Source organism: Hoplias malabaricus, chromosome 4 (genome assembly GCF_029633855.1).
Source record: "Hoplias malabaricus isolate fHopMal1 chromosome 4, fHopMal1.hap1, whole genome shotgun sequence".
NCBI classification, from domain to species: Eukaryota; Metazoa; Chordata; class Actinopteri; order Characiformes; family Erythrinidae; genus Hoplias; species Hoplias malabaricus.
Window position 1 is genome coordinate 16,001,572 of NC_089803.1, and position 71,105 is coordinate 16,072,676.

The window sequence follows — 71,105 nt, forward strand, 5'->3', positions numbered from 1 at the left end:
TTCCTATCACAGCTGTGCAGATGATACTCAGATTTACATGGCCCTGTCCCTAAACGCCTCTGGTCCATTGACTCATTAAGCAAGTGCCTTGAACACATCACAAACTGAATGGGACACAACATTCTGCAGCTGAATAAAGATAAAACTGAGATTATTCTATTTGGGAACAGCAATGAGAGACAAAGATTGCCTACGTATCTGGACTTAAGAGCCCTCAAATCTAAAGAACTGGCTCGCAACCTTGGTGTATTAATGGACTCAGATCTCAGTTTTAGTCTCATATTAAAGCAGTAACTAGATCAGCATTTTACCATTTTAAGAACATCAGTAAGATTAGAGATTTTCTGACTAAACCAGACCTGGTAAAACTTATCCATGCCTTTATTTCTAGCAATGATTACTGTAATGGTCTCTTAGCTGGACTTCCACAAAAGACCACTTCAGCTGACTCAAAATGCAGCTGCCAGAGTTCTCATTCAGAGCAAAAGAAGAGATCACATCACCCCATCCTCACTGATCCTTACATTGGATATCAGTCTGTTACAGAATAAGGTGTTTAAGGTGTTAATACTGGTCTATAAATGTCTAAATGGGGTAGGACCAGTGTATTTATCAGATCTACTAGAGAGATATGAGCGGAGCAGAGCTCTCAGGGACTCTCTTTAGGAACTAGTCAGTTAGTCCTACCTCAGGTCAAAACTAAACATGGAGAGGCAGCGTTTAGCTCCTGTGCCGCTCTTAAATGGAACCAGTTGACTGAGAATATTAGAAGAGACCCAACTTTAGACACTTTTAAATCAAGGCTTAAAACACTCCTGTTTGAGCAGCTACAGCTCAGTTTAAAATATTCTGCACTTTTCTGTAACGGCATTTTATTTCTTTTATTGTATCATTTTAAATTGTTTTAATCATTTTAATCGTTTTACTCGTTTTCTGTAATTGTTTTATTGGACATTTATAATTTTATTCTGGCTTTTAATTTAGTTGTTTCTTTTTCTCTAAAACACTTTGAATTGCTTCTGTATGAAAGGTGCTCTATGAATAGAGCCTTGTTTTAACATTTCTGAATTAGTAGTAGAAAAATATATTTTAACACCTTTAAAAAAAATTTTTATTGTTATACACTGTATTTCCTGGGAATTTACATTTGTAATAGGTCTATGAGCTAGTGGATGTAACATTTTTGATGGGTTTGATCATGTAGGCATGCATAAGACTATTGGAGATGACTAGAAAGCTGCTTGTCTATTGGCAACATCCTATCATTTATGTCTTATTCCCTTTTAGGTGCCTCTATGTTAGAAACCCTCTAATGTTTGTTTGCCTGCAGGAATATAGGACAGGTGCTGAGTAGTTTGGTTCTCATGATTCAGGAGGAAGAATCGGTGAGTGTGTGATTATAGTCTAAGTGTACTTCACAACCTCAGTATAAACTGAAAATATTAATTGTGATGGTTTTTAAAGAACACAAACCTAGAATTGTAATCTGTTATATGTTAATCAGTGTACATGTGCAAATAAGAACCTGTGAATACATTTCCAGTATCTATATGATTCATGATTTGGTGAATATAAAACAACATAGAGTGTAAACATGGAAATGTGATGACTTTATTATTATGTGTAAATGGTGACTAACAACAAAACCTAATCGAAAGTGGACTAAATATCTGATGATTTTGTCTGTGTAGCCTCTGAGTTCTCTCTCGCTGGCCGACTCAAAGCTGAAGGCGGATTTGTCCATCGTGCTGAACGCTGTGGGAGGAAACAGCTCTCTGACTCGCCTGGACATCAGCGGAAACTCAATGGGCGACATGGGGGCCAAGATGTTGGCCAAAGCCCTGCAGATCAACACTAAACTCAGGTTAATCGGGTTACACACTTACACAGTGGTGGTGTAGTGTACAGTGGCCCCACAGATTAAAGCATTCTTATGTAACATTGTAATTTAGAATTCAAACATTCTCCAGCGCTTTTGTCATTTGATGGTAAATTGTGAGCAGTACTAATAAATGACGATTGTCATTTTATTCAAAAAATATAACCAAAAACATCAAAATTACCACTTTTAAATCTTCTAAACCAAAACTCTCATGTACATTTTGATACAATATTAACCCCATGAACAGTACAAATAAATGCACATACTTTTATTATTATTCTTTGATGGAACTCCTAATGAATGCCGTGACAAATATTTCTTACTTGACATTTTCAAATCAGAATCAGAATTTATTGGCCACTGTGCTTGCAGAGGAATTGGTTCTCCTCATTTAACCCAATCCATGCAGTGAAACACACTAGTGGAACACTAGGGGGCAGTGAGCACACATGCACGGAGCGGTGGGCAGCCCCAGCCACGGCACCCAGGGAGCAGTTGGGGGTTAGGTGCCTTGCTCAAAGGCACTTCAGTCATGACCTGCCGGCTCTGAGGGTCAAACCAGCAACCTTCCAGTTACAAGCCCAGTTCCTAAATTAATTTGTTTTGTAAATTTGCCTAAGTTTGTATGTAAATATTTAAAAATAAAAATTGTAAGAAATACACAGAAATAGTAAAAATGTGTGTGTTCCAGAACTGTAATTTGGGACAGGAATAACATCAGTGCTCAGGGTCTGCAGGACGTGGCAGCTGCTTTAGAGAAGTGAGTCAAACTCATATTTAATTTTGTGTTTGTATGTGTACAAAGGGTAGCTTGATTACACATTTTTCATGTCCTGCAGAAACTACACAATCCGCTTCATGCCAGTGCCCATCATGGATGCTGCGCTGGCTCTTAAATCCAACCCAGAGAAAACTGAGGATGCCCTCATGAAGGTCAGAACATGCACAATGATACACAATGAGTCAGTTACTGAGTGGAAGACACTGACTATTTGCACTATACAGTAACGTGGATGGATCATTATATTTTGTAATATATCTGTACAGTTTAAATAACAGCCCGATGTATGTGTTTGATTTCTTTGAGTCCAGATGGAGCAGTATCTATTGAGGAACCATGAAACGAGGAGATATCTGCAAGAGCAGGCCTACAGACTACAGCAGGGCATTGTCACATCCACCACACAACAGGTCACACAACGTCTTAATAACGATAAATTTACCTACGGTTTAATAATCTGTCCTTTTTATTGATGTATATCATGTAAACCTTATGAATACACTTATAGTCGCACTTGTGACTTGTTACATATGTGTGTCAAGAGCGAACATCCTACATTAATATTATGTTTATTGTACCTAAAATAGATGAGATTATTCCGTAAATGCGGCTGTTGAGCTGCGCTGGTTGAACCAGCTGGATGCTGCCGGCTAATTATTTCAAAATAATTAATTAATTGGACATTTTTAAATCATTCAGAACATCTTTGGATCAGAGAGTACATCCAGGTGAAGTTTGGACGATAGATTCAGGAATGAAGGCATCAGTAAAATCAAAGCATGAGTAAACATTGGTTAATCACATTTTCCAGATTATTTGTCATTAGTTACTACAGTTTTTTTTTTTTTTTTTTTTTTGGTATGTAGATGATTGACAGGCTGTGTGTAAAGGTGCAGGACCATCTGAATTCTCTTCGCTTCAGTGAGAGGGAGAGTGTCCTTGAGGACATGAGGGCAGCGGAGAAACTCGTACAGGATGCACGCAACTCGAAAAGAGTAAGACTAACACAAACTCGCACGCGCACACACATACCCTGAGTCTGCGTGGGTTTCCTCCGGGTGACTGTCTGTGAGGAGTGTGGTGTGTTCTCCCTGTGTCCGCGTGGGTTTCCTCTGGGTGACTGTCTGTGAGGAGTGTGGTGTGTTCTCCCTGTGTCTGCGTGGGTTTCCTCTGGGTGACTGTCTGTGAGGAGTGTGGTGTGTTCTCTCTGTGTCTACGTGGGTTTCCTCCGGGTAACTGTCTGTGAGGAGTGTGGTGTGTTCTCCCTGTGTCTGTGTGGGTTTCCTCCGGGTGACTGTCCGTGAGGAGTGTGGTGTGTTCCCCCTGTGTCTGCGTGGGTTTCCTCCGGGTGACTGTCTGTGAGGAGTGTGGTGTGTTCTCCCTGTGTCTGCGTGGGTTTCCTCTGGGTGACTGTCCATGAGGAGTGTGGTGTGTTCTCCCTTGTGTCTGCATGGGTTTCCTCTGGGTGACTGTCTGTGAGGAGTGTGGTGTGTTCTCCCTGTGTCTGCGTGGGTTTCCTCCGGGTGACTGTCTGTGAGGAGTGTGGTGTGTTCTCCCTGTGTCTGCGTGGGTTTCCTCTGGGTGACTGTCCATGAGGAGTGTGGTGTGTTCTCCCTTGTGTCTGCATGGGTTTCCTCTGGGTGACTGTCTGTGAGGAGTGTGGTGTGTTCTCCCTGTGTCTGCGTGGGTTTCCTCCGGGTGACTGTCTGTGAGGAGTGTGGTGTGTTCTCTCTGTGTCTGTGTGGGTTTCCTCCGGGTGACTGTCTGTGAGGAGTGTGGTGTGTTCTCCCTGTGTCTGTGTGGGTTTCCTCCGGGTGACTGTCCGTGAGGAGTGTGGTGTGTTCCCCCTGTGTCTGCGTGGGTTTCCTCCGGGTGACTGTCTGTGAGGAGTGTGGTGTGTTCTCCCTGTGTCTGCGTGGGTTTCCTCTGGGTGACTGTCCATGAGGAGTGTGGTGTGTTCTCCCTTGTGTCTGCATGGGTTTCCTCTGGGTGACTGTCTGTGAGGAGTGTGGTGTGTTCTCCCTGTGTCTGCGTGGGTTTCCTCCGGGTGACTGTCTGTGAGGAGTGTGGTGTGTTCTCCCTGTGTCTGCGTGGGTTTCCTCTGGGTGACTGTCCATGAGGAGTGTGGTGTGTTCTCCCTTGTGTCTGCATGGGTTTCCTCTGGGTGACTGTCTGTGAGGAGTGTGGTGTGTTCCCCCTGTCTCTGCATGGGTTTCCTCCGGGTGCTCCGGTTTCATCCCACAGTCCAAAAACACGTTGGTAAGTGGATTGGAGACTCAAAAGTGGCAATAGGTGTGAATGTGTGAGTGTGTGTCACCCTACAAAGGACTGGCGCCCACTCTAGGGTGTGTTCCTGCCTTGCGCCCAGTGATTCTAACTATCCACCGTGACCCTGACCTGGATAAGCGCTTAGAGATAATAAATGAATGTATAAGATTCTATGTGTGTTCATTCCTGGAAATAATGTGTCCAGTGGGTGATCAGTTTGGGATGTGTAGTATATCAACTGTGTCTTGCCTTGTTTCTTTTGTCTCCTCTCTCTTTTATTCATTACAACTCGTACTGGAATGTTCTCAGCAGAAGAGTGAACAAATTATAATTATTTATTTTTTATTATTTTTATAATTATTATTATTTCTGCTGTTCTCCTAAAGCTTTTGGCGAGTATGTACCACCTGCGCTCATCCTGGCGTGGTGGTGGAGGTGTGTGTGATGGTGTGGAGAGCCCATGGGTGGGGCCTATCCAGGAGAAACTACAGTCCATGGCAGGAGAGATCAGCACTGTTATAGATCAACAGCTGCAGGTGAGCTCCAGGTTCCTCACACATCACAATAACTGTTGGATCTGTATCATTTAATTATTGTGGGCCATGTATCCAGCTGCCAGATAGTAGTCTGAAGGTGGTATTCAGAATTTTGTCAGTCTCACCATAACATCAGAGTTAATAGGCACAGGAGATAAACTCTTGACAAATCCATTGACAGTCGATACATATAATGTACTGCAAATAGGGGGACGCCGCAGTAGTTCTTTCTTCACTTCTTCAGATTAAGAATGTCTGATTTGTAAATACTGACCTCTCTCTCTCTCTCTCTCTCTCTCTCTGCACTGGGGAAGTTCATTACTTCTAAACATAAAAAATATGTTAAAATAAATAAATAAATATATAAAAAAAGAGTTGTAGTGCTCTGACAGGGACAAAACACTGTCCTGAAAGTGAACGTTGTCGTCTGTACCTGCAGGGGGCAGTGGAGGCTGAGGTTTCACATATGTTGCTTGAACTTGTTACAGGCTTACTCTGTATAAGGAAGGAGAAAGGAACAGGGACCATTTAAAAGTATTTCTATTTAAATTAAATGTAGGATAATTATCTTAGACACAAACCAGTGATAATATAAAACAAGTAAAACATGTCATACACTGAGGATAGCACACATTTTCTGTGGTAGTGAGTCTATGATTTTAATGTTGGTAAACATATAGAGGAGAACCACTTTCTAACAGAATGTTTCTCTTTCTTTGCATTTGTCTCTATCCCATACGTGTGTGTGTTTGTGTGTATGTGTGTGTGTGTGTGTGTAGAATTTGCTAGTGACGATGGTGGACACAGCAGAAAGTGTGTGTCCTCATGTGGTGCACAAAGCAAATCTGAGGCCTGTTTTGATGCAGTCGAGTGAGGGGAAGATGAGTGTGCCCCAGACCTTCATCACCAACACCCTGCTCGAACAGTCTGCCGTTGACATAATTAACAAGATCAGGTCTCTCTCTCTCTCTCTCTCTCAGTCTCTCTCTCTCTCTCTCTCACTCTCTCTCTCTCTCTCTCTCTCTCTCTCTCTCTCACCACATTTGTCTGTTATCTTTTATTGTACAAGTGATTAAGTCCATGTTTATTTAGTAATACCTGTGTTTATTTTTGTATCTCAGTGAAGTAAAGCTCAGCCTGGCCACCTTTCTCTCTGACCGCATCATTGATGAGATTTTAGAGTCTCTCTCTCGCTCTCAACACACCCTGGTCAGTATTTACCCACATAAACACATGCACACACAGAGGCAGACACAGTATCACTGCCTCTGAGAACTACTGTATGCTTCCAAATGCTTTTACTTACATCATAATTATTGAATTATTGAATATGCAAACATCAGGCAGGGATCATCACTCTTTGTGTGTGTGTGTGTGTGTGTGTGTGTGTGTGTGTAGGCGGAGCATCTAAGTAGGCGTGGCCAGCCCCTGTTACATCATGACTCAGAAGAGATTGAGGTTGTGGATGATAGACAACTCCAGCCAGAGAACCTTCCATCACCTCCTGCAGAACTGCTGGTACACACACACACACACACACACACAGATACACCCACAACAGGACAGAAGAAGGACGTTCAGTATGTTCAGTGTGTTGATATAACCTACTAATCTTGTAGGCGATTCTCTAACGATTCTAGAATGTGACACTTTCTGAGGGGATATAAAGAAAACATAATTTTGATCATTAGTAATGTTGCTATTGCTTGAGTATTACACTGTGTGACTGGATTCCAAGACATTAGTCCTCCATCCTACAGGCTGGACTTACACCCAAGCGATTGTTAAATCCTTTTTTTTTTAAAGGTCTCTGTAGAAAGTGATTTTCTGATGATGCTGATAAATGATCATTTTTTTTTGAGAAAAAATGTAATATATGAATTATTTATTTTTAAGAAATTAGAAGATAATTGCTAGATCTACCAAATGTATAGATGTTAATATAATTTAAATTAATACATAATATACAGTATATGTAATAAAACACAATTAAATGTGTGTGTGTGGGGGGGGTGTTAATCTAGGTTCATTAAACTGTTTTACTAACTTTAACTAATACTTGTGTTTTCTTTTAATATGAAGCTGACTCCCACATCCAAAAGGAAAAGTATTCTCTTCAGGATGGTGCGACCCGTATCTGTGGCCTTTGGTAAGCTTTTTAGAAAAACTTCAAATGAGCTTCACAACAACAGCAGACTGACAATACAGTAGTGATGTGCCATAATTGTACACTTTCGGCTGTATATCACATTGTTTGGAAGGGCTGTGTTATGCAGATACATCACTTATATTCATCCGTTTACTGCAGTCATTGCATGTTTGTCAACATTTAGCCGTCTGTAATGTGTTATTTTATCTGTATTTATTTTTAGCACTCCGTGGATACTCACTCACTCACAAACACTAGGGACTGCTCCACAAGAGGGTGCTATTGCGCTTTATATTAGTGACAATAATTGTCCTTGTCAATGTAGAATCACTTTATTTCACAGTAGATTACACATAAAATGCATCTGTATTGGTGACTGCAGACTCATGACCTGTGTATTGTATCGATGAGTGCAGACACACACAGAATATTAACATTATTTATAAAAGAAATGGTTGCAATTCCAAATGACATATTTGCGACTGTATTAAAGAATCAACTGAAGTCTGGAGTTGTATGAAGTTCCTTGTTTAATCTATACATCTGTTTTATAAGAGCTGGAGTTTGATTTGGATAAAGCTCTGGAGCACGTCCCCATGCACATGGATGACCTGCCCCTCCCTCCTACCCCAGCCCCATTGGAGGCGGAGCCAGAGAATCAGCTGAGCGTGTGTTTCAAGAACCTGCCAGAAACCGAGAGTCCAAAGCTGCAGCACATCACTAAACTGAGACCTCGCAGGAAAAAGACCACCAAGCCCAGCAAACCACCTGTACGTATTAGACCCGACTAAACACACTCGCACAGATCCACTCAGACACTCAGACACTGTCCCTGTGTTCATTTTAAATTCTCTCTCTCTGATCACGCTCATTTGTTTATTTGGTTTTTTTTTGTGTTTTTTACTCTTCATCAGGCATTGAAGCGTGCTCCTGCTGAAGACCTTGAGCAGGACGGACTCGGGGCAAAGGTTGACGAGGGACTGGATGAGTTCTTTGCCAAAAAAGTCACAAGGCTCATATCCAAGTGAGACATAAGAATTTTTGTTGACACTTTTTTGTCACTTTCAGGTTTGTTTCTTAAAGATAAATGAAAACAAATGATTGCAGTGTTGATGCAAGTCATGCACATATATTCTGGGACTGTCAAAAATGTTTAGGTTGTGTCCATTCCACAGAAATGAGGTGTGGTTTACACATCCCTGGGTTGAGTACTATATTGTACCTCAGCAATATTTCAAAGGTTGTGTTGAAGGAAGGTAGACACCTTGTAAAATGTTAGGACATAAATAATTAAGTGTAACATGTTTAGATTAAATTGTGAGTTAATTTTCTTTCTTTCTTTCTTTCTCTCAGGCGTTTCTCCACGAAAGATGCGTCTGTGGAAGGGGAGAAGAAGAGAGAGTCTCGCATGAGCGGCTTCTTCAGCCTCATCAAATCTCGATCCTCCATAAAAACTCCCCCCACTAGTCCCCACACAAACACCCCCACAGCCACCAGCATTACCCCGACAACAATCACAGCAGTTCCCATGGCAGCAACCCCCAACACATCAATAACTGCATCGCTGTCTATAGAAGAGTCGGACGAAGTAGAGCCCATAAAGACTGTAAAGGAGGTCAAAAGTCCAGTTCCTGAACACCTTCCTGAGCCAGTCAGGACTCTGGACAACCAAGCTGAGAAATCTGAACCCAGAGACCATGGAGATGTAGTGGGGGCCTCTGAGACTAAAGGTCACCCAGAGGAGAGTAAGAAACGAGAAGGGCCACAGGCAGGGCGAATCCGGGGGGTGCAGGTGATGGGCAATGACTTCCTGGCACAGCTGCGGGCAAAACAGGAGAAGATGAAGGAGAAGGTGAGTGAGCGTTTAATGCCAAATTTCCCAGATATTTCTGAAGATATTTTGACTTCTTTCTTTCTTGTGAAATCTTTCATAGGCACCCGAATCCTCAGTTCCTACAGCCAAAGCTGAGCCTGACCACGGTTGGTGTTCTTATAATACATTTATAATACACTTTTGAGGCAATCAGTAAATAGAAATGCTTCTACACCTTGTTTATTATTCTCTAATTCTGTATCAATTCCGTCTTGTACCAGGAGAGGGGGACACGAGCATTGTAGAGAAGCTGCTCCATAAAGAGCACCATCCAGAGCCTGCGTTAAGAGCCCACGCTCCTCATTCTCAGCCAAAACATGGTGGTCCTGCCCCTGCTCTTATTTCTCAGCATGTTCCCTTACCTATTCACACACCTGCAGCCAAACTCTCACCTGCATCCACCCAAGCACCACCCAAATCTTCCCTCAGTCCCCATCCTGTCAACTCCAAACAAGTTCAGAACCCCCAGCCTTCAGGACCGCCTGCAAACCCAGGCAGACTCCAGAGCCAGGAGCATCTCCCCAGTCCCTTGGCCCCTCTGAGCCCCCTCTCCAGCCCCCCGAGCAGTTGCAGCTCCAGCACTTCAGCAGGTGTGATTCAATTTATTTATTTAACTGTCTTACCTTTGATACTGAAGTGAACAGATGTAAAGGCAGACTGGAAATATGATTTTGTTCTTCAACTGTTTTCAGGTTTTTAGCTAATGGTTCAAGTGTTGGAATAGAAATTCACTACAAGAGAAGTGTGTTGGTTTCAAGTAAAATGTATTCCTCAAAAGGAGAGGAAATCCATGTCTGAGATTGTGGACATTTTGCACCTGATGAAGCAACCAATCAAAATATGCTTATGTTTATATTGCTCTGAATCTGGTTCTCTGGTCTTCAGATGACATCACGGTACACCCTAGGCTGCCGGCTCTGGTTCCAGACCACAAGGGGGCACCATCTGAGACAGATACTGAGGAGCAGTCACCTGTCCATCCTGGCACAGACGGAGTCCTACCTCATATCTGTAATTGATATATTCTCCTTTTGTTTAGCGAGGACTGGTGGTGGGGAAAAAAAAATACAATAATTTTCATCATAATTTATTCTGGTTGAAAACACTTGTCTCCAGTAATATCTTACTGTGTTGTTGTTGCTGATACAGTATCTTCATTCACTTCTCAGTGCTAGATACTGGAGCAGAGGACAGTGTGTTTGAGGCTGAATCACACACACACGCAGCACACACCCCAGAAACAGGACAGCGTGGCACTTCCCGTCTCTCCTCTACTAATCCTGCCAAAGAGACAGGTGATGGTCCATCTGCACTTTACAACCATCGGTTTACAGAACTGGGCTACAGTCCAGTGGAACATTCTCAGCGCAACAGTGACTTGTCATTCATTGTACAATGCACAAAGAAATGTGGCTTCCTTATTTAACGCATCAGTGGAAGTGAAAACACACACACACACACACACACTAAAATATAAATTTACACAATTAAAAAAGTCACACTGAAATGGTAGTTTTCTTGAGTGTGTGTGTGTGTGTATCATTTTGTCAGACAGAGCAGTGTTAGCAGGGTTTTACACTATGGGACCTTAAATAGCAGAATTCACTGATAATTCAATAATAGTTTTTTTTTTTTTTTTTTTTTTTTTTTTTTTTTTTTGCAGCTGACCTGACGACTCCCACAGACCCCGCTTTAGCTCTGAGCTTCACCACAGAAGACTCCCACATACTGCCCCAGCCATCTGACCATCACTCTGACCCAACACCAGAAACACCAAACCTGGACATAACAGAAGAATAAACACCAAGCAACCAGGACAGTAGAGGAAAACAATCCTCATGAACCAGAGAAGTGCTTCAGAGAAATAGGCTACTGACTTTTACAACAAAGACACAATGAAAGAATCAGAACCACAGGAACCGAAGGCGCAGGTGTTGGATCCTCCTCACAAACCCAGTTCTAATAATCAGGGGGTGGTTAAGACTGACAATGGTCTGTGTGGGAGATAGGAAGAAGTCCCTAAATGCCTCTTTTTTGATACAATGATGCAACATGTTTGTGAATATGGTCCCTGATGCTTCAGACACTTAAACAATAATACTGAGGTTGGTTTAAAATATATATAAAATATATTCATGCAAGGTATGAACAGAGCATACCTTATACCCCAGTAAACAAGGAACGTCCCTGGACGTTCAAAATAGGTCTAAAAGTAGTCTGTCCGTCAAGGACATATTTTAAACGTCAATGGACGTCCAGTATCCATCTTAATAAGTTAGTTAAGTGGTGACCAATCGATAACGTCAGTGGACGTCCAAAACGCGTTTTATACAAGTAATTTATTTCGGGACCAAATTAATAACGTCAATGGACGTCCAAACTACGTCTAATAGTCGTCTTTTCAATGTCTGTGATTGGACGTCTTTTCAACTTTCATTTTCAACCTTAAGAGAACGTTGATTAGACGGCAGTCATTACGTTATTTCAACGTTGAATCAACGGCTAAATGTTTACTGGGACCACTGTTACTCCATTATCAGCAGTACATTTAAAAGCTGTAGGTTCTCTCCTGGTCGTGGATGCGTACATGTAGTGCACAGATGGACCTATCATAACTATGAAGCACAAAAGAAATGAGAGGTGAACAATGCTCAAATGAACAAAGATAAAGAGAGACTCTGAATAAGACTTTACATAGAAGCGTCTCTAAATGGGGACAATTTATAGAATTTTGAATTATTTTTACGTTTATGACTGGATGCTGAACACATGTTTATGGAGGGCTAAATGTAATGCTATAACAGATTTTGCTTAAAGATATTCCTCAAGAAAAGTGTTGAGACTGAGTGAACTGAACTAACTGAACACTGTGAGCAGGATTACAAAGGCTGGTTATTTCCTTTAATACACAAAGGAAGCACATGTCAGTATGTCCATTTGTTTCATCAAACCTTTAACCGTTAAAGGCTTTATACTTATTTAGATGTACTTGCTGATTGATTTACAAAATTGATTTACTGATATATACTGTTTTATCATGTTTTTTCATTTTGATCTGGTGACGGATTTTGTTTTGTACAGTTTCTTTATTAAAGAAACCCCATCAATTTTAAAAATGACATATATAAATATGTTCGGTGTATGAATAAGTGTAACATACAATTGTAATTATTGATTCAATCATACTCTTCCTCTTTTGTCATCTTAATGCCACTGTTTTTCAATATTAAATATGATTAGTGTCATTTTATTGAACAAAAAATAACCAGAAAATTCAGTAGTTTAAAAATTTGACTTCAATCAAAGCAAAAGTGCTGCAGAAGCATGAGCATTGATTTGTTCTGTTCTTGGGGATAATATTGTATCAAAAAGTACACGTGAGTGTTATTTTAGACAGTGATGATTTCAGTGTTAATGACTGTGAACGCAGAGTATATATATATACTTATTATATTATATATATATAGTTTGTTTGTTTTTTTTATAAAGGCAATTGTCATGTTTAATACTAAGCAACTGTAACAATAAAATAACAAAAGAATGTGAAAATGATTGAAGTTCTAATTTTAATTTTTAGGCTACACAAAAACATAAATATAAAACATATTTGTGCATGTAATATTTATGTTGTTATAATGGTTTAATTGGGTGAATTTTGACATGGGGTCATGCCCAAAGCCAAAGGGTTGTCCGGAAAAAATTACTATTTTTTTCTGTGTATTTATACCGTCCTGCTTTATTTGTCTATATACTATGATTTGTGTATATATAGCAACTGAAAATATATATTTTTAATCTATTAAATTTTACACTGTTTTACTTAAAACTGAGGCTCTGTCAGAACTTCACTTTACAATCTACTGCTTATCCATGGTATTCCATTTCCACTATTTACATTAAATACCAACCCCAGTTCCAGAAACGTCTTTTTTTTTTTAATGCCATACAAACAAGAATCTGATTGTTTTTATTTATTGTAGCAATACTTAAGAGGCGCAAGCAGAAAGAAACATATTCCAGTGTTTACACGGCACAATCGAACTGTATTTTGTAAATATAAGCACATTTTTCAATTGATGCCTGCATCACGTTCCAGAAAAGCTGGGACAGTGGTACATCAACTTTCCTTTTATTTACACTGTTTAATCATTGAGGAGTTGAGGATACTATTTTTTTTTTTTTTTTTTAGAGTTTCAGCCGCTCAACAATCTGTAGTCGATGTTGCTTCTCTACGTGATGCGCCATAGACAGATCTAGACTTGAAGGCAGGTCAGTCAAGCATACGCACTTTGTCTCTTCTGATGACAGGGTGTAGTGCATACAGAATGACTCCTGTCATTGTCTTGCTGAAATAAACATGCAGTTCCCAGTCAAAGACGTTGTCTTGATGGAAGCATATATGTCCCTGGAAGCCCAATGTTTGCCTCCACATCAACGGAAACTTCTCACATATGAAAGTCATCCATGCCATGATCACTGATGTATCCACAACATGAGAGATGTTCTCTTTGTGTAAGCGTTTCAAATTTTTTTGTTTGTTTGTTTGTTTTATTGCAGTGTTGTTAAGTGACCGCAGTTTTTTAATACTCCCAAGCTATACTGATTACTGGAGCATGACAATTTCTCATGTAGTGCCATCTGAGGGCTCAAAGGTCACACCCATTCAACATTAGTGTCCATCCTTACCCTACATGGACTGGTATTCCTCAAAACGATTAAATAACTAAATTATTTGCAGTATTGCATTGATTAAATGTCATGTTTTAATTCCTTTATGATGTTTGGCATAAAGGGATGAGCAACAACCTATTCTTGCTTACAAATACTGAGCCATTTTTGAATGCTCCTTTTCTACTTTTTGTATTCACCTACGTATAATATAATGCTTCAGAACAGTGTGACATTAATTATTTTCATATAAGTTTTTCATTCTTATTTTCCTCTGCCAAATTTGTTTGGTGTGTTCCAGGCATTACTCTCAAATCTTGTTTATTTTAATCTGCTCAGTGGAAAAACAGGACATTTTTCTTGGTATTTTTGTCACTTAAATAAAACTTTATTCGAATTTTTAAATCATTTCATAAAATCATTTGTAAAATGTCCCATCTTTTCTGGAAAATAAATGAGTAAAGTATAACAATGAAAAACGTTTCATGTTTTTGTTATTGCGATATAATAAGTCATCATTATGAGCTATTAAGTTATAAGTATAGGTTTGAGCACTGATTAGATTGTATTATGTATTGCTTTTACTACATTTTGTTCTTTCCAGGTGTCAGCACTGGCCCTTGTTCTGCCAGGCGTCTGAGTTCAGAGGGAGTTTGGACCCCAATCTATTTGTACTAGCTAGGATACACACTCTGTCTGAACTCTAAGCACTACTGTGAGTCGCTCTGGATAAGAGCATCTGCTAAATGCTGTAAATGTAAATGTAAAATGTAAGTAGGCTAAACTCCCATTAGAATGCAGAATGTCTCTGTTAACACCGCACACAGTACCTCACCTTGGCTTGCGATGTTGCTAACTGGCCCCCCAGTGACTGGCAGCATGTGGCATAATGTGATGTTATTTAAAGGTTAAATACAACAAACATTGTAGTGGAGAAGAATAACTTCAGGTTTTTGGGGGTTTTGTTTGTTTGTTTGTTTGTTTTATAATAACCAATGCCTTTACCTCTTTAAGGGACTGTTGTACTGGAATAAAAAGGTAAGTTAAGACTCCTAACATTGTTGAATGAATTTAGGATCAAAAAACTTTTGAAAAAAAATGGACATTTTGAAAATATTATCATAATTTTTTAAGAGACTACTTTTTATAATAAGTCTCTAAAATAATGACCTTAAAGAATATAAACAAATTAGATTAACTTTCAGTTCAACTAGGTGCAAATATAAGAAATATGACCATTTCTTTTGCTCAATTTATAGAATTTTGACAAAAATGAGTGACCTCTGATGTTTGCAAATTGTTAAAATGTAAATAAATAAAAATAAAGGATTTTATATGAAATAATGTTTGGCTCTGACAGCGACTATACACTGAATTGGGGTCTGTTGGATTCCAAACAATGGGAAAGACGCTGAGCACTGTAGTTTAGGTTTATTTTGGGCTCTGTATCCAGTCGGGGGGCTGTGTTTGGGGTGTTTATTTCTTTCTTAATTTACACAAGTCTAAATCCCTGCGCCCCCTCTTTATTGTCAGAGCGCCCTTGTATTTGTGTATCATGGCAGATTACGCGTTGTCTCTGCGGAGCGGCTCATTATGTGGGTGAGATAATGGCTGAGCGCTCATTCAGTGGAGTGTGTGAGAAGAATGTGTGGAGGTGGAGGGGGAGGTGTCTGAGCTGACATATAGGCTCAGAGGAGTTGCGCCCAGTCACCTGCTCGCCGCTCAAGCACCATGGACAGCTCATCCAGCCGCCTGGACGCTGCCTCTTTCCTCCACATCTGGAGACTGTTTGACCCTCAAGGTAAGATCCCTTAGGTTCTGTGCATGTACCATTTTCAAATTTATAAAGGGGCTTCTGTTACTTTTGCTGTAAAAGTGCATTTCTCAGGTATTGTAAGTAACACCCTGTAATGAAAGAAACAGGCTTTTGTTGTTGATTATAGTAAGTTGCTCTCCCTAAATACACAGCACTTGATTGAACATTATACAACTTTGTAATGCCATTTTTCTGATCATTTATGATTAGAGCTTTGTGAACATTTTAGACTCTACAACAAAAAAAAGTTCTGTACTCTTGCATGTAATTATGACTGCTTAAGAGCAATTGTATGCCTTTATATATACACACCAATGCTGCAGTGACACTGTTGGTCTGCTGGTAGAACTGGATCAGACACAGCAGTACTGCTGCAGTTTTTGAAACCCTAACAACACCCAGCCGACAGCGTCCTGTGTCACTGATGAAAGACTAGAGGACGAGCGACACACACTGTGCAGCGACAGTTGAACTACTGTCTCTGACTTTACATCTACAAAGTGGACCAATGAGGAAGGAGTGTCTCACAGAGTGGACAGAGAGTGGACACAGGGTTTAAAAACTCCAGCAGCACTGCTGTGTCTGATCCACTCTACACCAGCGCAACACACACTAACACACCACCACCACATCAGCGTGAAAGGGGCTGACGGAATGGAGATATAATACATTTGTACTCAAATAAATCCTTCATATTTTACCTTCTTTTTTCTTATCAAACTTACTCAGCGTTTGTTTTATCATCACAGATCGTGGCTACATTGAGAGAAAGAACTTGGACGACTTGTTTGGTCATGTGATGAAGAAATTAGGGAAGACTGTAAGCTAATGTTTCCTCTTGTTTACTTGTCTTACCTTATTATTAACATAGCTACACTCCCAAAAGTGTGTGACTTTATCAAGGAACTCATTTGTGGTCAGGAGCATTTGTGGGCAGTAAATGGGTAGATTAACTCATATACTGTACATTTACATTGCACTTTCCTGAGTGTTTTTATATAGTAAAAGTTATAGTGCGTAAAGGAGTCTACTGTTTTAATAATGGAATTACAATTTACTTCCAGACATCATTTCTAACCTCTCATTTGGATGCTTGATCATTTTATTTCATCCAAAAAGAACTTGAAAATAGTAGACTGTGGTAATAGATGAGGGACGCAGTTCTATACAGAAATAAAGTGTATTAGATTTGGGGCATTTATGGTAGTGATTTTCACACTTGCTCATTATGTATGTTGTTTAAATCAATATTTTAATGTGGCTTCTACCCTGTATTATGCAACGTTACAGCTGCTGCACCTGTTTTTCTTTTTGCCTTTGTTCACCTGTGTTGTTTGAACAGAATGAAATCCCCATTAATGTTGCATGATGTTTACTCAGTGCTAATAAAGGAAAAGCCCGTGAGGCAGCGCTGCTTTTCTTCACTCTGTGGGTTTCCCAGGAACATTGTTAACTCTGGGTTCGTTTCAGAGAGACAAGCTGCTGGAGGAGAAACTGCAAAGACTCCGAGCCTCCAGCACCGGGGGCAGACTGCACATCCACCAGGTTGACTAGCCACCATTCCTTTATCCATCAATCCAACTCTCTGTCTGTCGCTCCCTCCATTCATAATTCCTTTCCTCCATTTACCCATTTATTCATCCCACCATTTTCTGCCTTAATCTTCTATTTCTCAGTCCGTCCGTCAATCTGTCGCTCTCGTCATCCATCTTTTAGATACTTCTCCCCTTCTTTCTTCCCATCATCCATTCTTCCCTCTATCCCTCTGTCCTTTCTTCCCTCTTACATCCATCCTGTTTTTTCTTCCATAATTTCATTCATCTACCCATTCTATTTCTGTCTCTCTCTCTAACTGTCCCTCTGTATCTAATCCCCCCCCTCACACACTGACAGCTGACTTCTGTCCTGCTGCCGGAGGAGGAGAGTTTCCTGCTGCTGTTCCGCAGAGAGACTCCACTGGACAACAGTGTGGAGTTTATGAGGGTCAGTGCACTGCAGTTTAACACCCCTGTGCTTGATGATCACATGTAGACACATAAAAGTCCTGCTACATCACTAGAGCATAGTATCCAGTGGGGCGCTGGATTTAAACAGATCACTCACTGTTTAAACCCCTCATTATTTGAGGAGTAATGGAAAACACATTAATCCACCACCACAGAGCTGCCTTTCACTGGTGGGGCTAAAATAAAAGGCTCCTAAATGGCTTTTGGTTTGGCTGGATAGGGCTCGGAAAAACCTGAACACATAAAGCATGTGGAACTTACTTCAATTCCAACGTTCCTCGCACTTAATATTTAGTTAAACAAAAGGGTTCTTTAGGGAACAGTAGGAGGTTCTTCTATGGCAGGGGGGAGGGAACAGTTTTCTCCATTTTCATTCCAAATGGTGGCTTTCTTCAACTGCTGTAACACGTTTTTGTTTAAAATTACCTTCAGCTTTTTAAACACTTTTGGCCAAATGTGAAAGTAAGCTTACACAGCTGTACAGAAAACACACCTGAATTTGGCAGTGCTGAATATTTTTTGTGTTCTGTTTTTGTTAAATCTGAAGTTACAATAAACAGTAATGGTGGCTTAAAATATTTTAGGAAGTCCTCACTGTCTTCACTTAGAAAATCAACAGATTCTGAATGTTTTATTCCACAAGAGGCAGCCACACTCCAGTAGACAACTGTCTGTAATGTGTGGTCCTTGTTGACTGGAATGAAACAATGCAGCATAAAGTAGATTATCTGTGGTCAATGGAATTACTTCAAGGAGCAGTAGGTTTATCCTTAAGACCTGTTGTGTTTGTCCTGCAGGTAAAGCACAGATAATTCAGAATGGGGTTTATAACGTCTGGGTTGAGTAATAGATCTTACTAGTTGCTGACCCCTGTGTCTGTGTGCAGATCTGGAGGAATTATGATGCTGACAGCAGTGGATTCATATCAGCGGTCGAACTGAAGGTACAATACATATTGTCACTTTCCTCCAAATGTTGTCAGCCAAGTCCTGTTTGGTGTCTACCGTTTGCTTCTGAGTTTTGCACAGGAGATCCAATGCCAAGATACTGGCCTAAAGGACTTTCCAATAAGGATTTGACCACATTAAATCTTCAGGATGCCTGCAGCTACCGTTTTTGAATCTGCAACGTAGTTTCATTAATGTTGTATTAGCTATAGCCTTAGTCTCCTTACTGCAGGGACACTACTGATGTCCTGCTGTCTGAACCGTTTTGAGCTACACTGTACAGCTCATGTTGATCATATGATAAAACACAATGATATAGAGTGTCATTACAGGCCTGCTACTGTTATAGCACATTCTGTGATGACTGTGGCACTTGGTGATCAGTTATTGACAGTTAACATAATTTTATTAGTGCAATATCTACTGATGCGAAAGGGTGAGGCAAATTTTCTCAAGGATTCTAGGACAACACACACTTTTAGTGTAGTCTTGCATATGGCACATGAACTATGTCTCTCTACATTCTTCTGCACTTTGGGATGTAGCATCGTAACTTACCTTACTTTGGGAGTTCTTACACCCCTCTACGTATTGAAAATCTTTATTAGAAACAGCATGTTGAAACATTTAAACATTTCTCACAAATATATCCTTCACCCTCACTTCTGAACATTTCACTTTTACTGTCTTCGATGAAAACTCCTCCACTAGACATCTTCACATCTAACTGCATCCTAACAGAGTGGAGTGGGTGGTGCTGAGAGAGGTGGAGATTGTACTATGGACACACCTGTGCTCATGACTGGGAAGTTTTGGTTTGTACAGTTTGTAATTAATAGAAGTCTGGGTGGTCTGTTCAGTACCGTTTATTTATAACCAGTCTGTGGGGAAGATCATTAGATCACTGCAGAAACAAATCACTTTCACAATATCAATTCAACACTCAAATCCAGACCCTCTGTCAATCCCTATATGTACTTTATCACAGTGAATACTGTGTTCTTAAGGCTGTGTATGGTTACATCACTATTGTCTTCATCTTGTGTTTAGTCTCAGATGTTTTCAGGGTGAAACGGGGACTTGATGTGGGTCTGAAGCGCTGTACTGATGTGTAGTTGGAGTGATATGAGAGTGTGTTAAGCTTGTATGTTTTGCTCTGCCTTTGCCCTCTAGAGTTTCCTGCAGGATCTGTTTCAGCAGCACAAGAAGAGCATCACCCCGGAAAAGCTGGATCAGTACACGGACGCTATGGTACAGTCACAAAACCTCCATCACAGCAACAAACACAAACAATGAATGAGGGAGCATTATTCACCATTTTAATCACTCGGTTGACTTCTTAAGTGGTCTGGACCTGTCAGCAGTTCAGAGTACACACTATATCATCAAAGTGTGTAAATATTTTATTCATTTATTTATTTATTTATTTTGTATTATAATTATTATTCAGCTCTAGACATTGGGAGGTGAGGTACTTTTGTTAAGTGAGTAGTTCTGGATCACAGTCTCCACTCAGAATTATCCCAAAGGTTTTGACCAAAGTGCAAGAAAACACAGGTTTGTGGGGCTGTAAACTCCTCTAGACTTTGCTTGGCACTGAGGATGATACCCATAGGATCATGGGCAGTGTCTCTAGAACAGGGGTGCACAACTACAGTCTTGGAGGGCCTGTATTCAGCAAAGTTGGGTGATTCCTCTGCTAAAATAAACCCAGTAAACCTGGCAAATAACAGATAAGTTGAATCAGGTGTGTGTGAGCAGTGGAATCACCAAGTTTTGCTTTATAACGGCCCTCCAGGACTAGAGTTGTGCACCCCTGATCTAAAAGGACCTCTGTGTTTACAACAAATGCTCATTAAAATAGCTAAGTTCACTAATAAGGGATGTGTACAAAATATGACATACAGTATACTTGCCCTTTAAGTGTAAGTCAGTTTCCATTGAAGTCAATGTGTTTGATTAATAATAATAGCTTAGTAATAATAATAGTAATAATAGTAATAATAGCTATAATAGCTAAACACTTAGAATGTAAGAAGTCGAGAATTGTACGTACTTAATCTATTAAATCTCACACTAAACATCCTTCAGGGTTTAAGTGGGTTTGCTTGTTGGTATGATAATGACGTTGGTGCTGATGATGAGGGCAGTTTTTGAGAGTGGACTTTTCCTCTGGTCTTTTTTTTTCCTCCCAGATGAAAATGTTTGACAAAAACCAAGATGGCCACCTGGATTTAAATGACTTGGCCAGGTATTAGTAGATATTTATTTCTGTTTAGTTCAGAAGTTAAAACAAGATACCTTTAATGTTTTCTGGTGTGCCTAGTCTTGTTTGAATGAAGTTGATGCTCACATTTATTTTTCTTTTTTGCTACCAGAATTTTGTCTTTAAAGGAAAACTTTCTGCTGAAGTTTGAGATGGACGTAAGTAGCTCACCGAATGAAATGAACTAAAGAAATGGCAATATTACAGTTCAAATGTGTTCAAATGTGTAAGACTATGCAATAAAAGTATAGATGAGTTGATGACTTTCATGTAATTCAAAATAACTCAAGTCATTTGCAGAGGCTTTCTAGCAAAAACTCACCAAGACAAAATTGTTTGGACTGGTAGTGATAGGAGAGTGTAATGTTTGGTTCCTATCACCACCACCGTGAGTCTGCAGTGAACTATTTCACGAGTCCTCTCTGAATATATATTTTTTTCATATCCACAATAGTGTTTTATGCAGAAACTTTGAAAATGTTTGTAAATTTTCATTTACATTTACAAATCTCCATTTCTGTTTTAACTGTTCTGTGCACTCTCCAGGCCTGCAGTCAGAAAGACAGGAAGAGAGATTTTGAGAAGATCTTTGCTCATTATGACGTGGTAGGTGTGGAACTGTAATTCAAAAAGTGGATTTGACATAAGTTCCTCTTTTTTGTAGTTTGTATTTGTGTGTGTGCTTGTATTTTAACAGAGTAAGACTGGTGAACTGGAAGGACCAGAGGTGGATGGTTTTGTGAAAGACATGATGGAACTTGTGAAGGTATAATTCTGAATATGGCGTTACAGGAAAACTCCAGAAGTTTTCAACGTAATGTATTTGCTGCATTAGTAGTGGGCTGTCAGAATAAAACCAAAACCTTGTTTATCTAAAATGGTACTTTTTTTGGGTTGTCCCTATGAGTCCCATATTTATAAACACTAGTAGTTAATCTGAAATGTCTGGCTTTCTGTTTGACACCTGAAGCCCTATCCAATGGGAGGACGTAGATCCTACAAATGATTTCATAGAAACCATTAGGTCCCCCCAAGAGGTTAGGCAGGCTCTGAGGGTTCCCAATTACCCTACAGATGAAGCAGATTCAGTTGAAGATGTTGGAGTATTCCTTTAAAGCTGGCATTTATTGTTTACAAATTTCAGCATTGTTTATCTGAATTAAACAGTGGTTTCATGCTCCTCCCCAGCCAAGCCTGAGTGGTGCAGACCTGGACAGGTTTAAGCGAGCTCTGCTGAGCCACTGCGATGTGAACGGAGATGGAAAGATCCAGAAGAACGAGCTAGCGCTGTGTCTGGGACTGAAACTCACTCCATAAACACTGATCCATCCACGCTGGACCATCCCTGACCTTCTCAGATTATAATGAACACACTCACAGGATTAACTGATAGTGCTAACATTCCACATAATGTCTAGAGCTTAACGGGTTTAAAGACTGAGCTCTGCAGGAGGAGGACACAAGATGGTGATGTCTATCGTTGGCTATTATTCACTTCATGCTTTTCAAATTTTTAAAGTAATAAGATGCTATGAAGAATCACTCCAATGAAACCTGTTTCTCTTTGTGTATAGGTACTCTAAGCATCCCGGTACTTCATCAAAACAGTTAAACTTTTATCTCACCAAATGCATGCTGTTCTATTCCTGGTGATGTTTCTGGTGCCCTGTGCTGATGATTAGATAAATGTGATTACCCTTAAGCCGGAAAAATGTGTCCTGCCTCTTACTTTATTGCTTAAGGTGTGAAATGGGAAACTTACACGTATCAATAACAATATTCTCTTTCTCTCTCTCTCTCTCTGTATGTTTAATCTATCTATCTATCTATCTATCTATAAACCCTCAATGAACCAACTGTTATCAACATTAGTACTTCATGTAAGAAATCAAAGTACATAATCCTTTATGTTATCAAATGCTGAAATCCAATGATAGATTGATATACATGTAACCACACTCACTGTAGGACATGGCAAAAGCCCAACCAAACTATCTAGTTTTCTGACAAGTTTGCAACCATTTGTTTTGGACCTGCTGACGATCAGAGTCAGTTTAAAGGCAAATGGGGTGAAAAATTGGGGCCTGTTGTAAATCCACACTGGTGGGCTCTTGTGTTCTATTTTCATCTGTGTTGTTTGGTTACTGTGCTCTGCAGATGTCTGACCCACTGTGTGCGTGTGTGTTTGTGTGTATTGTGCAGATGTCTGAGTCCCCTCCTCTCGGGCCTGTGGATGATACCAGTAATCCATGGCTACTGCAGCTTGTGTAATGATCATGTGTGTGCTCCTGTCATTAGAAACCAGTGTCTGTGCATTTATGTCGTCACTCAAGTAGACATGACCACCTATTAGCCCCTCCCCATCCAGCCAAAGTGAGGGTTAATGTCAGGCAGCTCATAATTACCAAGAATCACCAAATTGGCACAGGTTTCCAGCCAATCTGCCAGCCCTTAGTAATGCATTTGAGCCTTGTGGGTTTCATAATCACTTCAAGAACTGGCACAGCTTAATAATGGAATCTTCTGAAGTCAATCTGATTGGCTAAACCCATAATGTGCAAAGCCTCCCACGACTACCGCCAAAGTAGATGAGAAGGGGGTGGGGGTGGGGGGGCTTCCTCCTCTCCTTGGAATTACAGAAGGTATTTTAGGGACTTTCAAGTTGTTTGTCAAAAGAAAAATAAACATAGCTAGTCTTACTGATAACATTGTTTTGATAATTTATTTTCCATATGATATTTACCAGCAGTTTTTTTTGCGATCTACAGTAGCTATGTGAATGATGATGTCCTCCAAATTTCCAGAGTGTGTTTTAGGCATCAAATTCTAAAGATGAAAAAAAAGTCTATGAGGCTTTAAATCCAGAATCATTGGGCACAATACAAGAACACACCCTGAAGGGGGCACCACTCCTTCAAAGGGCGACACACACCATGCCAATCCACCTACCAACAGAATTTTTGGACCGTGGAGAACACAGAATGCAGACACAGGGAGAACACACCACACTCCTCACAGACAGCCACCCAGAGCGGGACTAGAAGCCACAACCTCCAGGTCCCTGGAGCTGTGTGACTGTGTACCTGCTGTGACACTGGGTTTCGATGAAACCAATTTGTTGTTGTTTTATTTCAGTTCAATACAGCTTCAAGAGAATGATCATATCACAGGTTGTTTAATTGGGAAATGAACTTTGTAAAAAAAAATAAAAAAATCACACACACAAAACTATCAAAAGCATACAAAAGTATTTTATTGTAACTCTGTCCTAATAGGATTTCCCAATAAAATTATTCGTCAACTTCAGTATGTTCACTGCCAACATTACTCCAATACTACACCAGCTGCACTGGCTACCTGTCTCACTTTCACAACTCAAACTTTTATTACTTACTTACAAATCTCTGCATGATCTTGCACCCTCATACATAACTGAACTCCTCCATCCCATATTCTCCTACCCACTCACTTAGGTCTTCTAATGTTGGCCTTCTGTCCATTCCTAAATTTAAATTGGCCCCAAAACTGGGGAAAACTTGGCGCAGTCTCTCCATCTTTGTGATTCACTTTCATCTTTTAAATCTGAGATTAAAACACTTTTCTCTCAAAATTTTCATTTATTGTTACCTTGATTAATCTGCTGTCCTGCTTTTGTCTTTATTGATATCATTTTTCATTCTATGTTACTCACTATTAATGTTATTAGTATTATTGTAAAATGAATAAATACAGAAAAAAGTCCGGGGACATCAACATCTCATTATAAATCCATAAATATTACTATTGACGTAGATATAACAGCGCCACAGACACACACACATTCACTCACACACTCACACCTACGGACACTTGATTTACCAATCCACTTACTAACGTGTGTTTTTTGGACTGTGGGAGGAAACCGGAGCACCCGGAGGAAACCCACGCGGACATGGGGAGAACACACCAACTCCTCACAGACAGTCACCCGGAGCGGGAATCGAACCCACAACCTCCAGGTCCCTGGAGCTGTGTGACTACGACACTACCTGCTGCACCACCGTGCCGCCTGCCATTCATCCAGAAGAACATTATTGAGGTCAGGTAGTAATGATGGATCAGAGGACCTGGCTTGCAATATGTTCTAATGTTCCCAAATGTTCAGTGGGGTTGAGGTCAGGGCTTTGTATGAGCCAGTCAAGTTTTCCCCACCATACCCAACCAAACTTGCTTTTTGCACTGCAGCACAGTCATCCTGGAACCAAAAAGGCCTTCCCCACAATGTCAAAAGCATACCTACTGGGGCTGTGTGACTGCGACTCGACCTGCTGCACCACCATGCTGCCCCCAAAAGCACACAATTTTCCAAAATATATCAGTATGCTTAAGAGTTAAGTAAGTTGCTTTGGTTCCTAAATGCTCCCACTATTCAATAATACCACTTAGAGTGCATTATGGATAATCTAGGAGAGAAGGAATTACACAAACTGATTTGTTGTAATGGGGCATTTGATTAAAAGTGTAGTGAGTGGTATGTAAGCGGTTAAATTCTCTCCAAGTCTGCAGTGTTTCATTTTCAGATGCTGTAAAAACAAAAACACACAGGAAATGAAACATTAACTTTCACATTGCAATTAGCAAACTTCACACTCAACATCAGGATAAACACGATCACACACAAGAACTGTGCTAGAAATATAACAACTAAAAGTTCAGATCCCTCAGATCTGTTTTACACACACTGACATATGATAAGATAATCCTTTATTAGTCCCACAGTGGGGAAATTCACATATATAAACCAACATAACGGTTTTTAGGTCACACTGGCTTAAACACATAACGTTTTTAAGAATCCTTTTTCTTTCCTAATATGGTATAATCCCATGTTAAAACAGGCAGTTTGAGCAGAGAGTGGAATATGGGTCTTATCTTTTCCAAATGTACTTTTTTTATGGTGGAAGCCATGAGTGGCATTGGTGAGATGTAGTAAATGCCTGTAAGTGCTTATAAATATTAATGTATTATTTGCATTTCTTACATTTTCTTAAGCTAAAAATGAGCATGAAAACATCTTTACATATCTGTCCGTGTATGAGCAAGTGGTGGCAGCCTCACAGTCTCACATTAGACCTCGCACATTTACATCACCTATGGTCACCAGTGTAAAGAAAACTAATGAATTATTTATTAGTCCCAAAAGACATTAGTAGATGTTAGTTGGGGGACACAGAAAAAGATTAAATCAAAATTATTATTCTGACAAATTTTGGAATATACTCAAAATGACATTTGTGCACTTGAAAGAGCATCTGAAGATTAGCTCATTTGTCCTTCATTTGAGTAGTGAGAATAATACACAAACATATTTATGGAATTACAGGAGTGTGCTTCTAAACCAGAACAACATATAGTTCAATCATTTCACAGAAGTATTTGACATGTCTCAGATGAAAAGATGTTCCCTAAAACGTTAAGAATGTTCTTTTTTTACAGACATTAATATAAAAAATGTAAATCAGTAACTCACTGTAATTTCTGTAGTTCACAGCTTGGATCCTCCAGTAGATCAGAGAGCAGCTTAACTCCTGAATCTCCTAGTTTATTATGCTTTACATTCAGCTCTTTCAGCTTTGAGGAATTAGATTTTAAAACTGAAACCAGAGTGGCACAGCCTTCTTCTGTAATATCACAGTTAATTAGCCTGCAGAGAGGGAAAAAAAACTCTTTAGCCATGAAGATTAACTCTGGAGAACTATTTCTTTGTGTTTAACAAACTCTCAAATAAAACTGATAAGGAAAAATACTGTATGTGAGGACTAAACACCAATTTATGCTCCTTTGTCAAATTGGTGTCACATAGACAAGCACCCTGTGCCATACTCTGATATGCACCTAATTGATGGAGTCCTGAAATATTAAGGGGGATTCCCTTAAACATTGTGGATATCACAGAATTTATAAAAACTGGACAAATACTGTGACCTCTGAAAAAACAGTACCAGCCCTGTATTCATTTCTTTCCGGGCTGTAATTGCAGTGTGATGCAGAGACACAAGTGTACAACTCCATTCACTCTCATTCACACCAAACTATTAGTATACTCAGCTAATAGAAAGCTTAAAAGGCTGCAAAAACTTTTACAGACAATAAAACAAAACAAATACAATTCTGACTGATTTTTTTTTTGCAGATTTCTACAGGTTTTCAGGTGAAAAATGGAACGGCACTGTGTACACAAAGTGAGCCCTTAATGCCTGCTAAACAAGTCAGGGGGCAGCTAAAATTATACTAAGATTATTTTATTTATTTAACGTTATAATTATGCATACTCTACAACAAGACAAGGAGGGTATGTGTGTTATCTGAATTAATAACAAGAAAGTAATCTCACCCAAGTTTCTCCAGTTTACAGTGTTGATTCTTTAGTCCAACAGACAGCAACTTCACTCCTGAATCTTGCAGTTTATTCTCGCTCAGGTTCAGCTCTTTGAGAACTGAAAAGCTTGAGGAAATCACTGAGGCCAGAGCTCCACAGCTTTTTTCTGTCAGATTACAATTACGCAGCCTACAAAGCAAATTAAAAATCAGATCATACCATGCCCATAAAATGTGAGTATGTCTATATGTTAAAGTGGCTGCTGTTAACAGGAACTTACTACCTAGGTGAGGTAAATTTCATTTCATTTAATACAGTTCTTTCAAAAGAATTGCTGTAGCATGCAGAGTTGGAAACTGTTTATAAAGCTTAGGTCCTCAACAGAGGGGCATACACACAGATGCAACAATAGTCCATTCAAGTGCTACTGACAGCCTAACAATAACTGTCAATCTTTGCTTGCAATATGTAATATACAGCCGATAACAGCCTGTATTTGGCTAACTAGCCAAACTTTAAATTGACAAAATGGCTCATGAATTAACCTGACAAAGAAGTTACAATCCCTCGTGCAGTTATTGTAACCCCTGGTAATTAGTAAGAAGGGTTGTAGGAAATGTAATATTTGGTTACTTTTTGGTTACTTTGATTAACCTCATGCTAAAAAAAATGAGAAAGTCCCACTCTAACTGAGGCAAATGTATTCTGTTGCTTAAATGTCTTAGTCTAAGTCTGAGTGTTCCTCACTGAGTGCAGTTTGGTGTTTGTCAGTTCTGTGTTGTGCATTTACTACAATAGTCTTTGTATCGCATTATTTTGTGTCTATGTGTAATTACATTGTTTAACATTTACTGAAACTAAACGGCATTTATGCTATACTTTACATAAAAAAATTCAGAGAAAGCTCTTTCCAGTGTAAGTGGTAGTTCAGAGCTTATCAGTGTGTGCTTCTCTGAAGTAAAGCATGGCACAGCTCAGGCTCTAGGACTTACTGTATTTTCTCCAGTTTACAGTCTGGATCCTCCAGTAAAGAACAGAGGAGATTTACAGAGGAATTTCCTGTGGCATTGCTGTTAATATTTAGCTCTTGAAGGTGTGAAGGATTTGATTTTAGAGATGAAACCAATACAGCACAGCCTTCTTCTCCAAAACTGCAGTTTTCCAGCCTGCAGAAACACAAAAGTCCTAAATGTTGCAGCTCACACAAGTACATGTCACATCTGTCTTTCTATCTACAGACAAAAAAAAAAGAAACACATTCTACTTCTGTAAGTAACAACACATTCTTTGTCAGTATAAAAGAGAGACAAACCCACACTCAGAAAAGACTTAACCACAAGCTAGCTCTCACCCCAATTTCTTCAGTTTACAGTGGTGATTACTTAGTCCAGCAGAAAGTTGCTTCACTCCAGAATCCTGCAATTTATTCTCATTCAGGTGCAACTCCCTCAAAACCGAAGTGCTTGAAGAGAGAACTGAGGCCAGAACTTCACAGCTTTTCTCTGTCAGATTACACTTGCGCAGCCTGTAAAACATATCACAAATCAGACCATTCCTACTAGTGTTGCACGGTATACTGATACTAGAAAAGTATCTTAATACTTTGCCATTAAAAATGGTACAATACCACATACAATGAGTATGGTACTTTAAGGAGGTATAGCCGGTAGCACAACTCATTAGAACACCGGGACTGAACGTGAGCGGGTGAGACAGCTCCCTCGAAGCAGCTCATCTGCTGTAGAGACAGAGCAGCACAGTCGGTCCACACAGCAGCTCACACAGATCAGAATGAGCTGCGAATGTGCAAAAAGGGCTGCCAAAGACACAATTGCTTCCTTTTTCCTTTTTCTGAACTGAGATCACATAATTGATTGAGGCATTCAGCTTTATTCGAACAGTAAGTCTTATGAATGTATGACATAGAGTCGAAGGTGCGGTTGGACCCAGAAATGGTGAAACATTACATGTGGTGTCACATTTAACAAGCAGATAGCAGCGTTTTTGCCGACCACCCTCGGCTTTAGAGAACGTTTTGCCATGGTATCGTTTCAGTATCGGTATCGAGATATTTAGACAGGTATCATATCGAAAGTCATAATTTTAATATTGTGACAACACTAATCCCTGCCATTTTGACAGATCATATTGTTAAAGCTTTTTCATCTCTCAAAATAAAATGGTCCTAAAGACACCATACAGGTAGGTAAGCCCACCTGAACAGGCACAACAGTATGACAGCTGAGAAAACGGGGAACTCATTTAACTGAGTAAGGTTGAAGAATTTGTATTTGGATATATTTACAAACAAAGAAAGATATATTTAAACTGTAAAAAAAACAAAACACAGCTAGAACTTGGAAGATACAAAATTATAGATCATAGTGCATATAGCAGCGCAATAGACATTTTGCATTTTACACATTAACATCCTAGGGATCCGTTAAAAATAAATTGATCCTTTTAATTATGAAAATAACAAAGAAAAATCTGAGTATCTTTCAATCTGTTATTACGTATGTGAAAAAAGAAACCCCTGTAGGGTCAGCGTATGTCTTCAACGTATAGGATCTTTAGTAACCTCACATAAATGATGAATGACAAAACTGATGAATAAATCTGACCTCACAAATGCCCCTCCGCTTCTTGGCACCGGCACAATATTATGTACCATACGTTATGAAAGTCCTTGAATTATTTCACCCCTTTCCCATGCATTATTTAATAGAGTGGTGAACCCCTTCCCATATTTGCTTCTGAAAGCACTATGCCTCTCTGAAATACTCTTTTTGAAAACCCATTATGTTTCCAACCTAACTGTCAATAAACCTTTTTCGGGGGGCATTACACACCCTTACCAGTCATTATTCCGTGTTCAACCTTTTGAAAGGGGTTGTTGACATCAAATTTAAAACAGACTTATATTTTTCCAAAAAAAAAAAAAACAATACAATTTTCCAGCCCTATCTTCAATTAAATATAGGGTTTAAATGGTGTTGTACACAGCAACAGCACGGAAAATGCATGAACATACTTACAGAACTTTTTTGCATGCCTTGATCACTGGCATCAACCTCTGAAGGCATTCCTCTGATGGGTGATATTTCCTCAGGTCAAAATCATCCAGCTCCTCTTCTGAATTCAGTATCAAAAATGCAACAGCTGACCACTGATAGGAGGAAAGAGGAGCTCCACTGGGACCACCTCTTCTCTTCAGGTATTTCTGGACTTCCTCTATTAAAGAATGATCGTTCAGTTCATGTAGGCAGTAGAAGAGATTGATAGTTTTCTCTGGAGAGGGATTCTTCTTAATTTTCTCCTTGATGTATTGGACAATTTCCTCTTTGCTGTGTGAGTGTCCCCTCTGTGTCAGTAGGCCTCGTAAGAGAGTCTGATTGGACTTCAAGGAGAGGCCCATTAGGAAGCGAAGGAAAAGATCCAGATGTCCATTCTCACACTGTAAGGCCTTGTCCACGGCACTTTTAAGGAAATCAGACATTGTTGACTTCCAGAGTAAAGCAAAAAATCTAGTCTTGTTTGGTAGAAGTACATTTCTGTTGTTGAGAATGAAGCACATATATGCATACAAAGCAGCCAGGAACTCCTGAATGCTCAGATGCACAAAGCTGAAAACATTGTCTTGGCGCAGCCCAGATTCCTCAATGAAGATCTGAGTGCACACTCCTGAGTACACTGACACATCTTTCACGTCAATGTCACACTCTTTCAGGTCAGTATCATAGAAGATCAGATTTCCTTTTTCCAGTTGTTCAAAAGCCAGTTTACCCAGTGCCAGGACAAACTTTCTAGTTTGGTCATTGTCAATGTCATGCTTTTCCTGGTACTTTTGCTTTCTGTTTTTGATCTGAAAAATAAGGAAATGTTTGCACATTTGAGTCAGAGTCTTTGGAATGTCATCAGCCCCTGCTTCACCCAGTATCCTCTCTAGAACACTGGCTGCAATCCAACAGAAGACTGGTATGTGGCACATGATGTGGAGGCTTCTTGAAGACTTAATGTGTGTAATGATTCTTTCAGCAAGGTGAGGGTCACTGATCTTTTTCCTGAAGTATTCCTCTTTCTGGGGGTCATTGAACCCTCGTACCTCTGTTACCTGGTTAATACAGTCAGGAGGGATTTGACTGGCTGCTGCTGGTCGAGTAGTTATCCACAGGAGAGCAGAGGGAAGTAGGTCCCCTTTGATAATGTTGGTCAAAAGGACATCAACTGAGGCCAATTGTGTTACATCACCTAAGCGCTCATTGTTCTGGAAATCTAGAGGAAGTCGACATTCATCCAGTCCATCAAATATGAACATGATTTTGTAATTATAAAAGTCTTCTGGCTTTAATTCAAATGTGTCTCTAAAAAACAGATGAACAAGAGCCGTCAGACTGAGCTTTTGATTCGTCATCAAATTCAGCTCTCTGAATGGAAGTGGAAATACGAAGAGGACATCTTGATTCGCTTTTCCTTCGGCCCAGTCCAGAATGAACTTCTGCACAGAGACTGTTTTTCCAATTCCTGCAACTCCTTTAGTCAGCACTGTTTTGATGGATTTATCTTCAAAGATGTCATTATATGAGATGGGTCTCTCCCCTGTTGCAGGTTTTCTGGAAGCTGTCTGAATCTGTCTCACCTCATGTTCTTTATTGACCTCACCAGTCCCTCCCTCTGTAATATACAGTTCTGTGTAGATCTTGTTCAGTAGTACTGATGCTCCAGATTTTGAGATTCCTTCATTAATTTTCTGGAAATGTTCCCTCAGGCTGGATTTATGTTTCAAATGAGAAAAAGGAGCCAGTTCTATTAAATGGAAACAAGAAACATGTATTATTAATTAACGTATATTATAGCTATATGACCTAAATGCAACCCAGTCAATGATTGACACTTATCTTGATTATATTAATAATTTTCAATGATTCAAACATTTTGGGGTCATTACTTTTTAGAAAGGATGTATGGATGTTTTATAAAGGTATGTCTGTAGAAGAAGCTGTTAAGGCCTAGAGCCACAGCTTTATTTGCTATCAGGCCTCTGATAGCCTGTAAGGGCTTCCTCTTGACCAATCCACCAAGGATTCTGGGGTCAATGTAAATGCCAAATACCTATTAGAATTTTCCATTCCATCTTAAATAACACTGGTCCCAGCGATTGAAGAACAGTTTGAAAGAGGGCTAAAAAACATAGCACAAAAAGTAAGGAAATTTGTGATTGGTAGATTATTTCTTTGTTGTAACAAAACATTTGGGCAATAAATCTTATACTGTTAGAAAGCCTGTTAATTTCCCTTAAAATGGTGCCACATTTGTAAGGAACATGCATTTGCGGGATGAGCAGCAGAACTAAGTATTGGCATTGGCAGCTGTTTGGCACTGGCAGAGAGGATTTAGCAAATTTTTCATGGGTGCAACCCACATACTCAGCTCTACTGCTCATCCCACAAATACATGTTTCTTACAAATGTGGCACCATTTAAAAGGGAAATTAACAGGCTTTTCAACGGTAAAATATTTATTGCCAAGAAGCATTAATAAATAAATAATCTACAAACATAAATTTCCTTACTTTTTGTGCTATATTTATTTCAAGCAAAAGACTACAGTGTGCAATTGTAGATCTCAAAAGTGTTGCTGCATGATCAGTGGATCTGAGAGGATGACCAGTGAAATTAGGAAACATGGAAAAATGTTATTGCTCATACTGCTTTGCAGTTTGTTGGCGAGGTGAGTCTGATTTATGGTCATTAGAGCATGCAGTGTGATCTTCAGCGCTCCATCTCTGACACTTCTCTGATCCTCCTTTTCCTCCACCTCTTTCTCAGAGCACTCTGGGTCATCCACAGTCAGCAGCTGCACAAACTTCTTCAACTGTTTCTTTAATATAGAGATGGCCTTTTGCTCCAAATTCTGGTTAAATATTAACAGTAACAGAAAGAATGTTTACAATTATTTTAAAACATGCCCGTAAATATAATAAACTACAGCACATTTGATTAAGGAATCATCCACTATTGTAATTACAAAAGGCAAAACTGAAGTTGATACACATATGTAATTACGTAAGCTTTACTACTTTAATCCATCTGTAACAGGCATTAATTCATCAGTAGTTACACTGTTGTTGCATATGTTGTTCATGTGTAATTACACAGTTATTAGAGACACTTAATATAAAGTGGGACCTCATTTTCACCCAATGCTTAAATAAACATTGAATGAGGAATAATGAACTAGAAGTATACATTAAATAACAAATGTTTCTGAATTTTACTGTTTAGTGATCATTACAATGGGGGATACTTTGCTAAACACATTTAAAGATCTCAGTTTGGTGAGCAGCTAATTTCATATAAAATTAGGGAGAACTAAAGATAATTGCTCATGTGCACTAATAAAACGTCATAACTCAGTCAATATGGTATTTCTCAGTTACATAACCACAAAAAAATTAAAGAGTGAATTACAGTTTTAAACTGCTTTAAACTACGGCTGTCCCAAATACAATATTTTGGACTTCTGAGCTTCGGCTGTGATATTCGGCGAAAATTCAAATACTCGAGGAGTGCGGTGGTGTATATTGTTGTCATTAACAAAATCTGCTTCCAACCCCTACTATAATATCCCTCTCTCCAAACTGCGCCGTGGCTCAAAGCCATACTTTGGCTCCCAGTATGGCTCCACTTGCAGAGTCGTTCGCTAACTTGTGCGTTACACGGTGCCACTAAGAGTATGGAGTGTACACAAATAAACCAGAGATTCTTTGAGGTGTAAAGCTGACAAAAATGAACTGTAGCTTTGCCATGCTTGGTTGTAACTAACTATTATCACCAGTAGATTGACCAGAGGAGGATGAGTCACCCTTGTGAGCCTTGGTTCCTCCCAAGGTTTCTTCCTCAGCTGGGGAAGTTTTTCCTTGCCACTGTCGCCCTTGGCCTCGCTCACTTGAGGGTTTTACATTTTGCTTTTTACATTTCATGTCAAATCTTTGTCTTACTGGAATTCTGTGAAGCCGCTTTGTGACAACATCAGTTGTGAAAAGCGCTATATAAATAAATTTGACTGATTTGATTTGATTTGTAAGTAGGTTGCTGTAGCATGTGAGGCTGTTTAAGGCTTCAACATAAGACTTTTATGTTGACAAAGTTGAATACATGTGGAGTTGAGGGTTGTCTTTATCGCCACATTTATCCAAAAAAAATTAACATCCGAATCTCAAAATTATAAACCGAATACCTACCCAACGAACAAATATCCAAATATTCGGGGCCAACCCTACTTTAAACAACGAAAAATTGAATAGACAGATCAACTGTATTTCTGTACACATGTGCTCTGAAATTTCCTACACACACACACACACACACACACACACACACAAACAGACCTTAAAAATGGAATCCATATTTTTAATGCCAATGTCTGGGCTCTTCTGGACTCTGTACACAAATAAACATTACAGTTAGCTTTCAAAGTATACAAAATATATAGCCTACAGGGTAATGCAGAAATATATAAAACAGCAGGGAAAAGTCAAAGTGAAGATATTGCAAATTTTAAAACCCGCTTTTTGTATTTGGAAACCGTAATACCATTTTTTCCCCCTGCCCTTACACATACAACATATTCTTACTTCAGCTCCTTGGAATTATCCTCATTTCTAAATGTTGCTGGCTGTTCCTTTGATGGATCACTCTTCGTGGACACACAGCTGGGTTCAGGGGGAGATTTAAAAAAGGTGAAGTAACCATCATTGTATTGTATTGTTTTGCTCAATAAATGCATGTGGAAGTGAAATTTTATAACATTCCTAAAACCTTTACCTCAGCTCCGCAGAACATTTCTCCTCACTGAATATAATTGGCTGTCCCATTGACTGGTCACTCCTCATGGACACATTACTGGCTTCGGAAGAGTCTGATCTCTGTCCCTGAACAAGTCTAAAATACAGCCACATAACACACAAGCGTCACATTTTCCTATAAATATGGTATATGTAACAACACAGAGATCAATGATAAAAAAAGAGACTTAAGATGACCTACTCTTAACAGAACAAAATACTGCAAAAATACACATTGACACCTGTGGTTTGTGTCCTGATGTTATGTGGTACTTACCTATTTTATCAGGTCTAAATAGTCGGGCAAATCAGGAGGTGGTTCTTAAAGGGATTTAGTTTGTGGGATGTTCATATTCTCAATGTATAATGTACGAAGTCCTTATAGTCCATAAGTCCCTACTATTACAGCTATTGATGCTGAACTGTGAATTATGGAATATGTAACAAGGACAGAATCCCAAACCTTATATTGATAACATAATTGAGGCGGCGCAGTGGGTGCTCCAGTTTCCGCCCATGATCCAAAAACACACACTGGTAGGTGTTTTTGGCAACTCAAAAGTGTCCATAGGTGTGAGTGTGTGAGTGTGTGCCCTCCACGGTGTTCCTCTCTTGCGCCCAATGATTCCAGGTGGGCTCCGGACCCACATCTTACAGATAATGAATGAATGAATAATTACACAATTGTATCCTGTGTTCATCTTAAAAACTATGTTTAAAAAATGTTCAAATGCACCTCACCCTCAGTTTGAACCCAAAATTATTCAGGTAAAAAGACACTCATGGTGTGATAATAAAGTACATTCTCCTGTTAAAACATTGACAGATTTTCATCTTTTCCATTAAGTGTCAAAGTGAAGCTATTGCAATTTTTTCCCCTGCCCTAACACATGATCCTCCTTTCTAAAGGTTGATGGCTGTCCCATTGACTGCTCACTCCTCATGGACACATGGCTGGGTTTGGGGGGAGAATTAAACATTTCAGATGATGTAACCATCAACATTGTCAATAAACAATCAACACTGTATTGTTATGCTCCATAAATGCATGTGGAAGTTAAATTTTATGACATTTTTGTAACTGTCTTCACCTCGGCTCAGTAGAACAGTCCTCCATTTTGAATATAATTGGCTGTCCCATTGACTGCTCACTCCTCATGGACACATGGCTGGGTTTGGGGGGAGAATTAGACATTTCAGATGATGTAACCATCAACATCGTCAATAAACAATCAAACCTGTATTGTTATGCTTCATAAATACATGTGGAAGTTAAATTTTATGACATTTTTGTAACTGTCTTCACCTCGGCTCAGTAGAACATTCCTCCATTTTGAATATAATTGGCTGTCCCATTGACTGCTCACTCCTCATGGACACATGGCTGGGTTCGGGAGAGTCTGATCTCTGTCCCTGAGCAAGTCTAAATAACACACAACCACATAACACACAAACATCACATTTTGCTAGAAAGATTATATATTTGTAACAACACAGAGATCAATGATTAAAAAAAGAGACTTAAGTTGACAAACAATATGACAAACGCCTGAATATGACAAATACTAATGATTTTTATTATATTACTTATACACAAATGTGAGTAAAAGTACACGTAAAATAACCAAATATTTCTCTGAAAAACAAAAAACTGTCACTGAGTTAATTTCTTTTTATTTATCTGGACAGGTTTTGGGGGCGCTGCGGTGGCGCAGCAGGTAGTGTCACTGTCACAGCTCCAGGTTCCTGGGGTTGTGGGTTCAAATCAAGGGCCTAGAATTAGCAAGGAGAGGGGTGACGTGTCCCCACCAATATCCAGCAATTATTGAATTGTCCCCATCAATAATTTGATCCACCCCAATACAAATACAACCACTGAGCTCTCAACCATTAACTTCACAACAAACTGCCAATTCTCAGTTCTCTTACATTGTCATTTTATCACAGAGCAAAAGAAAAAAAAAAGGGAGGGGGGGGTGTGGGTGGTTCCCACCAATGTCAAGAGCAAATCTATACCATTGGTTTGAGTCCCGCTCCGGGTGACTGTCTGTGAGGAGTGTGGTGTGTTCTCCCTGTGTCCGCGTGGGTTTCCTCCAGGTGACTGTCTGTGAGGAGTGTGGTGTGTTCTCCCTGTGTCTGTGTGGGTTTCCTCCGGGTGACTGTCTGTGAGGAGTGTGGTGTGTTCTCCCTGTGTCCGCGTGGGTTTCCTCCGGGTGAGTGTCTGTGAGGAGTGTGGTGTGTTCTCCCTGTGTCTGTGTGGGTTTCCTCCGGGTGACTGTCTGTGAGGAGTGTGGTGTGTTCTCCCTGTGTCTGCGTGGGTTTCTTCTGGGTGCGCCGGTTTCCTCCCACAGTCCAGAAACGCACGTTGGTAGGTGGATTGGCGACTCAAAAGAGTCCAAAAGTGTGAGTTTGTCAGTGAATGTGTGAGTGTATGTCGCTCTGTGAAAGACTGGCGCCCGCTCCAGAGTGTGTTCCTGCCTTGTGCCAAGAGATTCCAGGTGGGCTTTGGACACCCAATGACCCTGAACTGAATAAACGGTTATAGACACTGTGTGACTGCAACACTACCTGCTGTGCCACAGTGCCGCATGAAGGGCTGATGTGGCTGCTGGTTTTTGTTCCCACCAATCTGGAGGTCACATGGTCAGTTGTTTTACTGAGACCAACTAATTAATTCATTCATTATCTGTAACCGTAATGTCCAGAGCCTACCTGGAATCATTGGGCGCAAGGCGGGAAACACACCCTGGAGGGGGCGACAGTCCTTCACAGGGCAACACACACACACACACACACATTCACTCACACACTCACACCTACGGACACTTTTGAGTCGCCAATCCACCTACAAACGTGTGTTTTTAGACTGTGGGAACACCCGGAGAAACCCACGCAGACACAGGGAGAACACACCACACTCCTCACAGACAGTCACCCGGAGGAAACCCATGCAGACACAGGGAGAACACACCAAACTCCTCACAGACAGTCACCCGGAGCGGGAATCGAACCCACAACTTCCAGGTCCCTGGAGTTGTGTGACTGCGACACTACCTTGCGCAGCAAGGAGTGAAATCAGGTGTGCTCTGGCCTGAATGGACTAAAATCCAGCAGCCCCTCCGGTCCTTTGCAGATAAGATTGCCCAAACCTGTTCTAGAGTCACCAATACACCTACCAACATGTGTTATTGGACCATGGGAGGAAACCCATGTGGACACAGGGAGAACACACCAAACTCCTCACCGACAGTCACCTGGAGCCGGACTTGAACCCACAACCTCCAGGCCCCTGGAGCTGTGTGACTGCAACACTACCTGCTGTGTCACAGTGCCGCACGAATTTTCATATTCTCAACATATACTGTAAGAAGTTCTTATACTGCTATTAAGACATCGATGCTGAACTGTGAATTATGGAATATGTAACAAGGATTGCTATCTTTTTTTTCCTCCTCATTTCTTAACTATATTAGTTGCATAATAAGCAGTACAGTGTGTTTTTCTTAAAAAAACTTTAATAAAAACTAATTTTGAGGCTTTGGGGTTAGAGTAGCAAGCTTGAGGCCAGATGGCCGCTGGTGCAATTCCCAGGATAGGCAAGACAAAATTAATTCACAGCTGAAGTGCACTTGAGCAAGGCATCTAACCCCCAAACTGCTCCCTGGCCTCCGAGGCGGATGGCAGCTCTCTGCCTTGGTGGTGTGTGTTGACTGCCCCTAGTTTTCAGGAAGAATTGCTCACTAGTGTGTGTTTGTGTGTTCACTGGCACGAATGGGTCAAACGCAAAGAAGCAAAATCTCTGAGGGGACCAAGGTGTTTCTTTAAAAATTAAAAATAATAATAATAAACATTTTAAAAAACAATATTTGGACAGATTAAATTATTAATATTTTGAACCAGTCATTATTGCCACTTAGCAAACGCTACAACCCACTGCATTAACTAGAGTAACTCATAGGTTTTATGTCTGATTTTATATTGTATGCTATTCCATAAAAATAGGTTTGATTTCTGGTTTACCAAACCTGACGTATAAATATATAATACAATTAATGTATTTGTTAAAATAAGTTTTATGAAATGCTTTCATTTGAGGTCAAATGCACCTTAGTCTTTGTCCTCCAGTTTGGTCTGGGCTACAGAAACCAAACTTATCCAAACTTGTTCTAATAAGCATTAAAAACAGAGCAGTCACCGCAGATTTGGTCTTATTAAACCTGCTGTAAAAAAATAAGTGAACAAACCATATAAAACCATGAGATCTGATGTGAAAAGCAGAAGACAAACCAAAACTGAAGACAGAACTCAGATGACACTTTAGTTTCTGTTGCAGTGTGATGACAGGCTGGTTACACCCGTGGGAGTGTTTTACATATCTTACATGTTTCACATGTATAGTTATAAACGGGGCCTGTATAGACGGTACATTTTCATGTATTTGTTGTTATTAATTTTATTTAATGTAATGTTTTCTGGAAGTTAACGAACACAGAATACATCGAGCTACTTCCTGTTCGTAATCCGTATTCACAGCACACGTCACACTACATTATTCTCTCACCTCTCTTCTTTCTTTGTATCTTCGTCCGGTGAACTCATTTTTGAAGAGTCGGGGTTCATATGCCCACGTGGTTAGACGTTATCCTCTGAAAACAAGTACACACAAACACAAACGGAGGCAGAGAGACAAAATAATGAATTACATCTAGAAACGAGCCCAGATGAAGAGTTCCCTATACAGCTCTGTCTACGTGTCTAAATTTTTTCAGGGTTCTCTTCGTCTGAAGCGCCTGTTAATTATGAGCAAATAAAGTAAATCCGGTTTATTTTGCATTTTCCTTCTTGTTTTCTCTCTGAAGCCAATTCAAGAAACTCTTCTTAAAATTGACGCTAAAGTTTGTGCAGATTCATTTCCTCTTATGAAACCTAACACAACTTCCCTCTTCAAGAGAGAGAGAGAGAGAGAGAGAGAGAGAGAGAGAGAGAGAGAGACAGAGAGAGAGAGAGAGAGAGAGAGAGAGAGACAGAGAGAGACAGAGAGAGAGAGAGAGAGAGAGAGAGACAGAGAGAGAGAGAGAGAGAGAGAGAGAGACAGAGAGAGAGAGAGAGACAGAGAGAGAGAGAGAGAGAGACAGAGAGAGAGAGAGAGAGAGAGACAGAGAGAGAGAGAGAGAGAGAGAGAGAGACAGAGACAGAGAGAGAGAGAGACAGAGAGAGAGAGAGAGTTGCGCCAATGGAAGTCCAACATTTTTGGCGGTCACGTAACTCATACAGGCGCCACATTCCTATTTCTCCATTTCTACAGCACATTGACGTGTGGTTACATATAAAATAAAAGTCGCCGCTCTTTCAGAATTAGTGTGAAAATCTGGCGTTGCTTGCCTCGTATGTAGATATTATTATCTCAGTTACCGGCATGTTCACGTTGCTGATTGCTTTAAAAACATTACTATATTATTATATAATATTATTATTATTAAATTAATTATTATAACTACTGATTTTAAACATGTACGGAAATCAGTGTGAAATATACCCTACGATTTCTGATAAGTTAGAGGCAGGTGAAGAGATGTCCATAAATCAGTTAAAATCAGTTTTCTAACCCATCATGGTGGTTTCAGTAGTTCTATATGGACCTAATCTTGACCAATCAAAAAACTATCAGATTGGACAAAAGAGGAGCCGTCGTGTCCAAATCTGCTATAAAACGGTATATTAAAATATCACATATATATATATATTGACGTTTAAAATATGTCCTTGACGGACAGACTACTTTTAGACCTATGTTGAACGTCCAGGGACGTTCCTTGTTTACTGGGTTCATTCATTATCTGTAACCGCTTATCCACCTCAGGGTCGCGGTGGGACTGGAAGGTAGAGCCTACCTGGAATCATTGGGCGCAAGGCGGGAATTACACCCTGGAGAGGGCGCCAGTCCTTCACATGGCTCTCTCTCTCTCTCTCTCTCTCTCTCTCTCTCTATATATATATATATATATAATGGTTAATAACCATTAACCATGTGTGGAGACTTAGAATGCTGTTCTTTCTTTACGGTTTAAAATATGTCCTTGACGGGCAGACTACTTTTAGCCCTATTTTGAACGTCCAGGGACGTTCCTTGTTTACTGGGTACTGTTGTGTAACTTTAGCTTAAATTCTATTGCAAAATAAATCCTCATTTCACCTTTTCCACTCGCAACTCTACAATCACACGCCCAGTTACATTTAACAAATACTCCTAGCCAAACATCATACTAGAATGTTTTTTCTCTAATCCCCAAACAGAATAAATCATAAAATGACATTGTGAGAACGTCATTTCCAGCCTGTTCGTTGTTATGCTTATACTTTACAAAAATCCTGTAGCCTTATTATTAACTGTTAACATCCCAGTAAACAATCAATCAACGTTCTCTTAAGGTTGAAAATGAAAGTTGAAAAGACGTCCAAACACAAACATTGAAAAGACGACTATTAGACGTATTTTGGACGTCCATTGACGTTATTAATTGGTCCCGAAATAAATTACTTGTATAAAACGCGTTTTGGACGTCCACTGACGTTATCGATTGGTCACCACTTAACTAACTTATTAAGATGGATTTTGGACGTCAATTGACGTTTAAAATATGTCCTTGACGGACAGACTACTTTTAGATCTATTTTGAACGTCCAGTGACGTTTCTTGTTTACTGGGATTCCCCAAATCTACTAATTTAGTGGGAAAATCCAGTAGCATGCTAACACACTTGTTAATTGGTTATAGATGTGCAGATAATACAAATATCACTCTATATATATCACTCTTTGAACATCTCAAACTTTAAGTGCGCATCACTTAGGCCCGTTCTGCTGTAATTCTACGGCGCTGCTGGTGTCTGCTGCTAACTTCCAGGAACTGTTGAGAGGCTCCATGATCTGCCATTGCTGTAAAAAAAATGATCCATTCGAGTCTATATGGCTCTGACTAAACCGATCCCTAACCTCCCACTTTCTGGTATATGCCTACTGTGTATGTCCCTACCGCTTGCTGATCTCTAAGTGCGTTTCAAAAAATTCTAATATCATCAAAAAGTTAATTTTGTTTTAGTAATTCAGTTCAATAAGCAAAACTCATTATATAGATTCATTACAAACAGAGTGATCTCTTTCAAGCGTTTATTTCTTTGAATGTTGATGATTATGGCTTACAGCAGGGGCGATTTGTTCCTTAGGACGATGGGGCGACACACTACCAAAAGGTAAAGAACATTTTTTTTTGCTGGACCCCATACCAGGCTGGCATAAAAGAGGACTGACTGACACCTAATGTCGAAACACACATGCACAAGTAGGAACTGTTAATTCGGCCGTATTTGACATTTCAGTTTGTGAACTAAGTTTGGAACCATTCTACGAGAGGAGGGCTGTGGAATTGGTCTTATTTACTGTGTCTTTTGTGGTGGGGAGACATTTCGTGGTGTTTATAAAACTCCATATAGCTGCACACAGCCTCCATAAACTTCATGTGTTTTACGCTAACCAGTTACATTGAATAAATAAGTAATTCAAATCAAATCACTAATGATGGCCTTCAGAGTATTCACTGGTTCTGCTCCCATCTACACCTCAATAGACTCCTATAACCATACGTTAGCGCCCGCCCTCTCCGTTCCTCAAAGGAGCGCCTACTAACACGACCAACCCCCCGTACAGGTCAGTCGAGGCTATTCTCATCTCTGGTACCACGCTGGTGGAACGAGCTTCCAAGCACCATCAGAGCAACAGGAACCCTCTCCGCATTCAAGAAATCATTGAAAACCCAGCTCTTCTGAGAGTATCTTTTGCACTGAAAGTCTTTCTTTAATGCACTTATTACTTCCTGCATATTGCACTCAATGTAAGGTATTTTGTATAATTTGTGCTGTAGTTTGAATGTTAGATCCTCTTTTGTAAGTCGCTTTGGATAAAAGCATCTGCCAAATGCATAAATGTAAATGTAAATGTAATTCTTAAAATCAACAAAATGTTCTTCTTTGTTCTTTGGTGGTAAATCATCTAGTATTTATTTTTAAATAAAATGAACCAGAAAAACACTAATGCCAGTGTTATATGTTATGAAAAATAATTTTTTATGCTTTTTACATTTCTGCTTTTATTAGTCCTCTATATTTTCTGTACAACACAATCACAGAGTAAAAACCACATGTAAACAAAGACATTGATACGAAGCCCCAAAGCTTCTCCAGACCTTCCAATGACAAGGGTATGTATTTTGGGCTTTCCTGTTTTTGAAATTCCAGAAACACCTCTGTGAAATCGGCAATTTGGCTAATGGTGGTCTGGCAAAACGAAGCTTGCCAAGTTTCTCTTTGCTCTTGTTTTCCTTTGATTTTACTATCACAGTCCAATCAGCGTTAGGTTTTGTTCTGTATAGTCTCGTCTCTTTTTTGGGCAATTTCAAGATTGTGGTAACTTTCCCAGACTCCTCTCATAAACACTCATGTTAAGGCTCCTTTTTTCGAGCTGCAGAGCTTTCAGTACATTCTCAGTTGGTTCAGTGAGGGCTCGCCTTAACGTACGTTCGTCATATACAAGGTGTGTTCCAAATGGCCCCTACTCTATTCCCTACATTGCTCAGTATGTAGTGAAATATATAGTGAATAGGGCACTGGTTAACTTTAGCACAACCCTAGCGCCGTGTAGAGATAGAGCAGCTAGCAATCTGGTCAGTACCACTTAACAATACTCTTTATATGTACAATACTCCTGCATCTAAAATAAAATATCTGAAAACTGAAGAGTGAAAAATGTATCGAATTTTATGAGTAAGTGATAAAGCTGGTTTCTCTTCAAAATATCTGTGAGGGTGACTCAATGGCAATTTATTTATTTATGACCATAGTTGATTGTTGATACGCTGTAGAGGCAAAGTAACTAAAGTAAATAAAAAAATACCTTTATAATGAACTCCTGGATAAAGTTCTCCACAAACACTGTATAAGAGTATGTAAATATAGAGAATGCTTTATGAATCTACTGGTTACTGGTGTTATTTCTACATGAGGTGACCATAAAAATAAAACTCTTCAATGTTAGATGACACTGTCAAGTTAGATTCCTGCAAGGACGTAGATTTGCTCTTGACATTGGTGGGGACCTATGAATCTAAACCACACCCCCACCCCTCTACCCTCTACCTCTACTGCCTGTTTTTTATTCTTTGCTCCATGATAAAACAAGTTTGTTATGCAGTTAATATCCAAACCATGTTATTCATAGCTCCATGTGTCACTCATGATGCACCTGAGTCTTGCACAGTAACACTCTCTTATGACTGGAAAGTTTTCCTTTCAGTTTTGACGCTGCTCACGACCAAACTACAGAGACTCCCATGACAGCAGGGAAAGGCACAGCCAATCACACTGGTCATATGTGTTACAGTGAGGTGGGACTCGAGTAGAGAACACCATTTAACCCTTTCTGCAGCTCAAGGTTAATGAGACGTTGACAGCTAGGGTTTTGTTTTGGAGGGGATCGAATTAATGTTGGGGACAATTCAATAATCGCTGGATATTGGTGGGGACACGCCATTCCAAAATAATTTGTACAGTGCAATGTGCCAGTTGTCTAGATGGCTAGCTCTTAATTTGTCCAGTGAACAAGTCACCTTAGTAGTTATTGCAACAATTGCCACCCTGAGAGATTTGCCAATGAAAACCCAGAAGTCATTAATAGTCAGAAATGTAGAATAATCAACACAAAACGAGCCCTGCAAAGGCTCGTAAGACTTTAGAATAGTCTCTTCGTCTGGTTCATAAGGCTACACAATCATGGGGTAGACTGCTGACTTGACAGATGTTCAGAAGGCAGTAACTGACACCCTCCTGCTGTATCCAAGTATATGAATGGAAAGTTGAGTGAAAGAGAAAGTTGTGGTGCACAAACAGGGATAACTGCAGCCTTGAAGCCAGAAGTGTCTTACCTGGGCCAACGACTGGACTGTTGTTCAGTGGGCCAAAGCCTTGTTTTCAAATATAAGTTAATTTTGCATTTCATTTGGAAATCAAGGTCCCAGAGTCTGGAGGAAGAATCAAGAGGCACACAATCCAAGCTGCTTGAGTCTAGTGTAAAGTTTCCACAATCAGTGATGGTCATCTGCTGGAGTTGGTCCACTGTGTTAAAACAATTCCAAAGTCAGAGCAGATGTCTACCAGGAAATTCTAGAGCACTTCATGCTTCCCTCTGCTGACAAGCTTTATGAAGATGTGGATTTCATTATCCAGCAGGACTTGGCACCTGTTCACACTGCCAAAAGTACCAGTAGATATTCTGAGCATACAAGAAGGTGTTCTTAATAATAATAATAATAATAATAAAAAATCAAGTGTCTGACAACAGTCATATCAGCAATATTCATTCTTCATAGGTCCATGTACAGCACTTACTTTTCTATGGCACATTCATTCATTCATTCATTTTCTGTAACCACTTATCCAGTTCAGGGTTGCGGTGGGTCCAGAGCCTACCTGGAATCATTGGGCGCAAGGCGGGAATACACCCTGGAGGGGGCGCCAGTCCTTCACAGGGCAACACAGACACTCACTCACACACACACTTTCACTCACACACTCACACCTACGGACACTTTTGAGTCGCCAATCCACCTGCAACGTGTGTTTTTGGACTGTGGGAGGAAACCGGAGCACCCGGAGGAAACCCACACGGACACGGGGAGAACACACCAACTCCTCACAGACAGTCACCCGGAGGAAACCCACACGGACACGGGGAGAACACACCAACTCCTCACAGACAGTCACCCGGAGCGGGAAACGAACCCACAATCTCCAGGCCCCTGGAGCTGTGAGACTGTTCTATGACTCAGAGTTCACTTATTTATTAAAAGTTTACAAGCCTTATCTTTTTCAAACCCCCCTTTATCAGAAAACTCTGATGTAAACAATGTATTGTCATTTTAAACTGAAAGTTTCTCTCTATACGGATAAGACTTACTGAGTTTTCCCGACATGGATCAGGTTTAATCTTGAATTTTGTATTCATTCATTCATTCATTCGCTTATTAAATTCAAGGTCGCGGTGGGTCCTTGGATTATTCCGTGGATTAATCCTTGGATTATTATCCACAAAAAGGGGCACTAGAGAATAGTTTTGCGATTCACTGATTTAGTGGACGATTTTTAAATGAGGAGATCAATTAAAAGGTCCACAGTGGTGGAATTATATATTTAGTATTAAATAGTAACTCATTTTAAATTACCATAAAATAATTAAAAAATTTGTGTATAACATTTTAACTGTAAATTATATATTGGCCACTTTTTCCTTATTTCCTTTCAAGAGTTGTAAAGAGCACTTTTTCTTAAGCAATAGGGCTGTGTTTGCTAAGCACAGGTAGTGTTTACTAAATTTAGCTGTGACCAAAAAAAAAAAAAAAAACCACAAGCTCTCGTGTTTTGGTGGTAATAGCTAGGCTAAACATTTTTTCAAAAACTGGGATATTTAATACATTTAATTTTAAACAGATTACAGTTTGGTTGCAGAATTCGCACCAAATCTTTTGCATGTTTCTCAGTAAATATTGAATTTAGTTTCAGGCAGGGGTCTGCCCCTCCCCAAATCCTGGCATTTGCTACAAAATTATGTTACTTTACAGCTTTTTTTTCTTTACATTAAAAATATAAAATTTAGAAAACTATAAAGATTTTTAGAATGAGCCACAGAAAACACTGAAATGTGTGGTGCAGGAGACCCAATAAAACTCAGTATAATGTAAAAGTTAAACCGTATTTCTGAATAGGTTCATGCTAGGTCTTGCTTTATATTTCTCTATAGTCTGTGTGCTCGCTCTGCCGGCAGGCGGCGGTGTGTAACCTTAGTCTCTGGTCTCAGTTGAAAGATAGCAGAAGAAGAAGAGGTTTTTTTTTCCGCAAAGGAGCAGGTTGAAAACGTCTAAATTGTGTAAATGAAGCGGATTATTGCTGAAAAAGACTCCGAATTCCAGCGATAATCTTGTTTCCCGGACAGAGGGATATTTAAGGAGTCGTCACCGCCCCCCACCAGGCCCTTATCCGTTTGTTTTTGTGTGGGGTAAGAAGTACCGAGTCTTTTCTGTTTCCTTTTTAAAAAGCGTTTAACAGCTTTTAAAACACAACACTTATATGCACACACGTCATCTCCACTGATGAGGCTGGAGTTGTCTTGACCTCCTTATTCAAAATGCTCCGTTCCACCTTAAATGTGTAGGCGCCTGAATGTAACTGATGCATCATTTAAGGTGGAACGGGCAGTTGGAGTAAGACGCTGGTGAGTAAGCCGCGAACCTCAGCCCCTGTAACCTGTGAACTGTATCTGTTTCGTTTTGAATTATACATGTTTTACCTTATTGGGTTTTCTTGGTTTTCACGGCGAGTGCTTCACAGCTGTCAACGTTGTGTGCCACATGAATCAACAGTGTAGTTTGGGCTAATGTAGGCAGTCGAGCTGGATACCAGCTAGTTTTGTCCACAGGATATTTATAGAGATAGATGACCTTCAGGGTCAGTGTTGGGACCAGAAGAGGTTAAATATAAGGTCAGTATGGACTGTACACCACACACTGTGGGCCATTGCAGGCCTAATATATAGATATTTATGAGACTGCCCTCACTTATATCATACAGGCAGTCTATATGTGTTCAACTTATAGTCCATCTATCAACCCTCCCAGAGCCCATGACCATTCAGCTGTGCCGGGTGGGATATTATCTAATCTAAACCGATCACACCCACAGGTCTACTCCTGGATGGTCCCCCAGGAGGGTCCTCCTCTGTTCCTGGCTCTTGTCCTGGTTTGGAGTCCTGTGTGGTGTTGTTTTAGTTGGTGCTGTAAGGCTCCTGGATTCAGCTCATCACAGTTTGTTATTTCTACAAGAAGAAAAATAAAATATAATTAGTGATTCCATGGTGTAATAGTTAGCACACTGCACATTCAATGATCTGAGTCCAAATGTCAATAATGATTCTTTTGGGGCAGCTGTGGCCTAATGGTTGGAGAAGGGGCTTGGTACTGAAATGTCACTGGTTAGGTCCCCATGACCAGCAGGAATGTCCATGGCTGAAGTGCCCTTGAGCAAGGCACCTAACTCCCAAAATACTCCACGTGCACTAAGCATGGTTACCTGCTGCTGCTGCTGTGTGTGTGTGTGTGTTTTTTTTTTCTTTTTTTTAATACTCCATTGTTTCTACAAAAGTTATCAGCTTCTTTTACCATACAGGTGCACTTTGTGGTTCTAAATTACAGATTGTAGTCTAGGGCCAATAAAACGTATTGATAAAAATTGATTTTAGATATAGTTTGCAGCAAAGTTCATTATCATTGTGTTGGTTTGAGCATGCACAGCTGTTTGGACATGGTTGTGAGTGTGGGAGGGTAGGAAGCAGGATGAGCATCCCTCCTATAAGTTTTCAACTAATTATACATATGGATTGTGATCAGGGTGGTATTCCACAAAGCAGGATTTCTTGGTTGGCCATATAATTTAAGCCAAGCCTGTCCAATAGGAACAGAGCTGAGGGAGATTCCTATTGGACAGCCTTTGAGATTAAGTTAGCTGGCTAACTGGGAAATCCTGCTTTGTGGAATGCCCCCACTACCCAGGTCTTGTGCATGACCACGCCACTGAGCAGTTATGATGTGGGTGGTGGATCATTCTCAGCGATGTAGTGACACCTGGTGGTGGTGTGGTAATGTGTGGATCAGACACAGCAGTGCTTCTGGAGTTTACAAACGCCTCAGCAGTGTCACTGTGAAATTTCCAATCAATAGCGTCCTGTGTCCACTGAAGAAGGACTGGAGTATGACCAACACAAACTGTGCAGTGTGGAAATACAAAGTGCTCCTATATGGTCAGTGAGGCTTGGACTGTGAGGTTGTTTTTATGTTAAGGCTGATCTTCTCCGGAAAGACTTTACACTAGTAGTTAGGACATTGCTGTGAGAATTTGATTGCCAAAGGCATTGGGAGACTTTGTTAGGTCAGGTACTGACGTTGAATGCATTAGTTCTGGTTCACAACCACTCTTATTCATCTCAGAGTGGTTGAATAGTGCTCCATCACTCCAGTGCTGGTGCAGTTGAGTTGATCCATGGAACGGTGGCTTTTACACAGTGCTATATTTATGTATTTCCATATGCACTGTTTCTTTCCTCCCCAGGCACGATGGATAAGGTGTTGGGTAGTGGTGGTGCTCCCACTGGCCAGGTGGTCCAGGTGTGTTTTCCCAATGTGCGAGCGTCAGTGCTAGACAACCTGAATCGACAGCGAGAGGAGGGCCGACTGTGTGATTTGTCCATCCAGGTCCAGGGCCAGGTGTTCAGGGCACATCGCTGTGTGCTGGCAGCTTCCTCGCCTTATTTTCATGACCAGGTAAAGATCAATAAAATAAATATAATGTGCAGATATAAAGTACTGTGCAGAACTCTGAGACCACCCTGTATTTATTTAATGTTCAGTCAACATGGAGGATGAATCCTTTAGCTTTAGTAAGGGAAAAATCAGCTTCCTCAACGGCTCATTTTTCAGCGTGTATAACATTTACCCTTTTTCTATTACATATCTCCAGCTTGGTTTTTGAACATGAGATAAGAAACTTGTAGTAATGTCCATTTCAATTGAAAATTGAACAACAAGATGGTCTTGACTTTACAAAATACCACACGTTCAGATTTATTCTCGAATGAACTGTATTCATTTTTTCCCAGGTTCTGCTGAAGAACGTCACCACAGTGTCTCTGCCTTCGGTCATGGACCCACTGGCCTTCGAAAGTGTCCTGAACTCTGCCTACACGGGTCAGCTGAGCATTGTGCGTGATGACATTGTCAACTATGTGACCGTGGCCAGCTTCCTGCAGATGTGGCACATCGTGGACAAGTGCACGGACATCCTAAAGAGGTCGCGGCCTTTAACGCAGGTCAGCCCCGGCGAGGCGAGCTCATCCAGGCACCAGTCTCCCAGCAGCTCTGACTGCTGCCTGACAGACCCTGAGGAGCGGGATCGGGGGCAAGCTTCTGTCCAGGAAAGGAAGCCCATCAGTGGGGAGCATGGCACTCTCCCTCCTCTGGCCACCTGGAGGCGGCCCCAGCAGCTCCAACAGCAGCACGGGAAGTGGGGCAGATCCAGGCTCTCTTTCCCCTCCCAAAACAGACCAGAAACTCCTCCTTCTAACTGCAGCCCAGTGGGCGAAGGACAGCAGCCCTGCAGCCCCGAAAATGTCTGGATGGCCAGCAGCGGTGTTGCAAACGATCGCCAAAAAGTTCGCACCCGCCTCAGGGGGTTGCAGGAGAACAGGGAGCGAGGGATGAGGGAGGAGGAGGAAAGAAGGCGAGGGGAGAGGTGGATGGAAGCGGATGAAGGTGTGGGGGAGGAGTTGGAGGAGGAGAGAGTGAAGGTGGAGTTGGAGTTGGAGGAGCGCGGCGCTGGTGAGTGGAGCGTCTGCATCACTGCTGTTTAACCCCCCGTCCAGCGGGGGAAGCTCTCACTGTCGCAAAACAGCAGCAGCAGAAGCATCCCATCTGGCCTTTAGAAAAAGGGAGCGTCCCAGATTCTGACATTATTCTGCACCGTGTTTGTGTCTGTGTCTCTGTGTCTGTGTTTGACCGTCTCTTCTCTGCTCTTCTCTCTCTCAGGAGGCTGTGGCTCAGGGGCAACTCTCAAAGTGGAGGGAGTGAGAGAGGGAGGGAGAGAAAGTGCAGAGAGAGACAGAGGGCAGGAGGAAGGGTTTCTGTCTGCTCAGGAGACGCAGGGAGCCCTTGCACGCACTCAGTGGCAGTCAGCAGCCGATTGGTCTGCAGGTCCGTATGCTCAGGCGGGTGACAGATCCCTGGAAGAACAAAGAGCAAAGGATGCTGAGGACGATATGGAAGGAGAGATGGACTTCAGCCATTTGGCGGAGGCTGGTTTTGAAGGGGAGACGTATGACGAGATCGAGGACGGCACCGGGCAGGTTTCCCAGAGGCCTTTAATACCTGTGTCACCTGGTGGTGGTAATGCCGGCGGTGAATATGTGCTGGGGCCTTCAGAGCTTCCCTGGACGTCGGGAGCTCTCTCTTCTCCCTCACACTCTTCCTCTCTCCCTCCTTCCTCCTCTCCCATCCCCTCGTCCTCCTCTCCGCCTTCCCTGGCGGGAACACCGTACACGGGTAAAGTGCACTTCTGTCACTGCGGAAAGGCATTCACACTGAAGAGCATGCGCGACCGCCACGTCAAGATGCAGCACCTGAACCTGAGGCCTTTTGCCTGCCCCGTCTGCGCCAAGAGCTTCAAGATGAAGCACCATCTGACCAAGCACGTGAAGACACACGGTGGCCTGCGCCCGTTCGAGTGTGCATTCTGCGGTAAGAAGATCGTCTGGAGAGACAGCTACCTCAAGCACCAGGCACGGTGTCAGCGCCTTGCCGCCAAAGCTTCAGCATCCAATCAGCGCGTTGATATAGACCCAGTCACCGATGGCAGCGAGGTGGAGCCTGGGCAGGACGAGTCAGGGTTTGAGTATGGAGTTTACCTGGGGGAGGGGCAGGGCCAGGTAAAGGTGGAGCAAGGGGAGGGGCAGACAAGGGAAGATTGCATGGAGGGTTTAATGGGGAGAGTTACAGGACAGGAGAGAGCTCTGATGGAGCAGGTTCTGAAGCAGGAAGACGGAGGCAGTTACACGTGAGAAAGTGAAACGAACACATTCTGATCAAATCTCTCTGTTTCTGTGTGGACCTTAGGTCAGTGTCCTAGTCCCAGCTAAACCTGCTTTTTGAATGTTATGCAGTTTGTAACTACCGCAGTGAATAAACGCAGAGGCAATCAACTAATTAGACAGTGATGACCAGATTTCAGAAATCTGTCCAAGCCACAACTTAGATGGGCACTTTAAGAAAATGATCCTGTTTCTCTCAAAACTTAGAGAGCTTGTTTCACAGACACAGATACTGAAAACAAGTTCAATTTTTAAGACTGAATAAATTAACCTTCGAATTGAAAAAGATTAGGCTTAATCCAACTGGCATTCGGACAATCTGTCCTTTTATCATGAAATAACTCTTGTATTTTCAGTAAAAATATTCAGAACTGTAACAGTATTTGTTTAAAACACACATGGCCTAAAGCTTAGCTGGTCATATTCATAAGCTGTAAGTAGCACATGTGATCATCTTTAATTTACAAGAAATGCCTCATCTGTTGAAGATAAAATGATCTAATTTCAGCTTTCGTCAATGTCAGTGTTTGTTGAACACAGTGAGATTTGAAAAAACTGCAAGATTTGTAAAATTTTTAAAAAAGCCATGTGACTGAACCCTGTCATATTAAAGTAAGTGCTGCACACGATGAATGATCGATGCCAATATGACTGTTGTCAAACAGGTTTTGCTGCTGCCAATGGCCTTAAAGTAATTCCAAGATGAAAGTTATTGATTGCATGTGTGGAACTGTGTGCAAATCACTGTTAATGTACCTAAACATGCATTACGTTCAAAACTTCTGGTTATGTTTACCAGCTAAATTACTATTAAATTCATTGTATTATTTGACAGGCTTTGCGCGTTCAATGAAGCACATGTGAAGAAAAACTAAAAATGCTTATCAAAATCAAAAAGACTTAAGCTTAGACCATCCATGTCTGCGGGGGTGTGGTCAAAAGACAAAAAAAAAAAAAAACACCTTTTTGTTTATCTAATGTGAAATTTGTCTCTTGGACCTGATCATGAACTGTGCTTTGTGTAGCTTCATATGCAGTTTCTGTATTTCCCATTTGGGGAAAGGCCAGCAGAGCTTCAGTGCTAAATGTTCAAATTGAGTGATGTCTATGAATAAAGATTTTTCAGACAGTTGCCAGAGCTGACCTGGTGAATGATGGTGACTGAGAATTTAAAGGGGAACTCAAGCTTGCTTGTTTTTTTTCTCCCTCTTCTTCACTGAATTGAAATGTTGGGTAATTCAGTATTTCTATAAAGTGAAATGGTGTAGGGAAACTACCCCACCTCCAGTTCATCATCTTTTTTTATTGTGACCAGTAAACATAGATGCATCTTTTGAATAACATGAGTTTTAAATGGGGAATATGTAATGATTGTATTACATTTGGGATTGAACAATCCCAAAAAATGTTTACAGATCGCTGGCCTATCAAAGTATATATCAAAGTTTTCTGAGTAATGAAAGGGGTTAATATGGATGCATACACCCGACGATCAAGGCTAGCTGACTGTCTCAGGGTCCTGGGTTTTGTACTCACCTAGGGTCACTGTCTATGAGGAGTTGAAGTTGTGCTCCCTGTGTCAGTGTGGGTGTCCTTTCAGCCCCAAAACACACGCTTTTAGGACGGACTGTGTGAAATTGTCCACAGGCGTGAATGAGTGATGGTGTGTGATGCCTAATCTAATACTGACATCATATTTGGGAAAAGTATAGGCTGAAGTGGAATGACAGGATGTTGATATTTTAAATGTTTACATTTCTAACACAGTTTAGCTAAACCGCTCCAACACAAAATAAAGGGCCACTAAAAACAGTTAAATGCCATTGTTTTAACACTCTGAAGAACAAATGGCTAATGTTACACATCATCTATATGATTTTGAAATATACGTAATAATGTATGGGTATGTGGGCGTTTTTCTGCAAATACAAACACACAAGAAAGACCTATTTACACCCTAAGTGTTTAAAATATCATACCTCCAAGCTCAACATGCAATAGCAGGTCAATATCTGCAGTGGAGGGCTGATCTTACCTGATCATTTCCCACATTTTATATGAGGCTGAATTTTAACTAAGGCCTGCTGTGTGCAAAGAAATTCTCCAAAGATGTGATATTTTAAACTCTGTTGAAAAACCCCCAGCTGTAAGGATCGCATTCATAAAACACAGTTTTTTTTTGCCCTCTTTAACTAACTCTTCCTGATCAGGGTTGGGGTGAATATGGAGAATAACCAGGATCAAGAAACACAAACTGAGGAGGACACAAGTCCATCACAGGCATCAATCACACACACACACTATTTCTGCGTTAGGAAACAAACAAACGTCAGTGAATCAGGTGTGTGGTCGCTACATAAAACTAAAACAAAAACTGTCAGATCTCTTGAGAAAAAGGAGGATTTCAAAAACAAATTCACAATAATCCACAATAAATCAGAGGCACTACATGAAAATAAACGAGTGATGCAAATCCCTCACCACAACTTTTAACAAACAATCTAATGCCCTACTGAATTACATTTTTCTTCTCAGATTAAAAACCTCTTTCGGGTGTTTTGTCTCCTTATCCAAAGCTTTTCTCAAGAGAATGAATAGCTGGGATTCCAGATCCATCAAAGTGAGGGTAGATTATTCACTACTATTCACTATAAATGCTGTTTAGGAGTGAAACAAATATCTCTTTATGACCCAGAACATCCACAGTAACTATAGAGGTGAGGGGAGTTTGGCTTCTGAAGTGATTTCTTTAAATAGATGGGAAATATCTGTTTGTTTAAGTGTTAAAATAATGCTTTTCAGAGTCTTGTGATTTCATGTTTCAGGGCTTGAGAGACTATACAAAGCCTCTCCAATTATAAATTGGTGTTGGGACACTTTCTAATCCTACAAAAGCACGGTGTGAAAGCCTATAGTAGTCCAGCGTTTAAATCAAACTCTCTAGAAATGGTCTCTAAATATGAAAGTTAAAAGATGAGTTTAATTAGATATGCTTTATTCTTTCATTCATTGTTTGTAACCGATTATCCAGTTCAGGGTCGTTGTGTGTCCAAAGCCCACCTGGAATTACTTGGCAGAAGGTAAGAACACACACTCCATCGCAGGGTGCCCCACACACAGCTAGTCTGTCACACCTAGGGATAATTTTGAATATCCAGTCCATCTACTAACATGTTTCTGCTTTTACTTGGTTATCTTCCCTGCTAGGTCAAGACTTTCCCAGTTCTCCAGCTTGGTTTCTCCTTGGAGATGACTCCACTCTTAATATAAATGTTTTGTAAAAAAAGAAAATAATTATGGCCAATAGAAAACTATTCTTAAATTTCACGTTCAGTCTGTGGTATGTTTAAACTCTGTGATTTTGCATTATTATTTGGATGTACTTTTATTGGAGCGAGCCACCGCCAGGCTACATCATGCTAAGGCCACTACAGTTGAGAGATGGTCCGAAGCTATTGTTTTTGTTAAAGACATGTCGGCTGATTTGTGAAATTGTATGTAGTGTGTTAAATCTTTCACTCTTTTTTCCTCTTTTGCGTTCTCCATTACATGTGCGTCTTTGTTTTTTTTTTTCTGTGTTATATGTGAAAAAGTCATAATAACAATGTATTCACCAAAAAAATAAATAAATAAAATAAAAATTGTGGGTTTCTTAGGTGTAATTTTTTCTAAGATGCGATCAAAACATTGGCTGTCATTTGAAAATTATAAACTTAATTTGAAGTGGTCGTTTTTAAAGGTTACGTTTTAACAAAATTGTGGGTTTCTTACAGTGGATTTTTTAAAAAGGTGGCATTCAAACTGTATTGGCTGTCTTTTTCAGGTTTTAGGATTCATTGGGCTCTCACAATAGTTTTTGAGTTCTGAGCTTTGGTTTGGCACCATTGAGGATCTCTGCCTCCTTACAGTTCAATGCATTTTATGGTGGATTTTTTTTTCCTACTGTGTGTAACTCATGATAACACAATTAATTTATGCTCAATCTAAATAAAGGACTAAATTAAGGAAGTCTAAACTAAACTATGTTAATCTACTGTTTCAGAATGCAGCATCATTTCAGGCTTGCTGTATTCCCACATCACCTGGCTGGAGCACCCCCTTCCTGTAGTAGTTGCGTTACATGTTGATGCTTGCCTTCAAAGCCAAGAATGGATCAGCCTCCCCTGAGCTTGTGGGAATTGTCCAGAGCTGAACTGTACTTTGAACTTTTTACTTTTTTTTCAGACAGTCTGCAAGTTGTTTTAAAAATAAAGTATTTCCCATAGTGGTGAAATGAACTCCATCATTTAAAAATATGCCAGGATTGTCAAACTTTATGTCAGGGTGATCCCTCAGAATTAAAAACAAAGCTAGCCATGTCACACACTTTCTGGATTTGTTCATTTCTTGGGAATTTGCAGGTCTCCAATGGCATCGCTGTGTGTTGGCAGACATGATGATTTTCATCTGAGGGAACTGCTGGTGGAGGTCATGCAGGTCCTTTTTCATTTTTGTGACCAGCTCCACACTCCTCAGACGTCTCAGCTCATTTCAACCACCGCAGATGAGCAGGACATCAGGGACTGCACTTCCTCGAAGGGACTGGTTAAATAAAGAGACAAAGTAATGCCACTGCATCCCTCCTTGACCCAACCTGTAGAGCTGGGCACTGAGGCCAAGGTTGGTGCCCATGGTTGCCCTGGCCCTCTCTTCACCCCGACGGATATAACTGTCCCCATGATCCAAATTTTACTAGGGACATATAAGTATATTAGAAGTTGTATTCAGACTAGTATTGTGCTGGCTAGACAGAAGATGGCATCATTATATGGTTTCACATTTTAGAGAGTGGGAAAAGGAGATCTTACAATGAATGGATAAATATTTATTCTGGGCTCAAATATAGGTATGTGTATGTCATATGACGTTATGTATACAGATATATAAAAGGTGTATAAGTATGTGTGCATAAATATGCGTGTATAAATACATATGTGGATTTATTTGGGTTTTTCCCCCTTTCTCAAGTGATTTTTACCAGAACCATTGCATTTGAAAATGATTTTATTAATAACCAAGCAATTTTGTTTGCAGAGATTATGACATGAAATGATTCATAATCCCCACCAGGGAAGGTGGTTAAAATTGTTATTGTTTTTTTCATTCATTCATTATCTGTATCTGTAACATTATCTGTATAAGTCCTTCACAGGGCAACACAGACACACACACACACATTCACTCACACACTCACACCTACTGACACTTTTGAGTCGCCAATCCACCTGCATCGTGTGTTTTTGAACTGTGGGAGGAAACCGGAGCACCCGGAGGAAACCCACGCAGACACAGGGAGAACACACCAACTCCTCACAGACAGTCACCCGGAGCGGGAATTGAACCCACAACCTCCAGGCTCCTGGAGCTGTGTGACTGCGCCACCATGCCGCCCCATTATTATTATTATTATTATTATTATTATTATTATTATTATTATTTAGGTTACTTTTAAGGAGGTCTTTGTCAATAAAACAAAGAAAAAAAACTAAAAAATAAGCATTCATATTTATATAAATACTTAAAAATGTGGGGGAGAGTGTTTGGTGTGTGCTGAACATTAGTTATTTCTACACACTGATTAGTTAGTGTGTGTGTATATATATATATATATATATATATATATATATATATATATATATATAATGTATGTTTTATAGTATATTATTATTATTATTGTTGTTGTTGTTATTATTATTATTACTTGCAAGTTTTCTGTGTACGTTTGTTCTGCATTCTGCGGCAACGGTCGTTCGGATAACAGTGAGGTGAAGCTTGTTCTTGGGAAATTTAAAACAATCTGAAGTTTAATCGGACCAATTAGAGCTTGAAATTAATTCACCCAATCAGAGCCTGAATTTAGACCGAGAGGAAGTTTAATCAGGTGATCTCAGTTCACCCAATGAGAGCTGAGTTTAGACGCTAGGATTAATTTGATAGGCTGGGTGTTTTTTTTTTCTATATAGCTAAGACTATATATTGACTATCACTTCATGTGGGCGGTCTTTTCACACTCTGAACTGAGCATAAGAGGTTGATGTTTTCAATGGGTTTGTACTGGTGTGGATACTGCTTTTCTTCAAAGTTCTCTGGAAATTCAACTTCAGTGACGTCTTACTGCTGGATAATCTGGTAGGTGCGAGGTTTTAATTCAAAATTGTAAAAGGGGGTTTTCTTGTATATTAATAGAAAATAAATCTTGCTGTGTGGTGCTTGTTTCATTTTGAGGTTAAACTTTTAAAGTAAAAAGTCAGATAATCTACTTCAGTATTTGCATGGATTTATAAAGTGCTACGTCGTATTTTTGCATGTAGCTACATCGGTGGGGAGAAAGTTCAAAATGGCGCTTGTATGCTGTAAAAATAAGGGCTTCCTCCATTTTGTGGCGGGAACGATTCGGTTCTTTTCGACGGCTGTGTTTTCGCGCCGAGCCGAGTACAGTGATTTGAATCGGAGTTCAGAGTTGTTTTTCTTCTCCTGTGTACTAAATTAATTGGACTATATATTCACTTCTATTGGAATATATTAATAACAGTTTCATACTTATGGTTGATATTTCATAAATTAACAAAAAAATTTGCTATTAAACGTATAGCGCACCGATCAATGGATGCTTATGTTCTATTTTAATTGTTTATTAATTACATTTTGTTGATTGAGGAGGCGAATCCTTTATCAATTTGCTACGATGGTAGTGAACTCCTGAACCGATTCTTTAGCTGCATTTAATATTACTTCAAAAAGTTGTCATAAGACAACAATGTCAAAGCCCCAAAGTGTTTCGTGTGAATTTGTGTGTACGGAAGTTTGGAGAAATTTAAAATTGTGGTTGTATACTGTTGAAATCAGGGCTTCCTCCATTTTATGGCGTGAACGATTCGGTTCTTTTCAACGGCTCTTTTATCGCACGGAGCCGAGTACAGTGATTTGAATCAGAGTTGATTTTCCTCTGCTGTGTACTAACTTAATTGGACTATATATTCACTTCTACTGTCCAGGACCGTTCTGAAAAACGTGGCTTAGGGCTGTTAAAATACAGAAAGTTGCGGTGAACTATTCAGTGCCGCTCTGACGGCTCAGTAAATGAGCGACCGAGAGAGCAGCGGTGGTCGAGCGAGGTACAGAGTGAATGGGGAGAGCGCGGCGTTAGCGAGAACACATCGTTTACGTTAAAAAATATTTTAATAACAATTTCCTTTTTATAGTTGATGTCTTCTAAATGAATAAAAGACACTGCTATTAAACGTATAGCGCACCGACCACTAGATGCTGATAGTAATCTATTCCATTTGTTAATATATTTGAGACATCTGATTGATTGAGAAGGCGAATCGTTTTTCAATTAGCTCCGATGGTAGTGAACACCTGAACCGATTCGTTAGCCGCCGTTAATATTGCTCCTTAAAGTTGTCAAAAGACAAGACACTTTTACACTGTAAAAGCCCCAAAGTGTTTCTGATGAATTTATACAGTGCTATGTCGCATGTTTGCGTGTACGTAAGTTTGGAGAAAGTTTAAAATGGCGCTTGTATGCTGTTAAAATCAGGGCTTCCTCCATTTTGTGGCGGGAACGAATCGTTTCTTTTCAACGGCTGTATTTTCGCGCGGAGCCGAGTACAGTGATTGGAATCGGAGTTCAGAGTTGTTTTTCTGCTGTGCGCTAACTTAATTGGACTATATTCACTTCTACTGCTCAGGACCGTTCTGAAAAACAGACAGTTATCTTAGACGTTGTGGCTTAGGGCGGTTAAAGATGAGAATGAACACTAGGCTGAGTTTCGGTTAATTCAGTTCCTCTTGCCCCTCTGTGTGTGAAATCATGACGTTGCATGTAGCTGCATTCATAAGAACAGTGTGCGCAGGTTTGTACTTCAAAGACTTGTTGATTAAGTAACAAACTGTTTTGTTATTCACTGTATTATGCACATAGAAAGGTTGTTTCTATATAGTGTATTGTGATGAATTGAACGACCCAGAAGCTGGAAGATTGCTCATATTCAGAAGCTTTATTGAACTTGTACTCTTTTAAACAGAACAGCAACTTTCAGAAAGCATGACCTCTATTTGAAAAGCCTGCTATCACTTATCCCCTGCCCTGAAGTTCAGTGACGGTAACTTATCTTTATTACCCAACATGCTGGGTGACATGAATGCTTATCCCTTAATTAACGATGCCCAGCCACATGCTCCTAACCAACTGTCATAAACACTACGCCACAGTATTGAAGATGAAGTACATTTCAATCACAAAAAATAAATCTATAAAAAAGCAATCTTAATTTGGGGAGGAAGTTGGCATTAACAAATATATAATGCACTTAGTGAGAAAGATATAAATGGTTTGCGCACTAGTTACTGATTCTCTTGCATTCCCATTGTTTGTTTGAGACAGTAATGTTGTTGGTTGAGGAGGTGTAATTGTAGTACTGGGAAATATGAGCACAAATCAATATCATGATTAATTGTACATTCTACAATTACTGGAATTCTACAATTGTTCATACTTGCTTTTTGAGCACTTTATATTTGCAGCAGGGCGACACGGTGGTGCAGCAGGTAGTGTCGCAGTCACACAGCTCTAGGGACCTGGAGGTTGTGGGTTTGATTCCCTCTCTGGGTGACTTTCTGTGAGGAGTTGGTTTGTTGTCCGCGTGGGTTTCCTCCGGGTGCTCCGGTTTCCTCCCACAGTCCAAAAATGCATGTTGGTAGTTGGATTGGCAACTCAAGTGTCTGTAGGTGTGAGTGAATGTGTTTTTGTGTTGCCCTGTGAAGGACTGGCGCCCCCTCCAGGGTGTGTTCCCGCCTTGCGCCCAATGATTCCAGGTAGGCTCTGGACCCACCGCGACCCTGAACTGGATAAGCGGTTACATATAATGAATGAATGAATATTTGCAGCATGATTTTTATCTAATAGTTTATCCTTGTTTTATTTCAAGCATGTTGAAAGGTTTTTGATTTTGTTTTGCCATAATATTTTTGAACTAGACATGACATTACAGACAATGAACGAATGATATCTGAGGGGATTTATCTTTCACTTGAAAACATTAATTCATGTGCATTTTAGAATATGTAAAGGATATTTCACAAAATATTACAACAGTTTGGCATGGGTTTATTTGGTTCTCTACAAACAAATAATGTACAAACACAAAGAAAACAGCATAAAGAGATGCTCACATTATTCAATGGAGTCCTCAGTTCCGTTGGCTGCTGGTGAACCCCCCCCAAAATGATCACCTGGAAGTTAATCGTTTGAAATGCAGCTAAGTGGAAACTAAGCATTTATATTAAATTCTCACATATAGTTGGTTGTATGTCAGCTCAGCTATGTTTATCAGAGGTTTATATATTTAGTTTGTTTAAAAGACCAATTGTAATATCAACACACTACAGAACTGTGTGAAAATATTTTGCAACAATATTTAGTAATCACATAACAGTATGTCATAATAAAGTCATTCTTTTTCTATTATAAAATTGTTCTTTCTTCTTTTTACCGCCCACCCCACCCCACTACTCGTCATTGTCGGATCCTCCCAACTGGTTCCGGTTTCTGCCGGCCTTACTCCAGAACCCCTCCTTCCCCCTATTACCCACTGGAAGGATCTCCAGGTGAGTACTATATATACATTTGTCACACACCTTTTAATAACCCTTCACTCTACTAAGTGGTTAAACTAATTTACCACATTTGTTTTTTTCAGTCAGCAACAATTGGGAGGGCTATGACACAATATAGTATTACAGTGGTCCATTTTTACAAAAAGCTATTATATCACATGATTATGAAAACAGTTTTCCGAGTATCTGATTAACCAAGTGCATGTAATTGATCAGATTACTAACAATCAGATTTTCTGCAGTTAGTGGATTGTAAACTGTATGGAAATGCACTCAATATCCTGTATGTCTAAGTCCTCCAAATAAACATTTCAGTGTTTTATAGCCCTATTCTGATATTAATATTACATAGGGAGTGCACTAGGGGCTGTGAACACACACCCAGAGTGGCGGGTATCCAGCCCAAGCACCCGGGGAGCATTTGGGGGTTCAGTGCCTTGCTCAAAGGGCACTTCAACCATGGATGTTCCTGACAGTCCTGGGGATTAAACCGACAACCTTCCAGCACCAAGCCCTGGTCCTCTAACCAAGGCTGCACCCAGATAATGTGAAAGATTGAGTGATAGTGTGTTGTCTTTCATACAGTTATTTTATTTAATGGTTGTAAGTTAATGAGTAGTAAATGTTTAGTATTCTGCTTTAATTCTCACTAATTTTGAATTTCAAAAAGATCAATTATTCAAGAATATTATGGTTTTAGTAATGTATTTCTATTAACAAAGTGACTGTTGGAATATAAAACAATAGGCCTGTGTCCAAAAGCTTATTGTAAATATGCAATTCATTTCATTTTTGTGAAATAGTTTATAAACCCAGAATATTCAATTGTTCATATCTGTAATGTGTTTACTTGCTGTATCTATTTGATGCATTACAGCTGGGTAAACACGAGTTTTGGTGTTATAATATTGACATATTGCATTTCTTTGTAATATGCTGTCTGTCTTTATTTGCAGATAGGTTGGTGCTGTGAGGGAAATTGCTTAGTGCTAACTTTTTGTATACTATAAGTAGCTTTAACACAAGTTGGTAAGTTTTATTCATATTTAGGTTCTTGTTTACAGAGTATTTTATATTTATTAAGTTTTTCTCTACCAGTACTTAACAGATTGTAAAATACCAGAGTAACAGAAAATCCTGTACAAAAAAGGAGCAATGGAAATTACAAATTGACGTATCAGAAAAAGAAATGTTGCTTGACACTAATGACAGAGCTGTGTGTAATGACTGAATTGGACGAAACTACTACAGTGAGAGCTGCCTTCAACCAATCTGATCCGAGGATTTCAGAACACAAAGTCAGTGTGTGGGTAATGAGGCTTCAGACAAGAACGACATGTTTAAATTTAGTGTGAGAGCTATCAGTAGTAACTGTGTGAGCAATAAAGAAATTAATAAGTTTTCAGTGAGTCCTTAATGTTTCTACTCTATTTGAATGAGACAGAATAAATAGATACAGGAAGACTAAATTATGTTTTAGGAAAAAGAGACAATTTATATTGTGAAATTAGGCACAGATTAGAGCAGGGGTGTCAAACCAAATCCACGGCGGGCCATGTGGGTGCAGGTGTTCTTTTCAACCACGCAAAAGCCCCACACTACTGAAAGTCAAGATCTATTGATTAGATCCAATGATTAAAAACGGGTGGAATGAGGTGTGGTTTCTGCGTGGTTGGAAAGAAAACCTGCACCCACACGGCCCTCCGTGGATCTGGTTTGACACCCCTGGATTAGAGGATGAGAAAATATGTCTGAGCTTTTAAATTTTGATGACCTACCAAAGCAATTCAAAGAGATAGAGGCTGTTACATTGTAGATAAACCCAACACACTAGGTGGATTGTTACTGCAAGATGCACCTCCTGACTGGGTAAACTTGGAATCTATCACGGTGTCTTGGAACAAAATATCCACATGCCTTGTTGATTATTAGTGTTTTTTGCATAAGTGTCATAAGATCAGCTTGGCCCTTTTTTTATTTTTATTTTTTAAATCTACATCCGCAAAATGCCAATGGAACATGTTTTGAGGAAAATAGCAAAGCAGTGATGGTTACTTTCCACCACGTTTCTGATCTGGCACACTGACTCATACAGCTCTTCCACTATTCACTGGAGGTTAAAGCAGACCAAGAGTATAATCTGCTTCCAACAGGCTTTGAGTTTCTATGAAACTTAAAAAATATAGAAGAGAAAAATTTGTAAAGAGACTGGAGGTGACATAAGCAAATCAAGAATCAGTAAATAAAGTCAAAAAGATAAAGGAATTGAGTAAATCACAAAGAAAGATGTTAATAAAGAGATATAGACTACATTTGTCTGTCATATATACACACACAAGATTAGAATATCATGAAAAAGTTGATTTATTTCAGTAATTCCATTCAAAATGTGAATCTTGTATATTATACTCATTCATTACACACAGACTGATATATTTAAGTGTTTATTTCTTTTAATTTGATTATAACTTACAACTAATGAAAACCCCACATTGAGTATTTAAAAAAATTAGAATATTGCTTTAAGACCCGTACTGAAAAATAATTTTTAGAAATGCTGGTCAACTGAAGAGTATGAACATGCATGAGCATATATAGGACTCAATACTGCTCAGACAGACTCCTCTCTTCCTCCAGACTCTGGGACCTTGAATTTCAAAGGAAATGCCAAATTAACTTTCATCTGAGAGCGTAACTTTTTCTCCAGGCTGCGGTTATCCCTATTTCTTGTACACTTTATTCAACCACATCTTTTCCTTTCCTTCTCCTCTCTATTAATGTGCTTGGACACAGCCAGCCTCTTTACAATGAACTCTTTTGTTTTGCCCTGCTTGTGTAAGGTGTCAATGATTGTCTTTTGGACAACTGTCAAGTCAGCAGTCTTCCCCATGATTGTGTAGCCTACAGAAATAGACAGAGACCATTTAAAGGCCTTTGCAGGTGTTTTGAGTTAATTATCTGATTAGTGTGTGGCATCAGGTGTCGTCAATAGTGAACATTTTCACAATATTCAAATTTTCTGACAATCTGAATTTGGGGTTTTCGTCGGTTATAATCATCAGATTAAAAGAAATAAATACTTGAAATATATCAGTCTGTGTAATGAATGAGTATAATATACAGGTTTCATTTTTTGAATGGAATTACTGAAAATTACTGAAAAGTCTGTATTTTAAATTCACAGAAGTGAGAACAATCACATAGTTGTAATAAGATTTTCTGTTGTGAAAATTGTGCAGGTAATTTTAGTTCCGCATTTTTTTTCTCTGTGCCACAGAACAGAACCTGATTCGGCATGTAGGTCTTTTAACCCTATTTCAAACATGCACCTGTGTATGCTCAAGCTGGTGGGATCATCTGCAGAGCACTGGAAAATACCAGGGGGAGAAAATTCTTTCTTCTGTAGGCGACGGCTACAAGAAGGAGGACCTGACTGCGGCCTGGTTTCCGGCCATAGAAATGGCCAGATTAGCAACAGAGAGCTCGACCTGGATCACTGTAGATGACTAGGAGAGTGAGAAACACCAGCACCGTGAGAACATCCACATCATCCAAGAGTGGGTGACCAACAACATCTCCTCCACTCTCGTGAGACAAGCTCTCTGCAGGGGTCAGTGCACGTCTGGTACCTGCTGCCTAAACCTGTGGTGGACTACATTCAGGACCGGCCCCAAAAAGAGAAGAGGAAAAAAGTCTACAGCATCCTCACCCCTCAGAGGTACAGCACCGACATCGTGTACATTGGGCAGGACTTAATCTTCATCACTGAGGAGGATGAGAGTCAGCCAGGTCCGTCCACGAGGAACCGAATCCCACCTTTCAGGTTTTGCAGGACCAAGACTCCAAAGCTCAGGTTCTAGGTGAGAGAGATTCTTCTGGAGTTCTATTGTAACTGTATGTTATTTCTGACCCTCAGAGTCAAAGTTATTGACGTGTTGTTATTTCTTTCTTAAATACGGTTGTTTCATTGCATCTTTTGTTGTAATGTTAATTTTAACTCTTTTTCAAAGAGAGTAAACAATTGAACCACTGGCTATACCCAGAACAGACCTGTTCCTGCTAGTAAGTGTACAAACACACACGACGTACGCACACACAAACTTACAATTGGATTAATAACAGGTAATGATTTCTTTCAGCTGGTTTCACCTTTGTAAACTTCTACTCTCTTGTTTTGCAGTGTTTCAGATATTATTTTCTGACCCCAATCCAAAGGCTCCCAGCACATCCACAGCTGCTGCTGAACCAATGAGAAAGACCCTCTTCTCCAGAATCACTAGGGCTTTCTCTAAGGGTTTCAGGTAGGGCAGCGGTCCCCAACCACCGGGTTGCGACCCAATACCGGGCCGTGGGCCATTAGGTACAGGGCCACACAGAAGGGTTGAATTTTTCTTTTAGACTGATAATCAATAAAAAAAAAGGTTGATGTTTTATTTTGAAAGTGACTTCTGTGTGGAATGACGCACAGACGCATACATGCGTAACCAGCCGTTACCCCAAAAGCTAGCAAAAGTGAGTGAAAAACAAACATCTTTGACGAGCTTCTTTGTAAAGGGGAAAAGGCCCAATGAGGAGACAGAAGAAGAGCCTACGACTTCATAGATAACGAAATCTGCATTTAAAAGACAATATCAATAAAATACGGGTTTATTCCTACACGTGATCCGCAACCAAAAGAAAACTACAGAACAGACTGGACATACGGAAAACACTTCGGGTGTCACTGTCTCCCATTACCCCGAGATGGGACAGGCATGTTGCAGAGAAACAAGCTCAGGGCTCTCACTAATTGACATTATTATTTGATTGACTTGTTCACCCTTTTATATAGAAATGACCAGTATTGTCACTTGAAATTAGTTTTTTTTATTATAATTATTTCTTATTCTTTATTTACAAACCGGATTCCAAAAAAGTTGGGACACTAAACAAATTGTGAATAAAAACTGAATGCAATGATGTGGAGGTGCCAACATCTAATATTTTATTCAGAATAGAACACAAATCACAGATCAAAAGTTTAAACTGAGAGAATGTATCATTTTAAGGGAAAAATATGTTGTTTCAAAATTTCATGGCGTCAACAAATCCCAAAAAAGTTGAGACAAGGCCATTTTTTTACCACTGTGTGGCATCCCCCCTTCTTACAACACTCAACAGGTGTCTGGGGACAGAGGAGACCAGTTTTTCTCAAGTTTAGAAATAGAATTCCTGAGCCCATTCTGTTATTTCCTTGACAGTGGCATTCCTGTTTGAGGTGCAGTGACGTTTAAGGGCCCGGGGATCACGAGCATCCAATAGAGTTTTATGGCCTTGACCCTTACGCACAGCAATTGTTCCAGATTCTCAGAATCTTTTGATGATGTTATGCATGGTTGATGATGATAACTTAAAAGTCTTTGCTATTTTACGCTGGATAACACCATTCTGGTATTGCTGCACTATCTTTCTGCGCAACAATGGTGGAATTAGTGATCCTCTTACCATCTTGGCTTCAGAGAGACGCTGACACTGAGAAGCTCTTTTTATACCCAATCATGTTGTCAATTGACCTAATTAGTTAAGTGGTCTTCCAGCGGTTCGTTATATGCTCAATATTCTTTTTCCAGCCACTTATTGCTACTTGTCCCAACTTTTTTGGGATTTGTTGACACTGAAATTTTGAATCAACATATTTTTCCTTTAAAATGTTAAATTTACTCAGATTAAACTTTTGATCTGTCATCTGTTCTATTACAAATTAAATATTGACATTTGCGATCTCCACATCATTGCATTCAGTTTTTATTCACAATTTGTTTAGTGTCCCAACTTTTTTGGAATCCGGTTTGTATTTACTTACTCATTTTATTATTTTTAAACATATAAGCAGCATTTAGTTTAAGATTGTTTGAATACACTGAAGAACATATTAATGGCTAATTTTACAGATCATCTATATCATTTTGAAATATACATAATGTAATAAGGAAAAATTAAATTAAGATATAACTAAATTACTAATTTACTGCTTTTTCCAAAGTAATTAGGGTTATTAATAATAATAAATCTTTATAATAATATTGATTACTATTAGTGAAAATGTTTAAAAATAGATGATTGCTATATTTACACCCATATTTTGTTTTCAATGTTGTGATTTTCTAGGTAATTTTGTGTGTGTGTGTTTATGTATGTGTTTCAGGTAGGGGGAGGAAAAGTCATAAATACACAATGCTCTTTCGGTATGTAAGGAATTCACAACTTATTTATTTTTAAACAGATATAAGCAGCACTTCCTTTAAGATTCATCTATAGTTTGACCTAAAATCCCAAAAATGATACACAAGCAGTTTGACTTAATACACTATTTCTGTTTTGCAGTGTGGTCTTCAGTCTCCCCTCCAGTGGCAAAGATCCGGTACCTGCTGCCTGAACTTGTGGTGGACTACATTCTGGACCGGCGCCTCTCCAGCAAAAAGAGAGAAATGAGAAGAGAAAGTATACAGCATCCTTACACCTCAAGTACAGCTTGGACATCATGGACACAAGTCAGAATTCAAATTTGACATCCTCCTTTAGACTGTAGTGAGACATCTGGGATTAAAACCGAGTCGTTCTTTTGGCATGTGGGTCTTTTGACCCCATCACAAACATGAACCTGCGTATGTTTCGAGCTGGCGCAGGATTATCTTAAGAGCACTGGAAGGTACCTATTGGAGAAAAGTATTATCTGTCCTTTAGGCGACGGTTACAAGAAGAAGGAACAGGCTGCGGCCTGGCATCCGGTAGAAATGGCCAGATTAGGACCCATATCACCAAAGAGGCCAGCTATACCACGTGATTCCTGAGGCCCTGAAACAAGCTCATTTCATACTTTCAGCCGTCTAAGACTTACGATCGCGGAGATACGTTAAGTCAAAATGAATGGGAGGTCCCATAGGAAATTTTCATTAAATTTTTTTCTCGGCCGCTAGGGGGTGCTCCGACTAGTCCCGCCCCTCTATCGAAAGAGGCCACGCCCCACTTCAACCCTGAAGTGGTCTGGTCAACCTACCTCCTTTCGTCTCTCATAGGGAATTTTTTACGAAAATCGTTGCAATAATATTTACAAGAAAATGCATGAGTATGCAATTTCACCAACAATAGTTATGTTTTCAGTTTTAATTTTGGTCGCAGCGATACAATTTTACCATGGGAGATTTTAGCTTAATTTTTCTGAATGCTGGCGACGTCATAACTATTGTTGGTGAAATTGCATACTAATGCCCAATCACCGACTCTGTTCCCAGCATCTGAAAAAGATAAAAGAATAGAAGTTAGGACACATAATAATTAGATATGTTAAATAAAACATATATTGTTTAACGTACTGCTTTAATTGGGGTGCGGTGCACCAGTCCAATTGGATTTAGTTCCAAGATTTCATCGGAACTGTCGCTCTCAACAATTACTGGATGTCTAGCGACATCATCGTCGTCACTAGATGAACTCTCGATATAATCTGTATTTCCCCGTTTGGGGACGGAGGGAGGCGTGTCCGTGTACGTAAGTCTCCTTTTAGCGGTCTGTGTAAATCTGTTCTGGCGGGCCGGGAGCCGTGAGACATACATTGGTCAAGAACAGCTGGGCAAAGCCATAAGTGCCCGCAGACTTATGCTTGGCGACCTTTGAATAGAGAAATAAAAGCAATGCATTATGTTTATCATCAAAGATATTAAGTGTAACTCAAGTCAACATGTTGAATAACTTAAATGTAAAAGCTTACTTCGGTCACAACGCTGCCGTCGCCGGACTCGGCACCCGTCACCTCACCGACCGTCAAATTGGTCAGGACCCCCGTTCGGTGCCCTGTGCCCACAACAAAATACCCGGCCATAAGGCCAAATACCTGTTGCAGGCAGCTTCTGCTTTTGCTTTTCCGAAGTTGTTCTACACATAAAATAAACAAAACATTCCAACATAAGTTTGAATAACCAACATAACCAAACAAGTATTTGTTTAAAGGACAAAACTTGCCCAGCTTCTTTGGAATAACTTTCCTTGCTTCTCTTCGAAAGGCCGCCATGTCATCCTTGCTCACAAGATGTTCTGGCACACAAACAAACAAAAAAAATCATACACCTCATGCATCAAATATATAAGATTGTTCCCTGCTCAATAGAAAATTGAAGATATTCCACAACACTTACTGGAAGAAAGCTTTCTGACATTTTGGCGGTGACTTGTGAGGTCCTTTTTCAATTCTTTTATTTGTTGACCAACTGAAATTTTTAACCAATTGAAGTCACATTGGTTTAAATTTGTGACCTTGCCGGGAAAGTTTGACAGAAATGAAAAAAAAAAAAACCTTTTAAATTCAAAAGGTTAATTTTAATTGTTGTTGGCTTGAAGCCATCTTTCCTTAGTTCATTCACCCATCTGAAAAACAGTAAAAGCACAAAAGACAAAATAGAAACGAATCATGGAGACTACACTTATATTAATAGAATTTAGTATATAGACTCTTAGCTTACATCCTGATCTTTTCGTGTTGCTTAAAAAAGGAGAAACCTCCTTTCAGAAGTTAGCACTCCCCAGCAAAGATAAGAAAGCGTCTTATCTGGGTGAGGGCCATCTTTCCGTTCTCCAGCTTTTACCTTCGCTCTGAAGTTGTAGCTCAGGTATTTTTGAAGTATGTGCTCTAAAAAAAAAAAAAGACAAATATGAAACATTTAGTGTACAATTAAAAATACATTATAATCAACTAATAAGTAAAATAAACATTGCCTACCATATTTTGGCCATTCCCCGTGACTGAACACATCCCTTTTTGGAAACTTCTGCCTTTTCTTGACAACTTCGACTGAGCACAAGGTCCTGTAGTAACTGAGTTCCCTCTTGCTGGCAGCAAGTTGCTCCTTGAGTTCTTCGTTCTCCTTCTTTAACTCTTCAATTATTTAATCTTTTTCGTCAGTTGGTGCATGGGATATTGATGCACATACACTCTGATCAGCTGGTTTATCAACGCCCACACCTGACGTTCCCCCAGCCTCTTCTTCTTCCTCCTCCTCTTGTCCCTGTCCCCGTTCTTGCTCTTGTTCTTCTTCTTGCCCCTGTACTGGTCCGCTGGCAGTGCCGCTACCACCTTCTGAAAACTCCACAAAGCTGTATGTACCAGCACAAAGTGGTGGCGTGGGCCCACTTTTCATGAGCTTTTTCAATTCACCAATTACCAGCTGTCGCATTGCGACACACGTTAACTTTTCTATATCCTTATCCTGAAACACAGAACACATATAAAATACAAAAACAAATTAATACATGAATTTTATATAAACTACTAATTATTTTTTT

The 71,105-nt window shown here is 40.0% G+C and overlaps 4 protein-coding genes and 1 long non-coding RNA gene across 6 annotated transcripts in view; 4 read left to right on the forward strand and 1 right to left on the reverse strand.

Moving 5' to 3' along the window:
* The window catches only part of LOC136694928 (F-actin-uncapping protein LRRC16A-like), a 38,364-nt gene extending 25,066 nt beyond the window's left edge, over nt 1-13,298 (forward strand). The window contains exons 14-32 of the mRNA XM_066668757.1: nt 1,331-1,385; nt 1,692-1,864; nt 2,574-2,642; nt 2,722-2,815; nt 2,975-3,073; nt 3,530-3,658; nt 5,318-5,467; nt 6,247-6,422; nt 6,589-6,676; nt 6,866-6,985; nt 7,550-7,616; nt 8,172-8,386; nt 8,531-8,640; nt 8,970-9,468; nt 9,551-9,596; nt 9,711-10,079; nt 10,375-10,500; nt 10,659-10,784; nt 11,153-13,298. Coding sequence (XP_066524854.1) covers nt 1,331-1,385; nt 1,692-1,864; nt 2,574-2,642; nt 2,722-2,815; nt 2,975-3,073; nt 3,530-3,658; nt 5,318-5,467; nt 6,247-6,422; nt 6,589-6,676; nt 6,866-6,985; nt 7,550-7,616; nt 8,172-8,386; nt 8,531-8,640; nt 8,970-9,468; nt 9,551-9,596; nt 9,711-10,079; nt 10,375-10,500; nt 10,659-10,784; nt 11,153-11,289 — 2,848 coding nt within the window. The 3' untranslated portion in view covers nt 11,290-13,298. The remainder of the gene's footprint in view (nt 1-1,330; nt 1,386-1,691; nt 1,865-2,573; nt 2,643-2,721; nt 2,816-2,974; nt 3,074-3,529; nt 3,659-5,317; nt 5,468-6,246; nt 6,423-6,588; nt 6,677-6,865; nt 6,986-7,549; nt 7,617-8,171; nt 8,387-8,530; nt 8,641-8,969; nt 9,469-9,550; nt 9,597-9,710; nt 10,080-10,374; nt 10,501-10,658; nt 10,785-11,152) is intronic.
* Nucleotides 13,299-15,888: 2,590 nt separating this feature from the next.
* Nucleotides 15,889-22,864, forward strand: LOC136694319 (secretagogin-like). The gene is made up of 11 exons (XM_066667788.1): nt 15,889-15,958; nt 16,723-16,793; nt 17,444-17,518; nt 17,867-17,956; nt 18,866-18,922; nt 20,100-20,177; nt 21,122-21,177; nt 21,305-21,350; nt 21,739-21,798; nt 21,890-21,958; nt 22,381-22,864. The coding sequence occupies exons 1-11, from the start codon at nt 15,889-15,891 to the stop codon at nt 22,507-22,509; spliced, it is 801 nt and encodes a 266-aa protein (XP_066523885.1). The 3' UTR covers nt 22,510-22,864.
* Nucleotides 22,865-25,002: 2,138 nt separating this feature from the next.
* LOC136694312 (NACHT, LRR and PYD domains-containing protein 3-like) lies at nt 25,003-40,316 on the reverse strand. The gene is made up of 13 exons (XM_066667765.1): nt 39,958-40,316; nt 36,703-36,819; nt 36,488-36,565; nt 35,377-35,493; nt 35,187-35,264; nt 34,941-34,992; nt 33,259-33,463; nt 30,589-32,356; nt 28,902-29,075; nt 28,543-28,716; nt 27,566-27,739; nt 26,702-26,875; nt 25,003-25,754 (listed from the first exon to the last, which is right to left on the reverse strand). Exons 1-13 carry the CDS (start codon nt 40,014-40,016, stop codon nt 25,748-25,750), a joined length of 3,177 nt encoding a protein of 1,058 aa, XP_066523862.1. The 5' UTR covers nt 40,017-40,316; the 3' UTR covers nt 25,003-25,747.
* Nucleotides 40,317-47,302: 6,986 nt separating this feature from the next.
* Nucleotides 47,303-53,388, forward strand: zbtb22a (zinc finger and BTB domain containing 22a). The gene is made up of 4 exons (XM_066667772.1): nt 47,303-47,495; nt 49,601-49,812; nt 50,148-50,865; nt 51,073-53,388. Exons 2-4 carry the CDS (start codon nt 49,606-49,608, stop codon nt 52,098-52,100), a joined length of 1,953 nt encoding a protein of 650 aa, XP_066523869.1. The 5' UTR covers nt 47,303-47,495; nt 49,601-49,605; the 3' UTR covers nt 52,101-53,388.
* Nucleotides 53,389-58,189: 4,801 nt separating this feature from the next.
* LOC136694325 (uncharacterized) lies at nt 58,190-65,850 on the forward strand. Of its 2 annotated transcripts, XR_010802182.1 has the most exons (4): nt 58,190-58,298; nt 61,741-61,781; nt 65,068-65,650; nt 65,801-65,850. It is a non-coding gene; the product is annotated as an uncharacterized lncRNA (long non-coding RNA). The 2 variants fall into 2 exon arrangements; XR_010802183.1 differs by lacking the exons at nt 65,068-65,650; nt 65,801-65,850 and adding an exon at nt 61,874-61,990.
* The last annotated feature ends 5,255 nt before the right edge of the window (nt 65,851-71,105 follow it).

What these genes read in the sequence shown, in the direction of transcription:
- LOC136694312 (XM_066667765.1), bottom strand. Translation starts at nt 40,016, where the DNA reads ATGAACCCCGACTCTTCAAAAATGAGTTCACCGGACGAAGATACAAAG. An exon ending in TGTAAACTGGAGAAAATACA is followed by an intron (nt 27,740 to 28,542) that starts GTAAGTCCTAGA and finishes TTTGCTTTGTAG; the next exon opens with GCTGCGTAATTGTAATCTGA. An exon ending in TGTAAACTGGAGAAACTTGG is followed by an intron (nt 26,876 to 27,565) that starts GTGAGATTACTT and finishes CCCTCTCTGCAG; the next exon opens with GCTAATTAACTGTGATATTA.
- LOC136694319 (XM_066667788.1), top strand. Translation starts at nt 15,889, where the DNA reads ATGGACAGCTCATCCAGCCGCCTGGACGCTGCCTCTTTCCTCCACATC. An exon ending in ATCAGTACACGGACGCTATG is followed by an intron (nt 20,178 to 21,121) that starts GTACAGTCACAA and finishes TTTTCCTCCCAG; the next exon opens with ATGAAAATGTTTGACAAAAA. An exon ending in GATTTAAATGACTTGGCCAG is followed by an intron (nt 21,178 to 21,304) that starts GTATTAGTAGAT and finishes TTTTGCTACCAG; the next exon opens with AATTTTGTCTTTAAAGGAAA.
- zbtb22a (XM_066667772.1), top strand. Translation starts at nt 49,606, where the DNA reads ATGGATAAGGTGTTGGGTAGTGGTGGTGCTCCCACTGGCCAGGTGGTC. An exon ending in CGCCTTATTTTCATGACCAG is followed by an intron (nt 49,813 to 50,147) that starts GTAAAGATCAAT and finishes ATTTTTTCCCAG; the next exon opens with GTTCTGCTGAAGAACGTCAC. An exon ending in GTTGGAGGAGCGCGGCGCTG is followed by an intron (nt 50,866 to 51,072) that starts GTGAGTGGAGCG and finishes TCTCTCTCTCAG; the next exon opens with GAGGCTGTGGCTCAGGGGCA.